The sequence below is a fragment of the Citrus clementina genome, unplaced genomic scaffold, assembly GCF_000493195.1.
Source record: "Citrus clementina cultivar Clemenules unplaced genomic scaffold, Citrus_clementina_v1.0 scaffold_9, whole genome shotgun sequence".
Classification (NCBI taxonomy): domain Eukaryota; kingdom Viridiplantae; phylum Streptophyta; class Magnoliopsida; order Sapindales; family Rutaceae; genus Citrus; species Citrus x clementina.
Genome location: NW_006261964.1, coordinates 7,485,165 through 7,556,416, shown reverse-complemented (window position 1 = coordinate 7,556,416; position 71,252 = coordinate 7,485,165). Strand labels below are relative to the sequence as shown.

Genomic DNA, 71,252 nt, shown 5'->3' with positions numbered 1-71,252 from the left:
AGCATTGGGTGTCCGGAGAATGGAGATGGTGAGGAACCTCAAGATGAGAATGGGAAAGAAACATGAACAATGAAGCGAAGCCACCTCGACCAATTCTGGAATAGACTGGGCACCCGAAATTCAACCCTTAGTTGTTGGTAGTTAAAAAAGGCAACTATCTGAATCACAGTGAAAATACTAAATTTAAGGATCCCAATCTTCTGTCGAATGGAAACATTAGCGCTGGCTCAAGATTTAGTCCCATTTTAGATGTTAAAGATCAAGATGACGATCACCAAATTGATTAAGAGGATATCAACCTAAGTCAAAATGTTGGCCTCCATGGCACGTGTCTAAAATACAGTCAATCCTAGAAATAATCTCAAAGAAAAAGTAGAGCCAATATCTCAAAAGATACCCAATTGGCATGTAGCCCCATGATAAATAAAAATAATCCTACTCTGATTAATAATAATCATGCCTCAACAAGTTCACGTGCCACTACCGCTTCCCATGCAATCTCTTAAGCCTCAACTAAACCCATGCAAAAGTCTAACTCGTGTTCTCTCACCAAGACTAGAAGTAATGACTTTGTCCTATGCAACCCATAACTATACCAACTAATCTCATCCCAAAGAACTATACCATTGTCATCATTAATCCCCGTAATATTAAGGCACCTTCGATAAACATTATAGGGATTAAGAATTCTAATCCCCATCTTGTTGTAACTGTGGAGGGGGTAGGACCATTTGGTAGGCCCTTTAATGGTGAGGATATAGAGATGGAAAATACAGAGAAGACTCCGAAGAAAGTGATTATAAAGAGGAAGATGACGAAGTGTTCGACTCTTCTAAATCTATGGTTTTTCTTGAAGAGGAAGATGAGATGGATTTTGATCAACACGTTGATGATCCTGATGTGTAAAGGCTTCATTTTTATTTTGTATTATATTTATTATGTTTAACTTATTTATGTTTTGGAATTGTCAAGGAGTTTCTCCGAACCTTCAGAACACTTGTTTTCACTTATAAGCTGTGTCTAGTCACTTTGTTCGAACCAAAAATCAGTGGTTGTAAGGTTAATGGGTTTATTGCTAAGAGCATATTTAATAAATCGCATTGGGTTAAAGCTATTGGTTTCTCCAGGGAATTTTTCTCCTTTGGAACGACAATTTTGAAATAGAAATTGTCCTCAATCATAAGCAGTTTATCCATATAAAGGTTAAGGAAGATGGTGACTCTTTCTCATGGGTGACAACAGTTTATAGTAATCCTACCTACTTGGTCCGGCTACACCTTTAGGAAGATTTGGTTATTTTTGCGAATATTGTATAGGGGCCGTCTGTTAGTAATACTCTGAAAAAAAGGGTGGTTCATCTACAATTATGAGAATCTGTAATTTATTTAAAGGTTGGATTCATAAGCACCACTTGTGTGATCTCAATTAAAAAATTCTATTATTTACCTAGTCTCGAGGTAATCTTTATAAACGTTTAGACAGGGTGTTGTGTAATAAGGAATAGTTCGGTCTTTACCCAAAAGCTATGGTCTTACATCTACCAAAAATTCATTATGATCACAGACCTCTACTTATTCGACATGAGAAGAGTTTTAGTAGCCATGTGGGCTTGAAACCGTTTAAAATCTTGGTGTCTTGGCTCACAGATTCCCGGTTTTAGAACTTTGTTGCTACAAATTGGGGTACATGCAGTGGTTATGTGCAAGCCGTAAATGATTTTGTTAAGAAGGTGAATAAGTGGAATTCTAATGTCTTTGGGAATATTTTTAAGAGAAAATAGAAGTTGTTGTCCAGGATTGGTGGCATTCAGAAAGCCCTTAAAACCCATTGCTCTAAATCTCTTCAACAGCTTAAGATTTTCTTAAAGAGCAAATTAGAAGAAGTCTTAGCCCATGAAGAGATTTTGTGACTCCCAAAAGGTAGAAAGCTGAGGATTCAATGAAGAGACCATAACACCACAACAAAGGAGGAAGAATAAAGCTGTTATGATTAAAGATGGGGAGAGTAAGTGGCTTTAAGACACGGAGAAGCGTAAAGCTCATGCAGTCATTTTTTTCAAGCACCTTTATTCTAAAGATAAATTACTATCACCAAAGTTCTACTTACAGTACATGTCCAACCATCAATGATAATACTTTGAGAGCTCTTAGAAGATCTATTGAGGAGGTTGATATTCATGAAATAGTTTTCAGTATAAAGCCTTTAAAAACCCTAGGGGTTGATTGTCTACATGCAACTTTTTTTTAAAGCCAATGGCATATTGTGGGTCCATCTCTCTGCAAAGTTGTTAAAAATGCTGGCAACACCATTCCCATTGAACTGAACTGAACCATTATTGCACTCATTCCAAAGACTAATAGTCTTACTACCTTTAAAATGTTTTAGCCAATTAGTCTTGTATGGTTGCTTACAAAACCATTACAAAGCTAATTGCCAAAAAATTGAAAGAAATCCTCCCTAACCTTAGTGGTCCCACTCATACTAGTTTCATTCCTAGGAGATATATTACGAAGAATATTGTGTTGGCCTAAGAAATTATTCGCTCAATGCAGAGAAATAAAAGAAAGGTTGGGCAAATGGCAATCAAAGTTAACTTCGAGAAAACTTATGATTTTTTACCATGGGATTTCATTTTTTGACACTTTAGTGTGAGTTGGCTTGCCTCTTGAGTTTATCCGGGCTATAATCGAGTGCATCACCTCAACTTCGATGCAGCTTTTGTGGAACAGAGATCTCACAGAAAGTTTTACTCCTTCGAGAGGCATAAGACAAAGTGATCTTATTTCCCCTCATATTTTTGTCTTATATATCAAAAGACTAAGGCATGGTATTTGCAAAGTAGTGCGGGAAGGAAAGTAGAAGCCTATCAAGCTCACCCGTAATGGCATCCCAATCACACACTTATTTGTTGCTGATGACTTACTTCTTCGGGGCGAAAGCTAGTTATGATCAAGCTCGGGTTATTAGTGGAGTCCTTGATAATTTTTGTGCAGCTTAAAAAGGTTAGTAAAAGTAAAACTCAAGTTTTTTTTTTTCTTAAAATGTTCCCATTGCCATAGCTAGGGGTGGGCAAAATATCCGACCCGACCCAATCCGATCCGAAAATTTTCGGATTTGGATCGGTTCGGGTGGTGAACAAAACCCGATCAGGTGAAATTGTCTCAACCCGATCGGGTTGAGAAAAAAAATTTGGCAAATACAAATCACATAATACAAAATACAAATACACACCCACACGAGTACACGACACAATCACTGAATCAGACAATCAGTAACTCACTTACTCACAGAATACAGAATCTACAGATCACACATCACAGACTTCACAGTGTCACACAGACTCACGGATTTACATTTTACAGTAATTCACAATTCAGTATTCAGTAATTCACAAAGTATTCACCTCACCGCAACAAAACAATTCAATAATTCACAAAGAAAAGAACACAAGCAAAGCAAAGTCTCATTTTGGCTCACAAACCCTCACTCACTCAGACACTCACCAGTCACTGCCTCACGATATCATAAACCCTCACTGTCACACACAAATCACTAAAACCAGCACTCAAGCCGTCAAGCACAAGCAGCCAACCCACACCCATTCACGCCTTACGGCCTCTGTCGCTCACCACACGCAGCAAACACACACGCACAGTTCACGGAGCTACCTTCAACCGGCCACCACACATAGCAACCGCTGCCGAGAACGACCCCAACCGAAGCCGAAGCTGATTCGCGAAGATCGTGACCTGATCTACAGATCTGCTGCAACCAAGCGCCAGATCCAAGCCTTGAATCCTCCACTCCACCATCACTCAGTCTGATTGAAGATCCACTCGGCAAGTTGCCTCCGATCCACTCGAGTCTCCACCATTGGCATTCACGGGTCACGACTGTTGAGTGTTGACATCTGGCCACCACACCCTCACAGTCACGCCTCACGGGTCACGGCTCCAGTCTCAAAACTCAAAAGGTCTCTTCACTCTCTGTTTTGGAAGTTGGAAGTTTGGATTTGGAACTTGAACTCTTGAAGCCCGAACCGAATCAGCAAATCCGGCTTTTGAACTTGTTTAAGTGATGGTATATCCGTATATAATATATAGTTATATATGCATTAATGATTAATTATAATTGTTATTTTTTATATGTTATTTGAGAAATGTTAATTGTAAATGTTAATTATATATTGTTAAATGTTATCAATAAAATGAAAATAATCCGGCATTAATTTTCTATTACTTATTAATAATTGATTTTTTGTATGAATAGTAATGTTAGATTAAAAATTAAAATTAAATATTATGTTACAATATAAATTATAATTATATATGTCATATGATATGTGTATTTGTAGAATAGTTTCAACTTCAACAAAAAATTAACCAATTTAATTGCAGTAGTTTCAAGTTTCAACCTCAACAAATAATTAATCAATTTAATTAATTGCATGATAACCATTAACCAATAAGTAAATATTAAGTGGTTAAGTACATATAATGTGGGCATAATAAGAATTAAGAATTTAAGATACGGATATGTAATTAATATTATATTATTTTGGCCAATGGATAATTAGATATTATAAATTAAATAATTACTTTAATTTCTTAGTTTTCTTTTATGGAATATGCATCTTGAATTCTTGATCATATATAAACATTATGGTGGAAAATTGGAAATATCGATTTCAAAAAGTTTCATAAAATTAAATTAACAATTATTTGAATCAATTTGTAATACTAACTATTAAGTAGATTTTTTTAATAGTCTTTTTGTGTTTTAATTTATGAATTTATGATTAATAATTATTTATTTGTATGTTTAGATGTCTGGACACTCAAGATCGAATTCAATGAGTGATGATGACAATCAAAGTGTTCAAATGGAAGGAACTCAAAAGGCAAAGCGGAAAAGACCAGCGATGAAGAAAAGATCTGCAACGTAGAATCATTTTACTTTGCTCGAGGACAATCCAAACAAATGCAAGTGCAACTATTGTGGTAGACAATATCAATGTCATTCAAGGCGTGATGGGATTACAAATATGAGAAATCATATACTGGCTTGCCTTGCATACAAGACATTCCGGGAACAACAAGAGAGAAGTCAACAAAACTTGACAACTGAGGGTGGGGAAGGAAATGCAAGTAATATGGTTTTGGCTAAAGGGTGGAGTCAAGACGCTTGTAGAAAGGCAGTCACCAAAATGATCATTATGGGTGAGTTGCCACTTAGTTTTGTGGATAACAAAGGGTTCAGGCATTTCTGTAGTGTAGCCATTCCACAGTTTGTTATGCCATCTCGGAGAATTGTTGGTAGGGATGTTATGGATTTATTTTTGGAAGAAAAGATAATGTTGAAGAGTTTGATTTGCAACAACAAACAACGAGTGTCTCTTACCACTGATTTATGGACTTCTGTTCAAAACATGAGCTACATGGTGATCACAGCTCATTTTATTGATAGTGACTGGTGTTTGAACAGAATGATTATTAGTTTCAGTGTGATTGAAGATCATAGAGGGAAAAAGATCGGTAAAAAGATTGTAGCTTGTTTACAAGATTGGGGGATAGAGAGGTTGTTTGCAATAACTATTGATAATGCCAGTACAAATGATGTTGCTGTTAATTATGTGACTATGCAATTACTTGGTTGGAGGAATGATGATGCAATTGTATTGGCAGGTCAGTATATGCATGTGCGTTGTTGTGCACATATTTTAAACTTGATTGTTGTTTCGGGGTTGAATGAATTGTATGCTAGTGTTGCCGCCATCCGGAATGCTGTGAAGTATGTGAGATCCTCCAGAACGAGGCTACAGGCATTTAAACAGTGTGCTCAATAAGTGAAATGTCTAAATGGAACGGTTGTTTTGGATTGTCCTACTAGGTGGAATTCCACCTATTTAATGTTGATGACTGCGTTGAAGTTTCAAGCAGCATTTGATAGAATGGTAGAGGTGAATAAACCGTATGAGGCATATTTTCTCGAGAAAGAAAATAACGTTAAAAGGGTGGGCCCGCTTGGACCTGAGGATTGGGAGAGTGCATGGCGAATTGTGAAGTTTTTGAAGGTATTTTATGATGCCACATTGTTATTTTCTGCTTCTTTGAGTGTGACTTCTAATCTTTGTTATGATACCATTGGCTTAATTGAGAGCTCATTGACTGCATTAGAGGGAAGTAGAGATCCTTGAGTGGTGGCTATGGCTTATCAAATGAGGGAAAATTTGATAAATATTGGGAGTCTTTAGGGAAGATGAATAAAATGTTGATTGTTGCCTCTATTCTTGATCCACGAGCTAAAATGGACTTTGCCAAACATATTTTTGAGATCATTTTTGCCAATGATGGTTGGAAAGTTGAAGAAATGACCAAAGCAGTGAAAGATTTGTTGAATGAGCTTTATGATGCATATAGTGCAATGTGCTCTAGTTCCACACCATCGATGTGTAGTGAGAGTGTTCCTAGCAGCAGCTATGGTGGTACAAGTTATTCTCCTTATTTTACAACTGAAATTGGTTTGCCGGAGGGTCCTAGTGGTGATGGTGATGACATTTTCTGAGTTTCTCGCCCTTTCTTTGGGTATGCTTAGAAAGTGTTTGTTCAGAATGAGGGCAAGGGAGTAGTATCTGAGGTGGAACGATATTTGAGTGACCCAGTTGATGATCCAAGCAATCTTAAGCTCAATGTTTTACTTTGGTGGAAGGTTAATGGATCAAAGTATCCAATATTAGAGAAAATTGCAAGGGATGTCCTCGTTGTTCCTGTTTCCACAGTGGCATCTGAATCTGCCTTTAGCACAGGGCGTCACGTCATTGAAGAATATCAGAGTTCTTTGACCCCTTGTATGGTTGAGGCATTGATATGTATCGAAAATTGGTTACAAGCTAAACTTTTTGTTAATCCTGTCTACAACCTTCAGGAAGATATTAAAGAGCAGATATTCCATATGGAGCTACAAGAAGGTAATATTTTTCTCATACTTTATAAAGTTAAGATGTATTATAACTTTATAAATAGCATCTACATGTACTTAAGTTACTTACTAATTTCATTTTTTTTTTCACATTTTAAAGAGTTTGTAAGATCACAAGCTTCAACGGTGGAAACAGTGAGCGCTGATATGGGTGTTATGGATATTTGAAAGGTAATTCTTAATATATATTATTATTTATAATTTCATATTATATGTTTAGGTTGTAATTTACACTATAATAATAGACAATAGTTGTTATAGTTTTAATTTATAATTGTTTCATTTATTTTAGACACATTGAAATTGTTGGAATGGTATTACCTAGGAATTAGGATTATTATTAAATTTACTTGATGATGAATGCCATGAAATAAGCCACAATTGACTTAATTTTTTTTCTTATATTTAATCAAGTACACATATGAATTGGGCATTTGTGTTTGTGTTTAATGTCCCTTTATTTGTAATGTGGCTTAAAGAAAGTATTTAAACAATTATCTATTATTTTTTCAATTTTTCCCTAGGGGATATATGCTTCAATTCTTCAACTTGGAGTAGAAGAAATTGAAGTTAAAAGTTGTCAAAGTGCTTGCGAGGAACGGTGGAGTCGTGGAGGAAGTTGATCTAGATTTACATTTAAACTTTGTTGTGTTTTGGATTTTGGAACTTTGTCATTTGTGTTTTGGAAAATGGAAACTATTTAATTATGTTTAATTTTGTGTTCTAAAGATTAATGTTTAGATTTTAGAATTGGACATTGCGCTTTGGATGGAGACTATTAAATTTAAACTTTGTGTTAATTTTAATTTTATGCTTTGTGTTAATTTTTAATTTTGAATCATTTGAATTTAATTCTATAGTAGTTTTCTTTTTTTGTTGGTTGAAATGAATGAGGGAGGATAAGGAAGGTGGGAAAGAAATGTCTTAGTTAGCAAGGTGACAAGAGTGGAAGAGAAACATCCTTGTTTTGTAAAGGACATGCACATTCATGTTGTTATTGCCAGAATGAAAATGAATCAATCCCTTACGTTTGCTGTGTTTGTCTTTTGGATTAGATAAAGTGTATGCAAATTGCAAAGTGTATGTAAATTTTCTTTTAAACGGCTGTATCTCCACTTCTCCAGAGATCCCCATGGCAAAAAGCCAAAAAGAATAAAAAAAATAGAAAAAAAATGTTTCCTTATCAAGTATCAACGTGTGGCCCCATGACAAAATTAATGTGGATTCCAGTCCACTGATTGAGTTTTGCCATTTGGTAGAGGGTTTTTTTTTTGTGATTTATTATATTTTAATATTAGATTTAATGGGTTTTATCTTTTACTATTAGACATTAAGAGTTTAAGACTTATTATTGTGCCACATAGCAAGTTGTTAAGGTTTTCTTTGAATTTTGAACAAACATGACCATAGGATAAGATTAAATTTTGTAAAAAATAATTTATTTTTTGATTGTGAAAAGCTTTTGGACAGGAGAAATTCTAGCGTGATGTTTTAGGTCTTCATAATCTAATATGAAACCACCAACAAATAATATTTTAACATATGTACATAATTTCTAAATTTATAAGTTATTTTATTAAAAGTCATACAATTTCTTTTTCCTCCCTTTCACTCTCTTCCCTCTAATTAAAGATAATTAATGGAGTAACTCAATTAAAGTTACGTTTGATCCCCAATTGCCAAATTGCCAAATTAATTAATTTTAACCCGAATTGACCCGAATTGATCCGAATAACCCGAATTTAATCCGAACCCGAATTAACCCGAATCCGATCCGATTACACCCGACCCGAATTAACTCGGTTTCATCCGAATAACCCGAATTTAATCCGAACCCGACTTAACCCGCATCCGATCCGATCCGAACTCCACCCGACTTTTTAACCCGATCCGATCCGATCCGAATTAAATTCGGATCGGATTGGATCGGATCGGGTTTTAAGTTCGGGTGGAGTTCGGATTGATTTTTATCCAACCCGAAACCCGATCGGGTTGATCCGAACTCGATTTTGCCCACCCCTAGCCATAGCCTATGAGATACAATTCCCTTGGGTTTTCCAAAACTGATAATTTGGTAAATACCTTAGGATGCCTCTTCTTTACTATCGGGTAAATAAAAAGACTTATTATTCAATTAATCCTTGAACATATTGAGCAATGCTTATCAAGCTAGAGTGCAAAACGTCTCCCTTTTGCGGGTAAGGTGACTGTTGCGAAATCTGTAATACATGTTCTTCCCATCTTTTTTATGCAAACTACTAAAATCCCTATCAGCATACATCAGAAAATTGACCAAGTTTGTTGAAGCTTTATCTGGGGTGGCATTGCTGGAAAAAAAGGTCCATCTCATTAATTGGAACACGCTGTGCAACCGAAAACTTACAAAGGTCTTAGGTTCAAGAATCTTAACCATATGAACAATGATTTATTAATGAAGATTAGTTGGAGTACGGTCTATTCTCCAAATACTTTCTAGATCCGGGTTATCTCGACTAAGTATGGTGTTGATTCCCATAACATTCCTATTGAGTTGTCTATTAAATATGGCTCTTATTTATAGAAAGCACTTGGAGGTGTTTGGAAGCATGTTTTAAGTGGGATTCGTTGGTCAGTGGGCAATGGTAGAACTACTAGATTTTGGCTTGATATTTGGCTTGATGATTCCCATAACCTAGCAAACTACTCTACTTTGTCCATTCCTCAGGAAATGGTGAAAAGGTCAGTGGCTGAATTTATGGACTCTAAAGGGACATGGTTGTAGCATTTGTTTGCTCACTTTCTCTTTAATCACGTGAGTCTTAAAATCGTTACCACTATGCCTCCAAGGATTAATGGGGATGCTGATCAAATGTATTGGGTTCTGTCAAGATCAGATACTTTCACAGTGAAATCTGCCTATATGTTTGTGGCTCCATCTGTGCCTAGTGAAAACACTCACATTTGGAATATCATTTGGAGGTGGAAGAGTACCCAAAGGGTTTGTACCTTTATGTGGCTAATTGTTCATAATAGACTGAAGACCCATTGGGAACTTTATAGAAGACATATTGTTGACGTACGGAATGAATTGCTTGAGATGTGGACACGATGTGGAGGATGCTTTGCATGCTCTACGTGATTTCTTATTTGTAAAAAGGGTATGGGAGGCTTTGGTTCCATAAAGCTTTCAACTTGCTTTTTTCTCCATGCATGTATGTGATTGGCTTCTGGGCAACATACAAAATGCTTGGCACATTGATCACCATTTGGATTGGTCATATATATTCGACTGGCGACTTCGAAATTATGATATTGGAGGAATAAATTCATTCGTGATACTATCTCTAGTGGCACGACCAATATGGTGCAAGATATTCTCAACCATTGTGAATAAATTCAAAAGGTAAACCCGATATTACTACACAAAGTTTCGGATAAAATCGAGACTTGGCTCTAGTGGCAATCTCCTTCCTATCCATGGTTTAAGCTTAATACGGACAGGGCTTTGAAGAGATCGGGATTGCCAACACTGGAGGTCATGTTCATGATTATTGCAATACCTTTTGTGGAGGTTTCAACATTAACTTTGGTCGCTGCTCTAACTTAGAAACAAAATTATGGGGGTTGTTTCATGGCCTTAAAATGGCTTGGGAGAAAGGATTTCGAAAGCTACAGATTGAAGTGGACAATCTTTGTGTGATTCAACTCTTAATTCACTTGACTCATACTATAAATGCTTATTCTTCTCTATTGGGAGGTGTTAAAGATTTTTTGAACAGCGACCGGCAGATTATCTTGAGACACAACTACTGGAGCCAAATTTTGCAGCTGATTATCTTGCTAATCTTGCTGTAACAATGGCTTTAGGTTTACAATATTTTCAGACGCCACCAGTGGGACTTAATTTTTGGTTGTACCATGATTGTATAGGGATTGCGCACCCTCATTTGATTCTGCCTTAGCCTTTTGTTAGGCTTCCTTTTTCTATTAAAAAAAAGGCCTTAAAGTTTTAGTTGAAAAGTTAACGATAAAAATTTTAAGTGGTAACACTATTCCCTTTAAAAGCAAGATAAACAAGCATTTTTAACTCTTGTAACTTCATCAAATAGATAGTTACAATATCTATTATCCGTTTTTAAAACAAAGGAACGGCACTATCATAATTATTTTTATATATTAAAAAATTACATATTGTGGTATATTGTATTCACAATAAATTTTATTGCCTTCTCAATAGAAATTTATTGAAATAAATTCTATCAGCAATTTATATAATACAAATGTATGTACTCTATAATCTTGGAAAGTATGAATTTGAAAAATTGGTAAGCTATGTGTTGGAATGTATGAATTCACTTATTGCGGGTATTATTTGTAGGTTATGGGCGGGTTTTTTTTTATTTCAAATTGAAACTCATTGAGGATTGTGGTGGGTTTGGTATTAAGAAAAAAGCCGTCAGATTCCTACGCAGATATGGGCTGAACGCATTCTTTATTTTAATTATTTATATTTATAATTTTAATCATAAAAATTTAATCACAAATATATGTAAGTTAAAGTTCTTAATTCCTAAACTTAACATATCTCACTATATATATATATATATATATACTCACACACACGCATACACAATAAGCTTTTAATAACTACAAAATTTTAGAATCAAGCTTAATATTATTGATATTTTATTTTAATTGATTGATTTTGTTTGTTTTACTAACCCAATAATTGCTTACAAAAGTTGGGTTTTTATTTGTTTATTAATTGTTAACAATAGTTGTATAAGATTTACTTGTTAATATTGTTGATAATACTTGTATATTAATTAAAAGATGGAGTATGACATTGATATTAGTTATGATCATTTGCCTAAATGGAAATATTATATTATTTGTTTTAATCATTTAATGTTGAAATTTTAATTTTCTATTTATGTTAATAAAATATAGAATTGAGTACTATATGTAGATTTTTAAGGTTGTTGTCATAAATTTATTGTCTGAATTATGAAATTTAATTTTTTATGTGTTATTAATAGTAGTTTTTAATATTTTATTTTAAAACCCACAAAAAGTTTGCTATGTGTTGCGGATGGGTTTGATAATATTAAAAACCACAATATGCAGTTTTTTTTTTTATCTCTCCGCCACTTTTGTTTTGATATATGTACATCTAATCATCATAAAGTTTGGATATGTTCATTGCACCACTTTTATTTCTAAACTTGTATCAATCAATCACCTTGATACAGAAAAATAATCATTTTATCATTAAATGAATTAAAAAACTATTTTATTCTACAAAATTTTGAAAAATAAAAATTATAATTACAAGAATACCCTTGAATTTATTAAAACAAATAAATCTCAAGATCCAAGACGTTAATTTTTTTATAATTATAATTTCATTGAAAAATTATCATGTTAATTTTTTGTAATAATAATTTCATTTAATTTATATAGTGAAGTTTTTTAATAAGGAAGTTTACAATAATTATAGTGAGCAAGGAGCTTTTCTCTTCATGTTAATTTTTATTAAACTTTCCTATACTTAATTTAATTACAAAAATTAAATGAAATTATAAATACAAAAACTTAACATGATTATTTTTTAATGGAGTTATAATTATAAAAAATTAGAAACTTAGATTTTGATATTTGTTTATTTTATTAAATTTAGCGGTATTCTTGTAATTATAATTTTTTTATTTTTCAAAATTTTGTAGAAAAAAATTGTCTTTTGATTCATTTAGGGGTAAAATAGACACTTTTTTAGTATCAAAGTGGTTGATTGATTTAAGAAAAAAATTGTGTAAAGAACATGTTAAAATTTTGTGGTAGTTAGATGTAATTCGACAAAACAAAAATAGTGTAGAGATAATTTTTCTTTTAAAAAATAAAAATCTGTTGCAATTGCTGGCAGATTTGCTAATTTAATTTTTTTACGAGTGTGAGTATGATAATCTATTATTGTTAGGGACGACAAAACTACCTACCAACCCACAAACCTTCCCAAATTCCCGACAAAAATCCACCCACTGTGGGTAATTTTGTGGGTTGCGGGCAGGTTTTGTATTTTAAATTTAAACCTATTGCGAGTTGTGGGTGGGTTTCATATTAAGAAAAAAAATCCATCAGATACCAGCGTGGTTATCTGCCAACCTACATTTTTTATTTTAATTATTTATATTTTTTATTTAGATCATAAAAATTACATTAAAAAATTTAATCATAAATATATGTAAATTAAAGTTCCTAATCTTAAACCTGATGTTTCTAATTTCTAAACCTAACCTATCTCACTATAGCATATACATACACACAAACACAATAAGCTTTCAATAAGTAGAAATTTTATAATTTTCAATTTTAATATCACTGTTATTTTATTTTAATTTGATTGATTTTGTTTGTTTTGCTTGAATGACTTAATGATTGCTTACTAAAATTGGATTTTTATTTGTTTAATTAATTGATGACGGTGGTTGTATAAAAATTTACTTGCTAATATTGTCAATACTTGATAACGTTTGTATATTGATTAAAAGATGGAATAAAGTATTGATACTAGTGATGATGATTTGCCTATGATAGAAATATTTTTATGTTAGATTAATATATTTTTTATAGTTCTTTTAATCTTAAAATTTTAATTTCTTATTTACATTGATAAAATTTAGAATTGAGTATTCTATATGTTTTTTTAGGCTATTGTTATAAATTTACGGTTTGAATTATATAATTGAAGTTTTTATATGTTATTAAAAGTATTTGTTAATATTTGTGATTTTAAATAAAAAAAAATCCACAAAAAGTCCATTGTAGGTTGCGACTTACAAGTAAATTTGGTAATTTTTAAAACATACAGCGGGTTTTTTTTTAAAAAAATAAAAACCCACTACGGGTTGCGCATAAATTTAGTAATTTGAAAATTTTATGTGTAGATTTGTTAATGGACAAACCCGCAGCGGGTTATATCCATTATCATCCTTAACTGATACCAATAGGTACGTCCATTTTGGTCTTCTTAGAGAAAAGGAAAATATTAAAAAAAATAAAAATTAGTAAAATAAAAAATAAAATAAAAAGAAATTCGAAATTTATTTAACAGTAAACTGTCCGTGCATAATGCCGTTAAATTTCTACCAAGGAGCTGTAGCCACTTGTCTCCCACATCTTTCTCAAAGCTTCTTTTCTTCTCCAATTACGTGCGATAACACGCAGACGCGCGCGCCACTGACACTTGTTCTAAAATGTTTTAATTTATTTTATTGCACCACACAACTGCTGCAACTGTCACTTCACTCCACTTTACTAATGGCTTCCCTTCAAGATCACAGCATGAAGTTACAAGTCTGTCCCAGTTACCTACCCTCTTTGCCCAGGTTTCACCAGCTTCAGTGTCTCAACTTCCCTCAGAAACCATTTTCTGGGAAAGTTAAGTTGGTCTTCCCTTGCCCAGAAAGCTATAAAACCAAAGGGGATAAGGTTTACTCGGTTTGCTGTTTTTGCAAAACAAAGGATGCTGAGATTGATAAGGTTGAAGATAAAGAACAAGATGAAAGGCCACCGTTTGATATTAATCTTGCTGTTATTCTTGCTGGGTTTGCATTTGAGGCTTACACAACCCCTTCTGTAAGTAACTTTAACTTAATTTTTCTTTTAATTTTTGTGCGCACGTGATTTATTTGATTTCTCTTTGTGATTAGGAGAGTGTTGGGAGAAAAGAAGTTGATGCTGCAGGTTGCAAGATTGTGTATCTCTCTGAGTATGTTGCCATTTTCACACTAGTCACAAGCTTATCATTTAGTTGATGCTGTTTTTTGTGTGTGCTCATACTTTGTGAATTGATACATAGAATGATAGAAGTGAACTCGGTGATGAACTAGGAAAGAGATCTTGATTTTGCAAAATCATTTAAAAATATAAATTTTGTTAATTTATGTGCAGGTCTTTTGTGCGTGAGATATATGATGGCCAATTATTTATAAAGTTGAAGAAGGGTTTTCATCTACCTGCCATGGATCCTTGGGTAAGTTATTCTTCTTCAGCTTTGTTGGTATTTCTATTTGCTGTGATCAAAACCAGTTATTGAATATTGGTTCAATATTGCTATGAAATTTTTGTCTATACTGAAATGGAAAGTTACTTTCACAAGTTAGAAGTCACTCATTTGGTTTTTACATTTGTTTTAATATTACTCATACATGTTCCACTGGCTTTCAGGGAACAAGCGATCCTTATGTGATCATGGAATTAGATGGTCAGGTAGTCAAAAGTAATGTTAAATGGGGGTACGTGAGCTATAGTCATTCTCTATATTTGGCGGTCCCTTTAGTTTCTCTGGCTTTCCTTTGATGATGTTAAAGAAACTCAGAAATTTCTGATTACTTGTATATTCTGTTACATTGCTCGACTTTTGGCTGAACAAGATTAGAATTTTTTTTTTCTATATTGTTTAATAATAAATAATGTAATTGAGCTGTTTGCAATCACTTTAATTTAACCATTCAGGCCATTCCCCTGAGTGGACAAGTAAAGTTACCTAAGTCCTGAGCGTAATGATATCCATCTTTATTCAAATTTATAGGGTACGCCTTCTGTCAATTTAAAGCCGAATTAGACTTGTATATATACTAATAACTGGATGATTGTAGGACGAAGGAGCCGACATGGAATGAAGACTTTACTATTAACATTAAGCTGCCTGCGACGAGAAGTCTTAAGGTCTACATGCTTCTCTTTGAATCACTTATCAATTTTGCAGTGTATATGTTCTTCATTCCACTATTTATTAATTCCTTATGTAGCTGTTATCTTGATATGTAATGATGGGTAATACAGAAACCACTGATGTTCAGACAAATTCAGACACAGACAGATATATATATATATATATATATATATATATATATATATATATATATATATATATAGAGGAGTGTTATAAATTTGTTTGATTTTGCCACACTGAGATCACTTGTATAATACAGACCCTTGTTTCGAACTTTAAATTCTGTTATAATTCTGTAGGCTTCAGTCCTAGTCTAATTATTAATTTATTTTGAATTGTTATTTCATAAATTTCATAGCAACATTGCGTATTAATTTTGTTAACATGCTGTATCAAATGTTAGATTGCAGCTTGGGATGCCAACTTTGTTACTCCTCATAAACGCATGGGCAACGCAGGCTTAAATCTGGAGAGCCTCTGTGATGGTGAGAATTCAATGAATCTCATGCATGGAGTTAATATTAAAATGATGAATCATCATGGTTGCCTAGCTTTTAAGTTGCTGAATTATGCATCCATTATTGAGCAAGGTGTGGGTCTTCAAATAGTTATTAATGATCAAATAAAGTATGTGTTTTGTTAGGAGATTCACATGAAGTGCTGTTGGAGTTGGAAGGAATGGGGGGTGGTGGAACGTTACAGCTAGAGGTAAGTTGATCTGGTTAAAGAAAATTTCTATGGTTGATCAGAAAGAATGTTTCTGTTACTTCTTTGTCAAGAGAATATATGTTTTCAAGGTTTAAGTTCACTCTGTGTGTCTGGAAATACTTGAAGGAGCTGTTCTATGCAAAGATGCTAGTCATTGCACAACAAAATACTTACAGATAAATATTTCATTTCTTCAGAAACTGGTACCTCAATGCATAATCTTTCAAAGGAGATTCTTATTGATCTGAAACGTAAACTTAATTCTGGGATACTGGTCTCCTTGATAAATGAAGATGTTAAGATACATATTAGAGCTCTATTTGCTTGGGTTTTCATTCTGCAGAGGCTGGTATTAGGTTGCAGACTGGTTATCCATAACTTCTTTCTTCTTGTGGAAATTCTCAGTGTCTTGGCGTCACTAATTTACTTGTTTATTTTGGTGAACCAACAGAATTTTGTCAGCAAACCAGTTTTGTTTGGTATATGCTCTCACATATATGTAAAATTGCTGAGTTTTCAGGTCAGTTATAAAAGTTTTGATGAAATTCAAGAGGAAAAGAAGTGGTGGAAGCTCCCCTTCGTGTCTGAATTTCTTAAGAAAAATGGTTTTGAGTCTGCTCTGAAGATGGTTGGTGGTTCTGAGGGTGTGTCAGCTCGTCAGTTTGTAGATTATGCTTTTGGGCAATTGAAATCATTCAATGATGCCTATATTTTGAAGGATCAGTCTTCAAGCAGTGGTGATCTTCAAATAGAAGGTGAAGAAAAATCTGAGAATGGTGCTGTTGTGTCAGATATGCCTTCTAAGATGGAGAGCAGTTCAGACATCTCTGTGAACAACACAGGCAGCAATGAAGAGAGCAATGTGGAAGAAATTTACACTCACAAAGCTGCTATGGATGAAGGAGATACCTCTGAAGTGATGGCACAAGTTACTGAAACTAAGAAATCTGATAAACAATTCTGGAAGAACTTTGCTGATATTGTCAATCAAAATGTTGTTCAGAAACTTGGTCTCCCTGTACCAGAAAAATTAAAGTGGGATGCATTTGACTTGTTAAATAGAGCTGGCTTACAGTCACAGAAAATAGCAGAAGCAAACTATGTTGAATCAGGGCTGGCAACACCACAAGTTCAGGATGTTGATAATGATAAAGCAAGTGGCTCATCAACCAGTAATGCAATTCAGTCTGCACTTCCAGACATTAAGAAGGCGACAAAGGATTTATTAAAGCAAACTGATTCTGTTTTAGGAGCATTAATGGTTTTAACTACAGCTGTTTCTCAATTGAATAAGGATGAAACTAAAGGAGAATCTTCTTCCGAAGTAGAAGATGATGCTTCACGATATCTTCTGAGTGAGAAGTTACCTAGATCAATTGATGGTTCAATGTTGGATGAAAAGAAAGCGGAGGAGATGAAAGCACTCTTTTCTACTGCAGAAACTGCCATGGAGGCTTGGGCAATGCTTGCTTCTTCACTGGGTCATCCAAGTTTTATCAAGTCTGAATTTGAGAAAATTTGTTTCCTAGATAATGAATCCACAGATACTCAGGTGATATATTATCTCATCGTTATCCTTTTTCTTTCATGGACTTCAACGCATAAAAATAAAATTAAAATTAAAAAAAGATGTTTTAGAATAATCTATGTTGTAAAATGCCTCAATTTGAAGTTAGAGGATGAATCTACAGGTAGCAATTTGGCGTGATTCTGCATGGAGAAGATTGGTTGTTGCCTTTAGAGGGACAGAACAAGTATGATATTTTTCTTGTTTGACTTTGTGGAGTTGTGCTCATTAGCTTTCATTTTAAATTGATCATATAAATTGATTTTCCAGACAAGCTGGAAGGACTTGCGAACCGATCTGATGCTAGCTCCAGTTGGGTATGGTCTGAAATATGGATTAGGATCCTCTTCTGATTTGAACTCTTTAGAAATTTTAAAGATCTTGTGCCACCTATTTTTTAGTACTAGTGTACAATTAGAATATTTTTATTTTTTAATTTATTAACCACCAATCATATGAGTTAATTTTGCTCAGAATAGGTCAAATCATGAGAAGATCTTGATCCCTGAAATCTATCCACTTTCTGACTTGTATAGTGATTCTATTTTTTGGCATTTATTTTTACAGTCAATGTATCTAATTGATTAGACCACTGTGCGTCTTGAAAATGGTTCTCAATTGATTTTCTGAGCACAAATTACCGTGCAAAGGTTGTCCATCAATAATATGAGTTGCAATTCTGTTGTTACTAAAATAAAAGAAATGGACAGAATGCAGAGCAGAAATGAGCTTCCAGCTGAGCAATAAATCAAAAGTCAAGCAGCAGTTTACTGCAATCATTTTTCTTTTATCTCATTCTTTGTTATTTTTGCACTTACATATTCTTTTTTTATTCTTTTTTTCCTCCCTTTTAAACCCAATTAAGTGTAGCTTACAGCCAGGGATAATTTTAGTTTTTTTATGTAATATGTGCCGACTTGGTTATTATTACTTATTTTAAAACTTTTATTAAATAAACACATGCACAGACTACATGAGATTTGAACTCAAGACCTAAGTTTTGGTAAGGCTGCCCACTGGCTAGTGGAGCTAGGCCTTTGCCTCGGTTGTTATTTCTAGATTTTCTTTAAATAGTATGAAATAGAACTATAGAAAATTACATCATGTTATTGCTTTTTAATTCTGTTTTTTGGCCAACTCTATAGGCTAAACCCTGAAAGGATTGGTGGGGACTTCAAGCAAGAAGTTCAGGTATGCAGATAATTCTAGAATTGGATGGCTATTTGGAATACTTTAACAATTTGCATATTATTAATATCATCTTCTTTAACTTATGATTGGTGGCTTAATTTCTGCAGGTTCATGGTGGTTTTTTAAGTGCATATGATTCAGTCAGAATAAGGATCATCTCCCTGTTAAAACTGTCAATAGGTTTTAAGTAAGTTGTCCTTAAATCTAATTATCTTATCCTGAAATCTAATATATCACACCATTGAAATCTGAACTTCTTTTGACAAAGAATCTCCTCTCTGTTTCTTTTTGCAGAGATGATAGTGCTGGACCATTGGACAAGTGGCATGTTTATGTGACTGGTCATAGTTTGGGTGGTGCATTAGCCACCCTCTTTGCCCTTGAACTTTCATCAAGTCAATTAGCAAAGTGAGTTATTTTGCTACAACTAAACTAAAATTCAATTCCATAGGACCCAAACTGCTGAGGTTGACTGCGAGAATCCTTTTTGTCTTTAATGCTCTATTCGAAGCCCTTTTTTTTGCATAAGTTGATTAGCAATTGGTTAGAATTCAAAAATGAGAAATAATCTGGTTCCAATTTTATTAGTTGATTAGCAATTGGTTAGAATTCAAAATTGAGAAATAATGTGGTTCCAATTTTATTGCCAGTGAAGCTGTTATACTTTAAATAATGATTTATTGATTTATTTTATATTATTGCGAATGCTGAAGAACATCATAATCAAAGTCATGCTAAACAAATACTGGGCCCCCAAAAAAAAAATTAAAAAAATTACTGAACATATGAATACCTGGAAGTATAGTTTGAGTTTAATACCTTGGTAATGTCTTCACCAGGTGGTAAATACGAGTTGTTTCTTCCTGATTGAACAGTAATTGGTCGTATTTCAGGAAATCAGTTTTATGACATGAATTTGAGATGTCTTGAATAAACTTAGAAATTCCTGAATCATATTATTGCTGATAAACCATATGTGTTTTGTGATTTCTTATCTACATCATTTTTGTCTGCATTAGGCAAGGAGCAATATTTGTGACCATGTATAACTTTGGATCTCCTAGAGTTGGTAACAAAAGATTTGCTGATGTTTATAATGAGGTAATGACACACTTTTTAAGATTTTAAAGTTCTTTTCAGTTATTTGCTAATTTTCTATATGCTGATCTGTGGCTAGCTTCTGTTTTCATTATGGCTTACAACTGTTGAGGTCGTCTTGCTTTCATATCTAAAGTTGTGGACATTAAAATATGTTCAGTCATGTCTAAATGTCCTTCAATACTCATGTTTACAGAAAGTTAAAGATAGCTGGAGAGTTGTAAATCCCAGAGACATAATACCAACAGTTCCGCGCTTGATGGGCTATTGCCATGTTGCTCAGCCCGTGTATCTGGTTGCTGGAGAGCTAAAAGATGCTTTGGTGGGTCATTTATTCAGTTCCATTCTCTTTTTAAATCTCAAATTACATGGAGCATTCTCCAAGTTGCATGAATTTTCCTTGGGATAGATACTGTATGCCGCACAAATATAGGGTTAAAACAATTGTCATATTAACTAAGTTTATGATTCGGCTGCTTAGTTGTCATGTCACTTATTAATAAATCTAGTTGATGTGTTTAAAGAGAAAAAAAAATAGTTTCACTGCTAAAATATGTTGATTTTACCTTAAAGAAACGAGCCTTTTCTACGTTATAATATGCAGCTTTCTGATGTTAGAACTGCAGCAATTGTGGAACCATAAGTAAAGCAGTTTCATTTGCTTTGGTTCTTCTTCCAATAAATTTAAAACCACTTCTTCCTGGCACTATCTCATTAATTTCCTGTGCAATTCGCATATTAGTTAAATTGGAATTAGTCAATATGTGCAGTCTGAAATGGTACATATTATAGGCTCTAAAATCTTCTTTTTCTTGTTTCCTGCATACCCAGTACATTACTCTTAGCTAATGAATGCAGCTACTTCTTTAAAAATGTGCTGTGCAGGCTGCTATGGAGGTTTTAAAAGATGGTTATCAAGGTGACGTGATTGGGGAGGCCACACCTGATGTTCTCGTCAGTGAATTTGTACGTTTCCTGTCTTTTGATTATTTATTTATTTTTTATCTTAAATCTCGACTAAGATTATCCTAGAGGTATTGAATGCCGAATTATGAGTTGATAGATATCACATTACTTTCCTATGTAGTCTTTATAAAAACTCACAAAACAAGCATGGGTTTCTCATTTTCTTCACTTTTGTATGCTGTTGCTTGAAAACAAGAGAAGTCCCATTGACTCTTCTTGTGCTTTTCTTGACAGAATTAAGAAATCTGTCTGCATCAATAAACTTTTAAGCTTTTATGTCCCCTTTATCCTTGAAAACAATGTGTCTAACCAGTTATTAGATTGCGGGGTGAACTAAATAATGCATGTATAAATATTGAATTAATGCTAAATGCAGTATATGATCCTGTTGTGTAACCTCTGCGGAGGCTGGGTTAATGATGCCTCATACGGGAAAATTGTTCTACTGTGTGATTTGTTGTTATTGTATGCCTCACTTAATTATTCCTTGACATAAAGGGCAGCTGACACTGCACCAGTAGTTTATATTCATTTCACAGTTGCTTTGTGGTTTCTGATTCTTGGTGATTGAGAACATTTTTGCAGATGAAAGGTGAGAAGGAACTTATTGAAAAGATATTGCAAACTGAGATAAATATATTTCGTGCAATTCGAGATGGAAGCGCACTTATGCAGCATATGGAGGATTTCTATTACATATCACTCTTAGAGGTATAGAATATCAAGTTAGACAAGTATTAACATTCTTTTTTGAATCCTTAAAGAGTTATTTTGATAGGCACTCCGCTGCAAGTACAAAAATTGAATCCCTTTCTAGTTTCCTTTGATTCAAATTGAAAGTCCATTTAAATGTTTTTATCTACATTGCCCATACACAGTTAACCAGTCAAATTGTGTGATGTTAATATCAAATTTTGTTTTTCTTCTTCAGAATGTGAGAAAATATTACCAACCTGCAGCTGTGTCTCAGAGTGAAGAAAGCAGCGCTTGAATCAGCTAGGAATGGCATGGTATGGCTCAGGGCCAGCGGCCAAGTTTACCATAAAACTTGACTTGGTCAGTGTTGCAAGTGTTATCAGTCAAGCGGTGTAGCTGGAATTGTAAATCAGCAATCATGTGTAAAGTTGTACAGTCACTAATCTTCTTTAACTTTATTCTTTATATGCTGGCTTTCATAGGATGCAAAGGGGCACCAATAATTGGTATGGTTAAGAAGACATGTAATTTTGGGGAAAAAAAATATCTTTTAGACTATCTGTAATCTTCTTTGACTGATATATGTCGTTTACAGGCTTCACTTGTGATTTTGTTATTCTGTCTGGTTTGCATTTGAAGTTCTTAATAATGGTCAAGAACACACTAAAAGGTTAACTGGGGGATAAAAAAAATGAAAGCAAACGGACTGAATGCAGATTCAATTACGCAAAAAAGTCTCGCGACAACTTATTTATTATCGTGCACATCACATATCAATTTTATGGAAACGTTCTTGGATGTTAGATCAAGGACATATCATGATAACAAAAACTTCTATTAGAAAGAAAGAGCTTTTTTGCAACCATTAAGGAATATATACTGAACTTGATGGTGAATGAACTGCAAATAATTATCAGAACCCATTTTTAATGGCAAAATGAATGCAGATTCAATTACGCAAAAAAGTCTCGCGACAACTTATTTATTATCGTGCACATCACATATCAATTTTATGGAAACGTTCTTGGATGTTAGATCAAGGACATATCATGATAACAAAAACTTCTATTAGAAAGAAAGAGCTTTCACTATGAACCACAGGTCCATCCTACACAAAACTGAGGCCTCCACAGAAAGATCAAGCATTTGAAAGATATTTCATAAAACTACGTATAATCCATTCTTATTGTCGGTCAGTCGACGCTGGAAACCACAAATGATCCTACATCAAATTATCCCTTCAAAAACATCCTGAAAATGAAGTCATGACCACTAATGCCAACAAAGATGCAACCTCAGTATCCTAATATCCCTCAGAATGCACCAAATAAACTAATGATTTGCCGTGAGATTTCCTCAAGTTCTTAAGAAGACATCAAACAAGACACCTAAACCTAATCCATTTCCAAAACTGAAACCACAGACAACATATATCTGACCAAATCAGAATGTAGATATCTACATCTATGTTCCCTCTTGATTTTCTAATAGTTCCAACATATCAAGCACACGTCAAGAAACCCAAAGTCAATCTCAACTCACATCACAGTGTATGTTCATTAGAAGATGTAACCAAAAGATTTGTCCATATAATATGCAACACGAACAAGCCCCACAACAATTGAATGCTCAGGAACACCATTGTTGTCTACAATTCACATCGTATGTCTACAATCAAGGCTAAGACATTATCGACATCAGAAATTACCACCTCAAATCACTTTTTGGATGAACCCAAAAAGGCCTTCTCAAAATTGCCATTTTTCAATTGCTATTACTAAATAATAACCCCAAAATTTTCATGATTATTATTGTTGTACATTAAATAAAACCTAAAAAATACTAAGAAAGATAATAGTTTTCTCACGCAAGCCTAAATTAACATCACAGATGCCCTAATTGGAGAAATTTAAATTCATAGAACAATAAAACAACCAACAAAATTCAAATTAAATAAAACTCCATATGCATTTAATAATCAATCAGTCACATATGCTCTTGTTTCCCTTGTATTTTGCCAACAGAAAATATCAAACAAGAAACAAGTGTCTGATGAGACTGAAGAAAACGAGAAAAAAAAAGAAGCAAAACCCTAAATTGGTCACAGATACGATGTCGTTTGGGTTAATTGATGTCGGCATCATCGAAATCGTCCTCGAACTTGTTGAAAAAGTCGGCGTCGGCGAGCTTGTTGTCGATGGAGATGACGCCCTCGCCGAAGATCTCCAGTGGGTCGACGTCGTCAACGTCCATCGCTACCGTGGCTCCCTGATCCTCCATATCTCCGAAGAATTCCATCTGCATCGGCCTCATTTTTTTTTTTTTTTTTGGTTTTTCTTTTTCCCCCTTCTCTCTCCAGTGACGGAATCGAAGGAGCGGGAGAATAATAATAAACTACGATGTCGTTTTTCACTCCCACTCTCTCCTGTTGGCCCAGTGTTTGAGGAATTTACAAAACGTCCCCTAATTTAAGTTTTTAAATTTATTATTTTTGTTTTTATTACTTTATATTTTTCATCCTAATTCTGATCATTTTATTCCGGTTATCAATAAATCATACGTCCAGTTTCACATTAATAACATCATATCATTTATTCCAATCTTAAATGTAAATTACATTTGTGCCAACCTCCTTCCATTGTATTGATTTTGCCCTATGATATCTTTATCTAACTAATCTATTTGTCAATAAACACTAATCTCTTTTTATCTTTGTTATTAATCTTTTCGTTTAAAAACAAAGTTGTTTAACCACTCAATCTATTACTTTGAGCCCCCATAAAATATTGTGGAGGCTTAATTCCTTCATCAATTATTAAAATAATTGAATGAAAGTAATTTTTTTCATCTAAATGAAGTAGATATCTTTTAAATATTAAAGATGGTTAAAATTTGATGTAAACTCATCAAACCTACTAATTCAATAATTTAAAATCACAAAATAAGCATCCTAGCTAATTTTTAGCTCATTTACAATATACATCAAGAACTCTGCTCATATAAAATATCTTGAATAACATATTTGCAACAATAATAACAAATCTTTAATAGTAATAAATCACCAATAAAAAATATGTTCAAAATAATCACAAAACCAAGTATAGGAAACTTTAAACATTATAATTATTCCTATCAATCTTCTCTACTATGATATTCTCACTTTATTAAATTTTGTTAAAGAGAGGATACTACCAACATATTAAAAAAAACACAATTTTTAATATATTAAAAATTATATTTTTTTGTATTTTATTGATATCATCATTTTAACAAAGTGAGGATATCCTCACTAGATAAAGACTATACATACATACGTACATACGTGCAAATATATGTGGGGGGACTTACAATTTACTATTTGTTCCTCAATCTAAAATAATAACACAATTTAAAAATATCTAAAATAACAACCAATAAAAATTTTTTTTTTTATATTCTGAAACAAAATAGTCATTTTGTGCATATTTTATTAGATTTTGAAAAAAGCAAAATATTTTGTGAATTTCAGGTAAAGAGTTAAAAAAATATATGTTGATATATTTTTAATATAAAAACGAAACATTCTTCACGGAGAATGTTTTCAAAGGAAATGCATACATTTTTCAATTTTCAAACAAAATAAATGCATATCATAATATTATTCTATTTATTATATAACTAATATAATATCTTAGATGTATTGTAAATTTTCCCCTCCAAAAATAATCTTAATTTGGTTTTTTTGGAAAAAAAAAAAGGGCTTAAATATTAGTTAAGTTCGTGCCTTTGGGAAAGATAGATTTATGTCTCGAGTGGAGACGAGAATCTAAATCTGAATGGAGAAGATAAAAGGAACGTGGCAAATGGACAGCACAAGCTAATGGAGAATGGTCTTCTCCACACTTCTTTACCACCATCACAGAGACCCATCATCAGCTGCTGCTGCTGCTCCATCTTCTTCGTCCCTCATCTTCATTTTTTACAACTCAAAACCACCTCCCATTTTCATCATCATCTTCGTCTCTCATTTGCCCTCTCCCCCAAGTCCAGCAAGTGGGACTCCAATGCTGGCCGCAACTTCAACTTCAGCTTCAGCGAAGAAAACCAAGAGGAAGAGGAAGAAGAAGAAGAAGAAGAGCAAAGCTCTACTGGGAATGTAAAGAAGAAAAAGAGGAAGAAAAGAAAGTGGTGGTCTAAGAACCCGCCTCCAAAGCTTAACAAGAAAAGGGCTGCGATTATTTTCGATGAAGCCGTTGGAAGTATCTTGATTTTTAAGGTAAATTTTCTCAGTTACCCTTTTGTTTTTTTAATAATTTTTATTGTTTGTTTTATATTGTATATCTCTGTTCAGCTATAAATGCCATATTGCTTGGGATTACTCATTCATTTCCTAAGCGATAGCATGCACGTTTGTAGGGCATTGTCTATATGTCCGAGTGAAAATTGCATCAAATCATTTATAATCGTTCGTTTGTCATGTACTTTCTTCTGATGGATTTCGGTTACATAACGTCTGTTACTCGGATTCGTCCACTTAATATGAGACATCAGAGTCATAAAGAAACCATATTGGTTGTTCAAATAGTAGGTTGGACATTCTTGTAATTCTGACATGTGCAAGTACTTTTATGCCTATGGGTTTGGAGCAGGTGTTCAAGTCCTTTGGTTGGTTCCTTCCCGTCGTCGTCATCTCCTATATGCTAGCTTCTGGCCTTAAAGCTTTCCTTATGACATTTGGATTCTACCTTGTGCTGTCGTTACTGTTGTTAGCATTTGAGAAATTGTGGGGAATGACGCACTGGAAGCCTATAGGCAAGTCCAGAGTGAGGAGAAAAGCATCCTCCATGTATGCTAGTAGAGTTCAGATGGAAGACAGAGAAGTAGAAGAAGCCCAGGATGCCACAAAGGAAAAGATGGATACTCCATCTTGGGTGGGTAGTAATAATGGTCCAGTTAATAAGGGAACCCAAGATGTGCCTGACTTTGGTGGATGGGATTTTCTGGATGAAGCAAGACCAATGCAAGGGACATCTCGAGTGACAAGTGAATCACAAACGACCGAGGAGGAAATATTAAGCGGCAATGGGAGAAGAGTGCCTAGAAAATCACAAACGACCAAGGAGAAAAAATTAAGCGGGAATGGGAGAAGAGAGACGAGTAAATCACAGAGGACTGAGGATGACAAGGTAGGTGGGAATGGGAGAAGAAGTGACATACCCTTGCTAATAAGATTGCTGATTGCCGTATTCCCATTTATAGGTTTCTGGGCTAAGATGTTTTGGTGAATTGCCCTGATCAAGCTTGAACTTGGACCATCAGTTCGTTTGATTTTGCTTCAAATTGCTAAGCTTGAGTCACCAAATCTGAAGGGGTTGTTTGTTTATGTTCTTGCTTCACCATTTTTCACCCGGTTGAAAATTTGAAACCATGATCAAATTGTTCTTCCATCAAGGTCCATTTGCTCACAAATAATCCTTATCGTGGTTCATTCAAGAGCCAAGTTCTTTTACCTCTCTGGTGACAGTGGAGCTGTTTGAAGGTTTTCATGTTTTTATTTTGAGAATTTTCCTCATCAAGCAATTTGGTCCTATTCGTGGTAAGAGATTTAGATTCATCCATACTTGTAAAGATATATTCTTTGAGTAGGATACATGAGATATAGTAATATATGTCTTGCGGTTTCCCTTTCTTTTCCACTTATTAGAGAGAAAAGGAGAAAAATTTTATTTTGATCTGAGGGTCTTTCTAAATGTCCACTGCATTCTTAGATAATCAGTTTGGTCCATCAAACATGAATCGTTTTATATCGGTACATGCTGGAAATTGAGTGCCGAATCTTCCAACAAGTAGCGTTGTTTACTCCATAAGTAGCTACATCACCGCATTCTATCATTATCACTCGAGGATGCTCATCGATTATCAGCTCATGACCTATCATACTTCTGAAGCTTTTTTCCCCGGAAAATGCAGAAAATGGGAATATAAGCACAATTTTTTTCTGGTATTTTAATGTTGTTTAATCTCACTCTTCAATTCTTTTCAGTTGCTGTGGCAAGTCTTAGCCTGATTTTATTTTCTATATTCCCTCTGAATAAAATGGATTGCAGCCCCTCTTTTTCCCAGCGAGTTGTTTAGGGCAACAACTGGGGCAACTCTTTGCAGAGGAATATTACCAATTTCATTCTGCTGTCAATTGCCCCTCAACCATGATCAACGAGGAACAATTGGGAGTTGTTAATTATATATACCCATTGCTGTATTGCAATGTTGCATCCATTTGGTTATGAAGATTCAAAGAGGTTTATTAACTCCAAGGGATGCAGATAGCAAATGTTGATATTGCTTCACCACTAAAACACATCAGAAGTTATTGGTTTTGGAATATGGAATGTTTAATGTCTCCAAAAGCAGAAGATTGAACAAGTTTTACAAAGTGCAATCTGTAGGAACAGAGTTCTTAGAACACTTATAAAAAAATAAAATAACATAAATTACGAAGTTGCACTTGCGCACAGGGTACATTTTTCATTCTCCACCCCAAGCCTCGTTTCAAATTAATTCACATTTGATAAAGAATCAATAAACCTCCAAAAGAATGTTAAAATTACACAAAGAATGTTAAAACTACACAAAGAATTCTCGCATCCAAGACTCAGCTATAGCTAAACAGAAGAAAAATCTTTGTTATCTTGCAAACAGCTGGCCTCCGTTGATGTTGCAAGTTGATGCCGAATCCTGGAGGCAACCGCAAAAACCATCCTCATCTTTGGGAAATGTCTTCGGCAAAGGATGGTCAGGAATCACACCAACCTATATAAGAACATAGGAGCATGTAGCAAGGTGAAAAAGAAGATTTAATGTAAGAGTGAGAGAGGGGATAACCTAAGAATCAGTAAAAGACCTTGTCAATATCAGTGTGAGCGGGTGTCTCGTAACGAGCAACTGTAACAGCCAAGCCGGAACCATCAGATAGTTGAAATACTGACTGGATTTTGCTGCAGATTGGAACAAAAGCTCTAGTCAGGACTACTGGGATGTAAAGAATAAATGATTTACAAGAAAACAAGTTTACCCTTTTCCATATGTGGGTTCTCCAAACAATACGGCACGTTTATTGTCTTTTAATGCACCAGCTAATATTTCACTCGCACTAGCAGTTCCCTTGTTCACCTGACAAAAGCTCAGAACAGACATCAATAATGTTGTACCACCATTTGAAAATAAAATCCACAAGGATTGAGATACAAACACAGAGAGAGAGGAGATAAAATGAAAACTGAAAAGAACTATATGTATACAAACTAAGATGATTGTGCCACGAACCGAGAGACATAAGAAATGAATATAGCTCGAATTTTATTGAATATCCTGAACACGTATTTATTGGACTAGATAGAGATAATGGTGCATGTATCCTAAAAATTAAGTATCATGGATAACCAAATTCTAAAACAATGAAATACACAAAAGCATACCAGCACAGTTTCCCAAAAAAAAAAAAAAAGCATACCAGCACAGCTAGGGGCTCCGAAGCTGCTAATGCATCAGTTCCATCAGTATCATAGATATCTCGAACACCACGACTATCACAAATATACACAATCACCCCTTTATCTAACCTGAATGGAAACAGCTAATCATTAGAATTTATGCAAGGACTACTAATTAAAACTTGATATAAAAATGCAAAACAGTGATCACATTGTAACTGAAGCTAGAAGATCCTTAAAAGTTCAATCCATAACAAGTTATTCAGATGCAGAAAATGAGATCACAGTGTCTCGTATTGAAGAAGAAGAGTCTCAAAATATACATGGACCAGTTGCATCTTTCTTATTTTGCAAACAGTAAGCTCGAACTTTTTCATTTCAGGGCTCATGCTAATTATAAATTTGGTTTTGCTCATTTTGTTATATCGAGATTATATATCCACTTATATTTGATGCTCATAAAATCCAATTTTCGTGTATGCTCGTGCGGTATAAACAGTCCTACTACTCAGCTGTGGAGAAAACCTTAAATTTCAGCTTACTGGACTGACCTACAAACTATCACTCATTATTGATGAACTTTTAAAAAATAATAAAAAAAAAAACCACCCCCGAGGTTTGATGAGATCCTGATGAGCTCAGGTCAAATCATCAAAGAAAAGTTTGAAAGAAAAAAACTTGACACGACAAAGGCAACAACATTCAAGAATGGAGCTGAAGATTAAATTTCATAATCAGAAAAGGGTATGAGGAGAAGGCTCAATAGCTCTCAGGAATCATGTTAGATATGAAAGACGTCTAAAGCGTCCTTGATTTATCTGAAGAGGCAAAAGGCTCAATATACAGAATTTGAATGACAACAGATAAATTGGACAAAAGTACATCCCAAATAAGCAGGAATATCACAATCATAACAAGAATGAACTATTGTCTCTCATGACTGAAACTTAGAATCGAATGATGAATATATTTCGCATCTAACTTGGCAAGAGTGCTAAGAGAAATAATCAAGAATTTGAATTTACTAAATTTCTGTTGCATTCAACTGAAAAATAAATAAAGACACATCCCTTCACAAACGCACGCACACAAAAAAAAAAAAAAAACATAATACGTTTAATCAACAACAAGATACCAATATGCATAAAAATTAAAGCACCCATATATGAATTTTAAAATCAAGTATCATAAGGTCATAGAGTTTAGCATTAATCCTCCTTGCTAATTTCACTTACCAAATCTTGGCAATCTCAATTCCTTCTGGGAAAAGACCACCACTGCAGCAAATTCAAATTTTCAGAAAGCCTGCCAAAGGGCCAAGTTAAGAATGGAGCATGTTCAAAAGCTAATCACCTATTATCTCGAAGGTCCAACACAAATGCATTGACACTATTACTCCTTAAAGTATCGATTGCTTCCCTGACAGCCCCTGCAAGAAAAGTAATTCTCAATAGGAAAAAGGAACCGCAAACTGCAGTACATATACAAGATTATAAACCATGAAAACTCACACTAAATAAGCTTAAAGAGAATAGAAGTTGGAGAAGAGTATAAGGAAATCAAATTCAGATAAACTGAAAAAGGTTTCAATTAAAAGCAGTCCATCAAATTGTTCAATCATGCCATAGAGCAACATGGCAAAAATAACAAGAAGCTTCCTTTAAAGGGGTAAATCAAGCATCTTAAATACTAAACAGAAAAAACATATTTTAGTGTTTTTATTAATCAAACTTGCAAAATACATAACTATATCAAAATCTAAGACTTGTCACATATTTGGAGATGTGGATCATGTAGTCTTTGAGCAATTTATATACCATCACACGATGAACTTCAGTGAATGAAAACAGGTTACGCACACTATTCATTTATCACTGACAAGTTTTTTTTTTTCCCTCTTTTTCCAATCCAATGAGGTTTCAGGCCTTGAAGGCAAGTAAATGTTCTGCTGCAACATTTATGACAGCTTATGCATCCTGCCAAACTAGTAACTACTCATGTCCACTTACCAGAAGCATTTTGGTTAAATGAGGTTAGCTTAATATAACCAATCCTAGGTGAACTCTTCCCAGGACCAGGAACCACACATAGCCTAGACTTCACTGGATTCAGTGACACTTTCTCTCTCCTGGAAAACAGCAGTTGGTTAAATCTATTCAGCGATCACAAGAGTACACGAAGTGAACATACCCAGTAAAGATGGTGAAATATGAAGTAAAACATTAAAAATAAATTATAAAATCTATATTGTGATATGTAAAACTCTTTAATCCAAAAAAAAAGGAGGAAAAATAGTTTCCCTGAGATATGAAATTTCACCATAAAGAACTTACGTCAAAGCTAGATGCCTTATCTCAGCTCCACTGCGGACAGTTAATTCTACTGGGCTTCCTTCTGGTCCCCTGTCATTCAGTAGAAGCAAATGTGACCCCAAAAATATACACTCTTCTAGAAGGATTTCTCATACAAATAAAAGAAAGAGCAATCAACTAACCAAACAATAAGTGCAGGTATTATAATGATAATCAGAGCAATCGTCATTAAACATGTTTAGTATCGACAGCCCTGTTTCCAACGTAATAAAGCAGGCAGCATCATCTACTCACTTACATCAGGTCTGCTCCAAATTTACCAATTTCTATTTTAGTGCGTCTTAGAGGAGCACATATTGCAGAATGACTAAAAACCATCAAAGAATGTCCTTCCTTCTACACTACACTGTCACTAACAAAAACATGGAAAACTACTTCTTCTGAAGCTCTTGGACAGTGAGATAATTAATGAAACATCGGAAAAAATACAAAAGGTAAATGTTTCAAATCTCTGACATAACAGAGGCAAACAACAGCTAAATCAAAGGAAAAGGTAACTGCTAAATGCGAAAAACGCCAAACTAATATTTCTATAAATATTTGGAGCATGAAGACTGGTGCTATCAAAAGAATTCTAGTTCTATCTAAGTCATCGAAATAAATAGATAGATTTTTGCCTTCAGATGAAAAACACACTTACTGCAATCTCTCTGCTGCATCATATATGCCCATGCTTTCTGTGCTTGTATCATCTATTGCCAGAATAACATCTCCAGACAAAATCCCAGCCCTATTTGCAGGACCTCCTGGCATGGAAGAAATAACAACAAGTCCAGCTGATGATCCATCAGAAGCTGTTGGGTAGCCAATTGATAGGCCTACACCTGTAAGAGCCCCTTGTGTGCCAGACTGCCTTTGAAGAAGATATAAAGAGATTTAAGGGTAATCTCCAAATAAGCATGAGTTCTTTTCAAGCTTATTATGGGGAACATAGATTTGTTATCCTTGCTTCCCAATATTCAATAATAAAAGTAATAGATTAAAGTATAAAAAATATCTCATACCCGCAAACTATTGAACTTTTCAGGCTCCAGAAACCTTGTGAAAGGATCATCCAATGTGGCAAGCATCTTTCTTATGGCCATGTCTGCAAGTAGATACAACTCTAGGGCTTAGAAAGGTGGTACACATAAAAGACACAGAAGAAACCATAAACTAATTGTAATATTATTAATCAGCAAGCAGTCTATTTGTTGCCCAAATCATTTGTTTGCAGATCCTTCTACCAATCTAATACCATAATATGTTGTTGCTTCAGGAAATATTTTGATGTCCCCATTGATAACAGCTAGAAGGGTGCACAAGATATAGTTGGAAGTTTTACATACAGTCAGGTAATGACCATGTTATCATCCAAATATAAAGGAAATCGTCAAATTAAAATCATCAATAAGTATACAATAAAGCATGTCGATCTAAGTCAAATCCAATTATTTTAGCATCATTTTTCTTTGGTGAGTTTCAGCAAAATAACTAAGATAAGTGAAGAAAAGAATATTGTCAGTACATGTCTCTTCACGGGTGTTCATTGGCTCATTTCGCAGTGCATTTTCTCTGTACCGAAACCAACTTTGACCATTGAAAGTTTTGTCAACATACGCACGATCAATTGTTCTCCATGCCTCTAAGAAGAGGCGATTTTCTTCGCTGAGGGCCACTGCACAATAGAAAAGGAGAAGAGAATTAAGATGCGGAGTAAAATATATGACCTAACCTTCCCGCATTTTACAGCGACCTGAATGTTTTATATTATAAAAAAAAAAAATCAACTTACAAGATGGAGTCTCACTAAGAGCAATAGTAGTTGACGTCACAAGCATCGCAGTAAAAACCAACTGGACAAAAAGAACAGAAACACATTGCCTGATTCTGTCCGAACAACTTCTCACTTTCAAGAGGCTGCTCCTATATCTGATAGAAATCAGTCCACACTGAGAAGAAAAGCCCTTGTTCAGCTGGCAAAAGTGCTGAAACAAGAATTCCTCTTTAAACGGTCCAACAGAATTACAACAAATTCCGAGTCTTTTACTTATAGTTGTCCTTGTACGCAACAAGAAACCCTGTAGTCGAGCTTCTACAATCCCCGGGTGAGATTTCCATGACTGCACTAGTACAAATTCCAATCAAAGTTATAAACCAAAATGGCATCTCTATCATTAAAATAATGGTTACATTCTGCAAATTTGACAGCAATCCACTTCCCAATATCACAGTCACCATAAATGAACTAACTTAACACACAAAACAGCTAGCTCAGAGTCTGAACCATTTCCTAATTAATTAAAAATTAGATTAATTCTCAATTCATGAGTAATCTTCTTCCATAGAACTAGTATGTTGCGCAGTTCTAGTTTATGAATCAATACAATTGCATTCAACTGAACATAGACAAAACTCAATCCAAATAACAAAATTCAATAAACCCAGATGCATTATACCACTGAATAAATAAAAGACTCTTGCTTTATTCAAATTTATCAAACATATACGATTGAAGAAACCGTTTGTGCAGTTAATGTATACGTATGGAAAAAAAATTTTAAAAAAAGAAACATAATTTTGTTGAAAGGTTACCTTGGAAATAGTGGCTTTAAATGTGAAGCTGGGGAAATTAGAAGATAGGGGAGAAAATGTAGCAGAGCTTGCAGTGAGGAGCTCCATGAAGAGAGAACCCCACAAATTTCAGCTGTTTTTTCCTTCATAATTTTCACTTTCTTATCGTTGCATGCATTTGCACACTTGGTCTGGACTCATATTACTGAAAATCCAAATTGGGCCTTAGCCTAATTATTAAATGGAGTTGCTACTTGCTATTACAAACACCCTCCTTCAAACTAATTACACTTTACAACCCGCAATCAATCCCATAGAGTTTGAAACATTTATTTATTAAATTTTTATAGGTTAGGGGAATTAACTCCAACATCTATCCCAAAAAAAAAAAACCAACATTTGCATAACTTCCATTCAAACTCCACGATCCCCTCAATGATAGTTTATGAATAGGGATGGCAATGGGGAGGGGAGGGGAGGGGACCAATCTCCCCGTACCCATCCTGATTTTGCGTATGTTCCCATCCCCTCCCGTCTCTGTCAAAATTATTTGAGAGAATCTTCATCCCCTCCCCGAATAATAACAGGGGATCCCCGAGGGTCCCTAATCTCCGAATAACTAATACATTTTTTTTTTCGATTTTGAGTTAATCATATTAAAATAAAAAATTTAAATAAAAATAAAATTTGAAATATATCTTACATTAATATCCATTACAAAAGTCACATACATTAAATTAGTAAGTAACGTAATATACAAGGGATACAAACTTCTTTTACAAACTATCATGAACAAATTAATAGTTTAATACAAAATTGTTACAAATAAAATCAAATTTACATTCAAAATTAACTTTTTCAATGGTGGCGTGGGCACTTTATAAATGTGGATTATTCCCTTTACAACACAATAGTTAAATCGGAGCAAATCAAGAGCAAATATTAGATTAAATTATATATTAAAATTGTGATTCGTTGTGGGCAATTATAACATCTAAAAATAAATAAATAATAGATTTAAGTTTAAAATATTTAAAGAATATTAAAAAAAAATAATTGGGCTAATAGAATCTACTCGATCTTTTTAATGTCCTAAATAAATATTTATAAATTTAATTAGTTAATTAGGCCTAAAAGTTTAATAATATAAATATTTTGATATTTTTTATTTTTACCAATATTTATAATTTTATTATTTATTTACTAGTAATTTTAAAAAATTAAAATAAAATTAAAAATTAAATTGGAGAAATGGGTAGGGGATGGGGATTCCACCTCATCCCCGTCCCCTCCCCGAATAAGAAATTGGGTAAAAAAATTTCCTCGTCCCTTTCCCGAATAAGAAATTAGATATGAAATTATTCTCATACTCTTCCCGAATGGGGAAAATCCTCTAGGGTACCTGTCCCCGAGGGGATTTTTGCCATTCCTATTTATGAAAACATATTATTAAATTTGAACTCACAACCTCTTACTTTCGTTACAAGAATGATTTATATTTTTCGCTTATGTACTAAATTTTTTTTCACCTTCATAATTTAATGTGTCATATAGTGTTAGAATATACAGAAATAAAATTTTCTCGTAAAAGAAAAGTCTTTGTGGCTCATTCGAACCCTAGAACGAGCAAAATTCAATTTCAAGCCCACTTATTAGTAACCTAATTTCACTTTATCAGACGATTAAGCACCCCTTTTTACTTTTTTTTTTCTCTTACCTCTTTCTCTTATTGGGCTTGAGCAACTATCTTTGCAAATTGCGTTGACAAGAATCTTACCCACAAGTCACTAGATTCACCGGCCATTACTGTCTCTAACTTGTGAATTGTGAGCAATGTAATGATTTGATTCATCCACCGCCAGGGGCCACTTGCATTGTGAACATATGACTTAGTCAAGCACAAAAAGAAGAAGAAAAACCTTATACGGCATCACTGATACTGTACGGTGCTCTAGAGTGGCATATAATAATAGAACGCTTACTTTGAATGGCGGCCGTGCCCGTGCTAAAAAGAGCACTCTATTGATAAATCCTATGACTTTTCTTTCACTTTGTTCCAAGTTTTCAAAGCAACTTTATAAGTCTTCGCCTTGTGAATATTATTAGAACACTGACATTGATTGCTTATCGAAAAAACCAACTAACTTCCACCACTTGCTTTTTATCTTTAGATGAAAGTCTTTCTTTTGAATTTTCTCCATCTTTAAAGAGGCCAATTAATTTTGAGTTTCTTGTTTTTCAGCTCTTTAATTTTTCTCTTTTTGGTGCTGTTCAAACAGTGCAAAAGGGTTAAGCGCTGCACAGCAACAAAGATTTAATGTTTACATAAATGAAAATCAAGCATCTCCATAATTTTAATGTGATGCGAATGAGATTCGAGCTTTATACGTTTCTAATTAATGTCTAGTAGTGAGCTACTACTTTTAAAGTTAAGAAAAATTATGAGGATAGTGGTTCGAGTTATTATAGGCTCAACTTTTCTTAATTAAGAAAAAATTATATGGACTTAATTTATAAGTTTATCTCCTTTACGAAATATGAGTGAAGTAGAGATATTTCTGACGTCATATGTCTGGACATGTACTAATATCTACTCTAATAACAATTATAATCAGTATTATTAAAAAAAAAAAACTAATCTCTGCAGAATTTAAGCACATAAAATATGTCGCACCGTACCCCCGTTAAAAGTCTTATCCTTCACCCATGACTTAGGTCTACCACTCATTGAAATGAAAAATAAGCCACTAAACCCGGAGGATTGGCAGCTAGTGAATTATTTTCTCGGCAGAAATTGATGTATGACCAAAGCGGTTCGGCAAGTTGCAGAATTTGCAATGCAAAATCATCCTCAAGTTCGCGTGTAGTAATCACTTTAGGTTCCATTAATGCTAGGACGGTAGGGGCTCTCTAGATTAATTACAAAATTAGTTCGGCTTTTGAACTTTATTGGATAGCATCGGACCCATTTTGATGCGTGTTTGAAGAAGGCAAGTATAGCGAAATTAATTATATTTTGGGAGTCATTCTTAGATGGGGACATCCACACGTTCATACTTTATAAAGTGCGGAGTTCTCATTTTACAACATTAGTCAATAACTTCTTGATGACTAGTTGTTAATTGATGGCAAAGGTGATCTAGAAGATGATGCAATTCTTCACTTGATGAAACATCAACATGACGATATTGTATACTTGATGTATCACAATCAAATTAAATTTATCTTCTCACTCAAGCATTCGGTGTTTAATCAAACAAGATCTTATTATTGGACATGATTACTAAAGTATCTAATTATGTGATTAACAATGTATTCTGATGGATTAATTAAATTGTTAGACCCATAACTAGTTCATATGAGGTCTAGAGTTTAATTGAATGAGACTGAATTTGGCCTAAATTTAGTTGCATGAACATGATCCCAAATAAACTTATAAATACGAGTTGTACTACAATAAAATTAATTCACGTGCATGTGCAAGTTCGAAGAGATATATGTTTAAGTATTAGTAATTTTTTTTTACAAAAATCATTATTTCAATTTTACTTTCTTATCAACTATGTATAATCACATTATACATTTGATAAACTAGAATCCTTCTCTCCTTATTTATACTCTCTAAATTTTTAAAAATTTCATATCATGCATGTAGAAATATTATTCTAATCGAATTTGTATATATACTTTTCTGAGGTCGTGCTAGATCTCCTACATGAATAACACCCATTAGGCCATTGTTGGTAACATGTACATAATTATTAAACACAAATCAGATCTCAAAGGATTGGCTGAATAAAATCAAAACCCTAGCCGGCCCTTCTCGATTGTACAACTTTTCAATTAATATAAGATATGTAATACCATAAAGGCATAAACCTAAAAGTCCCTTGGAAATTGAAAAATGAGTTGGCGCATCGAATTATATTGATAATGCATATTGCATATCCAACGTGAATCTAGGCCACTGAAATGGCACAGCGAATTATTGATCATGCATATTGCATATGTATAACGCGAATCGAGACCACGGCGAATCTTTATTTGCTGGTTAATTATTTAATTAATCTCGAACACAAATCAAACTCTAACATGTGTAATCTTCTTTACCACAATTGATTGATTAATTGTTATTTCACGTTATCCAGATTCCAACTTTATCGCATCTTCACAAGATTCCCTCCTCCTGGGACCATAAAAATGGCTCCCATGCATCGGTGAATAAAACCCAACACTGATCTGAAGAAAGCCCACAAAAAACAAAAAAACAAAAACAAAACAAACAAAAAGGGAAATTACACGTTCACATTCCAACTTGGACTCAACTGGCTCTCTCCCAAAAAATAAAACATAAGAGACCAAATTGAAATTCGTGCATTAAAATATTAATTTGGCATGATTTGAATAACAATTAGGAGTTGAAAAAAAAACAAACGATCATGGTCCAAGTATTCATTATCCCCATTACACGAACCATCCACTCATATCTAAAATCCACCAACCCTAATGCTAATTTGATTACACTATCTTATACATTACTACACATGCAATTTAAAAAAAAAAAAAACAAAAACACCCAAAAATAGAAAAGAAAATTAAAAATTAAAAATAATCAACTAAACTAAACCGAAGATGGGGTTGTAGCAGTGGGTTCAATTTTTCTCAACTGAATCCCATTGCTTTGAACATCATCGTCATCATGATAAACGTAAGCGAACCCGCCGTGCCGGGTCAGGTCCATACCCGCCATCTCATCCTCGGGCGATATCCGCAAAAGCTTAAGCTTGTGAAGGACAAAAAACAACGGGCCCATGGTGGCGCTAACCCAACCCGCAACAACTAATATTTGGATCACGTGAGCGGCCAAGAGCTTCCCGCCGCCGCCCATGAACAGCCCGTAAGGCCTCCCGGGTTTACCCGGGTACACCTCGTTGACAAATTTCTCCTTGGCGAATAAAGCAGTGAATATGACTCCCCATGCACCGCAGCCCCCATGCAACTGTGCGGCTTCCAAAGGGTCGTCGTACTTTGCCTTCTCGGCCAGCTTGTTGCATGCGATCAGGACCACGGCGGCCACGAATCCGCATACGATGGCGGCCCAAGGCTCCACGACGGAGCATCCGGCGGTGATTGCAGCGAACCCGCCAAGCAGGCCGTTGCAGACGTCCGTGACGTTCCAGTGTCCGGACAAGATTCTTTTCCCGAATAGTGTCGTCAATGCGGCCGTGCATCCCGCCAATGTGGTGGTGACAGCTGTACGGCCAATGGCGCTCCACTGGCCGTAGTGAGATCCTGTATTGTAAGCGCTAAGTATCTTTGTGAAGGATCCCGGGTTGAATCCGTACCATCCAAACCACAGCATGAACGTGCCGAGGACCACGAGGGACGCGCTGTGTCCACGTAGGACTGACTGGCCGGAGCGGTCGAACCGGCCGATTCTTGGACCTTCGATGTAGGCGCCCCAGAGCCCAGCGATTCCTCCCACCATGTGGACGACGCCGGAGCCGGCGAAGTCGATGACGCCGGAGCCGAACAAGAGGTCGCCGGTGTTGGAGGCGCTGGCCCAGCCGTCGACGGACCAGAACCAATGGGAAACGACGGGGTAGACGAAGCCGGTGAGGAAGGAGGAGTAGATTAAGTAGGCGACGAACTGGGTGCGCTCGGCGATGGAGCCGGAGGTGATGCCGGCGGCGGCGATGGCGAAGGCCCATTGGTAGAGGAAGTAGCTGTAGTCGAAGTTGGAGGTGGGGAAGGACTTGAGGGCGAAGTTGTGGCGGCCGATGAAGCCGTTGGAGGGGGTGCCGAAGGCGAAGGCGAAGCCGAAAAGGTAGTAGAAGAGGCCGCCGGCGGCGGCGTCGAGGACGTTGGTGAGCATGATGTTCATGGTGTTCTTGGCGCGGACGGAGCCGGCGCAGAGCATGGCGAAGCCGAGCTGCATGGAGAAGACTAAGTAGGCGGAGAAGAGGAGGTAGGTGGAGTCGACGGCGTATGCGGTGTCGGTGAACTTATTGTTGATGGCTTCGAGTTGGGAGCAGATTAAGGAGGCTGCTGACGTGGCGTCGGTGGCGTTGGGGCCAAAGAAGCTGGCGAGTTGGTCCGCTGAACAACTCAGGGACGTTGCCATGGCTTTCCCCCTTGGGTTGCCTGAGATTTGAAAGAGTTTGAAAAGTCAAACTTTACAGTTTTTGTTTCAAAGAAGGACGAGGGGTGGTTTGTATCTTTGAATATATATATAAAGCCGAGAGGATGAGGAAGAGTAAGAGAAGAACTTTCAATTGACTTAATTTTTCAATATTTTTTTTTTAATTTTTTAAATTACATTACAATACATTGATTTTATTTTTTTTTAAATACTGATATGAATATTACAATGGCACTACTCTAAACTAGGTTTATTACAGCCCATCTAGATTTCCACTCTCACTTAACATAAAAGGAAATGTGTACTAATATCCGATTAAATAAATTAGGTGTTAGTTATCGAGAGCTTGAACCCATTTAAGAGCATGAATGTTACTTGATATTTATAATTGTAATATTACAAAAGTCTCCTACATCAAATTTGTGATGATTGATGAAGTAATCTAAACAGTTAACTTTATCAAACCATTGATCTGATTGATGAAGCTCAAAGTCGATCACTATCTAATCATTTTGTGTGTATGTGTGTGTATATACATAGAAGATTTTTTTTAATAAGAAATATATAACAATTTTATTTTATAATTTATTTATCGGTTTTGGTTATTTTAAGAAATAATCTATTATGGAAAAACAGTTGGATACAACAAATATAATGTACAACCACTTGTTATTTTTGATATGTAGGCATTTGTATTTTCTTTTGTTTTTGACATTATAATTTATTTAGAAATACTTTTTTTCCTAAATAAATTGTCCTATCTAAGTTGTTATGTACGCATTTGATGAGGGTAATTAAAGCGTTAAACCGTAATTGAAGACGAAATCTTTTAAAAATTTTGAAATGAAATAGAAATATTTCGAATCCTTGTCCTTTCTATTTAAAGAGACATTCCAAGGCATTTTGCACAACCAAGTTTCGAGGAAAGAAACGGTATCGTATTATGCCTGCACGTTTTAACAAAATATTTTTCATTATAGTTTAATATTATTAAGATAGATTCGTAGTCAAAGTCTACCCCCCCCCCCCCCCGGGCAAAAGATTCTGAAATATTCTTTGCAAAAAGTTCAGAGAAAAAAGAAACCAAAATAAATTACAGTAAATACTTTTCATTTTAAAATCCCAAAAGAGGCACCAAAAAATAAATAAATAAAAGTACAAAACAAAACGACATGTCAGCCAGGACGTGTGAGTTGTTTCCTTACATGTTTGTCTAGAACCAGAGAATTGAAAGAGATGTTAGAAATCTTTTACACCACTCTATAAAAAATCTTTTTGTGGTGGTAATATTAATTTAGAAGTTATATATCTATCTACTACATATTAAATTTTAATCTTACATTTGTCACATTCTCATTCGAGCTATCATGCCCGTTTAGAACAAATACATACACGCTCGAGAATAAAGATCTAGGATAACTTTGCTTCCACAACACAATTATTTAAAATAGAATTACCGTACGATTAATTATTAGTTAAAGACGTCATCAGAGTTTAAAATTTAAATAACATGTTCATCTAATAAATTCAAGAGATTACTTAGTTATGTTTGATCACATATTTTCATATTGGCTTTTTTTGTAATTTAAATATAATTCGATTATAATAAGTCCAATCCGACAGAAGCTTTCCCCTTACTTATGACCAAACGTCGCTAAAAAATAATGATATGAGGTTGAGAGGTTCTTTCTTTTCGCATACATTTTCTTCGTTCAATGCACCGAGGATATAAAGTGTTCATATCGTAAGCACGTTGGAAAAAAAGGAGAGCTTTTAAAGCACAAACACAATGCTATGACCTTGTCATTTTTGTGGATTGTTAATCATGCAAGCAAAAGAGAATAGTCAAAAGTTGCTTGAAAGCAACTAAACTTATTCAAACATTTGTTTTTAATTTTATCATTTGGGCCCCCTACAAATATTAAATATATTACTTCTCATCTTCTTCTTCTTTTTTAACTTCTTTTTTTTTTCTTTTTGTTAAAAGTGTATTTAATAATTAGCACTCGAAAAAAAATTAATGTAAAAAAGTTAAGTAAATTGATATTAGTTGTTTGACAATTTATCGAGGTTATGTTTAATACATATATTAGGAATCTTAATTAACAAAGAGTACGTTGTTATCACGTATGTGCATATGTCGTATGCACTGAAAATTACACATGTAATTAGACTTAAGCTTGGTTAATTCAAGTGTATTAATAATAATATAGTACTTCCACAACTTGTCTTATATATATAATATGTAGAAGAAACACTAACCAAGTGGAGTATACGTATTAGCTTTGCACAAGTTATTTGATTAACACGTAAAAAATAAAATAAAATGTACGTCACAATAGATTTATAAAGATAAATTTATAACATGTCTATGTGATCGACATACGTTGAGATTGAATGATACTATTCAACAAATACGAATTAAGAAAAATATCAACAAATACAGTTCATATAACATCAAATATGATATTATATTATGTTCTAATATATTTCAATATAATAAAGTACAATCTGTTCTTAAATGCATTAAAAATTTTAATTCTAGTGGACTAATATCGAGTAAAGTAATAAATAAGCTAATAGCATACGGCATTAGGTAATCAAGAGCCAGTAGTATTAGTGAAATCCAACAAGCTAAACTAAAATAAAAGAAACTCCATTGTCAAATTAAAGAAATTTTATTACATTCATTCATGATTCATTCTTGTTAGCCTTAATCCGCATTTAAATTAAGCCAGGATTTAGAAATAATCATTAAATTAATAACTCTAATTTAATTTTACATAATTAGTTCATTGACCTCAAAAGTCCAAACTCTGACCGCATTATTAAATTAACAATTTTACCTCATCATAAGAAAAAAAATCCAAAAAAATTCATTATGTAAAAAGAATCCTGCAACATGTCTGAAGTCAAAGAATTTTGTTACCTGCATAATCAAAGGTTTAGCAAATAATTTTTTTATTTTTATTATTGTACATTATATTATCATTTCTTAGTTGGCATAGTCATTAGAAAGATCATAACTTCGCGTCATTTCCTAAGAAAGAAGAAGTTTATTATATTTTCAAATTGACTAATAATGGAGGGTTCCATCATTATTATTTAAAAACATTTTTTTCTTTTATAGAAAAATGTAAAGTGTAATAAATGATTTTTTTTTTCGGTGTATTAAACCATCTGGTATTGAAAGATCACATTGGGCCCCGACTAATCCAAATTCGAGCTAGGTAAGACCACTAGAGCGGCAAAACTCTCCCAACAAGTATTTAATGCAACTGTATTCCCAAGTCTCAAACCGAGGACTTTAATTAAACTAGAACTACCTCATGCCAGTTGATCTACGCGCTTGTTGGTATAAATGAAAATTTTATAGTGTTAAGTGTTAACCTAACAATTATTGTGTGTACGGGATGGAATGATGATAATATATAATATCAATAATGCGGCGAAGTAAAAAAGAATAACTTTACATTGTTAAGCAACCCACAGCATTACATTTCAACCTGAGCAAACATTATTAAAAAGAAAAAAAGGGGGACAAAAATATTGTAAGAAAATGGAAAGAAATGAATAAAAAGACTCTACTATTAAATATTCTAAAAATTTAAATAAATAACAAGTCAATGGATTAAAAATTGATTTAAGTAATTAAGAAAATAAGGTGCAGTCCCTGCATGCATGCAGGAGGCTAACCAGTGGGTTGTCTAATAAATTTTATGAAGTTGGTGCAGGAGTATAAGAAAAATGATATTCAGCCACCAACAAAACATTACCCCCATTTTCTGTCCTGGTGGTGTCTTGTTGGTGTTTGAATATCGGTGTTCAAAGTATAATAGTCAAATTAATTTTCTGTTCACATAACTTTTAACACTCTAATATGATCAAGGGATTTAATGACAAAAAGAAAATTAAGAAGATTTAATTGATTGGTTGCATATACTAATATATTAATGAAAAGACTGTAAAATATAATAAGATTATAAAAATTAATAGGTAATTAAAATGCTAACTATACCTTGTTATAAATGTAGATGTGATAGAAGATTATTAAAAGATAAAACATCTAAAAAAATCCGAATCCAAATTCGTCGATTAAATATTTGAGCCCCAAACTAAATATTAAATATGATTTATCTTCCCTTTTTCACATGTGTGGAAAAGGAGTGAATCAAATTAGTTCCTAAAAAATTGTATATAAAATGTTGGACAAATTATTCTTAATTATCATATATGATTAAGTTTTTTTTTTTAAAAAAAAATTATGTATCAAAAACAAATATTCTTGGCGAATTAAATTCAATAAAATATGATTGTGTATGATTTTCAATTCAATCTAATTCAACCAATCTGAGTTAGAAAAATTTGGAAAATTTTTAATAAATAATCTATAACATATTCCTGAAAAACTTGTAAAATCATGATAAATAACAACAGTTGTCAGATAATATTATCGACATCTTTTAAATAAAATTGTTCCATTATTGATTTGCATGTGCAAAGAAGAACACTACCCATCACAGTTGCTTCATTTTCTTATATACGTTTTGAAATTATTCAAAAATTAAAATTTTTCTAAACAAAATTTCATTTCAATTCCAAGTTATTAAAACTCATAAATAAGTCAATCTGACTTTATTGGCATTAGTTTACTTGTAGGATTTTCTCAATAAATTTAATTTTATTAAATCCAAAGTCAAAACGACCATGCTCTTCGATAGTCGTAATCTCCTTGCTTTATCTACCTACATTCCAATTTCAAAGCTTTAAATTTTTTAACGTCCCAAGAATTAAAAAAGAAAAAAGCAAATTTATAATTTTTTTAAAAATTCATGAAAAATCTTTGAATCGTTTTTTAAATAAATCACTAGATCTTTGCGTAGAATTTTCCATTTTCTATAATTTTATTATTGTTTAACAAAGATATTCATTGTGAAACTTCTCTTAAGTTTGCTAGAAGATTTCGTTAAATTCCTCTTCTTCTTAAAATTCAATAAAATTTGTCAGAAACCTCTCAAAGTCTCACGCAGACCAAAACTAAACTAATCGAATTCATTTAAATACGACATCAACATCAATATAAGTACAAAATGGTCCTTCAAATATGTAGTTGGTTTTTATTTTATTCATTTAATTTTTCTTAACTTAATATGTGCTTTGTCAACAAATGAGAAGAAGCAAATAAGAATTCCAAAACCTCAAAACTCTAGAAGAAAGGTGTAACAGAATCAAAATTAAATGGGTAATGAATGATTACGAAATTCATTACATCCTCTAATTTCAACTAATTTAATTTAAGAAGTTGATTTCACACGATCAATGAGGCTTTTAAAAAAAAATATAGTGACTCGTATGCAAACATTATCAACATTATTCTACAGTTCTACAGTCCATTCGATCTATTCTGCAGTGTATGAAAATTTTGTATTAATTAATAAAATCCAACCATCCAAATGGAACTTCAGCCATAAATCGAACCATACCTATTCAGTTCCTTTCATTTTCTTCCTCTGCTTTCTACGCTGATCACGAAGACCTGGAAGTGAGAATGGGACAGTTACAAACGTGTTAACTCGTTCTGAGGGGGTAATAAGAGTGGGAAATTTGACCACAGAAATTCCCAGATATCAAACAAATAGAAAATGGTTAAAGATTACATTTTTTCTCTTCTTTTCTTTTTCTCCGCAAACTGTCCAGATTTCTTCGTTTTTCTGCCATCTCCTTTCCGTCCATGTGCACCTGAGCATGTGACCAAACAAACAGTTAAAGATAGAACTTTAATTTTGAGAAATTGGATTACAAACTTACATAGATTCTTATTTTTCTTCATTCAGAAATACATATTTCAGCCGAGAGAAACAAAGGAGAAAATAATATTAAAGACATAACATATGGAGATGAATCTCGTAAAGTTATCCATCACGCACAATCCTAGTAATCTTTTTGGGAATTTTCCAGTGTGTTATCGCTGGGCCATAGCTGAATTCTTACTAAATGACCCAGAGTGTGGACGCACACACTTAAACATGTAGTGAAAAAGAAATGAATCTACATATTAAGGTGGACTTCTAATTAACCAATAATGGATTGTGCAGGGTAAAGATGCCTAATCTGGCTCCCCTCACCCCCAAGAAGAGGGATGAAAGATACAGAAAAAGGGATAAATTTTGTACCTCATGACCAGCATTTCGGAGTGCCTGGAGTGGTTCCACACAATCTTGACCAATAACCACCAATTTCCTTCTTTTATTTTCTATTGCACTCTTGCTGTCAGGCAGCTTTTCTTTAGCTATTTCTTCCAACTGACGCTGCAGGAGAGGTGATACACCAGCCTGAAGAATGAAAATTGATATGGAATATTAAACATTTAAACTCACTGCATTCCCAAATCTTAGACCCGAATAAGAGGAAGAGACAAGTAATTTAAAACACTAAGGTAATCACAAATCTCCTGCATTCAATATCATGAGAAACGAGAGATATGAGAGCCTACTACATACAGGCAGTCCTACAGCTACACGATCAATTTTTCAAGAGCTCTGAGAAGCTAACTTGAAGAGGACAAGTAACCTTTTTATATTTTCAGTTTTTGTTTTTGCTTTCCTATTACCCACAAATCCCTCGGGCCTCAACCTTCTGGTCAAATCAAATCAATTTCATCGATTAATCAATGCCAAGATGAATAATACTTAACAAATGTAACGTGCTATCTGAGTAGCTTCTGTATGTGAATATTTGTAAGTGCAGCCGGCAGGATGGTCTCCGTTACATGATTCAGATTACTTGATCAGTCATTTTGAACTCATGATCTCACCTTTCAACTTAAAAATTTTAGGCTCTTATTTCATAATTAGAAATTTAGAATACTCATATTGAAACAGATACAATCAAAGCCACAAGCATTTTCTGAATGCTCTCAGGCATCCACTCATCAGACATCAGTCTTGCTCTTACTCTACAGCCAGATCAGTCAAAAGACAGAAATCAGTATCCTATTTAAAGCATTAAAATTGTTTAATAGGAAGAATCACACTTTTTTTAAAGGAAGAGTATCAAAGTTAAGTTAAGAAAAGAAAGTAGTTACCCCTGCCAAATAATGACGTGAAAATGTTTTTGGCTGCAATGGACGTGAAAGCATTGCATTGAGCTCCTGCGGAAATAAATTTCAGACAGGAAATCAAGAAAGATTATTTAACAAAATGAACTGACAGAACATTCACTCGACAGACTACATAAGCATGTCCACAGTGAAAAGCAATTAGGGCTCGTAGCAAGTTAATGCGTAGCAAGAGATAACCTGTTGTAATTTCTTCAATTGCATGGAGGTTGCTTTCTTTTGCTTACGATTTTTTACTACTTCCTCCTCACTGTCATAGTTGTCCACAACTAATTCTATTGCTTCTGCATTTCGTTCAAACCAGGTTTTCTTTGCTTTTTCCTATAAGAGCAATTACAAATTCAGGAAAGAAGCAAATGCATCATGTCAAGAAATCAATCTACAATTTTCTGCAATGATTGTAAATGAAAAAATGGGTAGACAAATACAAATTTAATACAGAACTACAGGACATCCGCATACTTGCATTGGAAAATGACAGTAAGAATTTATTAATGCAAAAAAGGAAAAAAATGTAAACAGACAATGAAAATTCTGAAAAGAAAAGGACATTGTGAAAAGCATGAAGAGAAAAACACAGTGAACTGTTAATAATTGACCACGAAAATTTGGAATTCAATGCCATACAGCATGTTGTGAACTTAAAAAGCATACAACCAAAGATAGAAATTCTCAAATGGAAATTCTAAAAAGAAAAGGACCTTATGAAAAGCATGAAGAGAAAAACACAATGAATAGTTAATAATTATTAGAAGACCATAAAAATTTGGAGTTCCACGGCCACACAACATCTTATGCAAAGATAGAAACTACATCTTCAGGCATGTTAAAGGGATGCACCTGAGAATCTTTTCGCATTATTTTATCAATTTGACGTGCAAGAGACATTCGTTTCATGACCTCTGGCATGTATGAGTTCTCAAGGGGAAATCGCTGGAAACTTTCCTGTACATTAAGCAGAAGCAGAAATAATGTGCATGAGTTAATAAGTTAAGGCCAAATAGATGTAAGAATTACAGATTAAGATAAAGGGAAAAAAAAAAAAGGAAAAAGATATAAAAATTAAGGACATGCAGTTTATAGTTTTACTGTTAATTTGATTAAGACTTTAGAATTTAGTTCCCCGATAAATCAGCATTCTTACTCTCGATATAATAAAATTAATAGAGCAGACAATATGTCAACCGTACGATTGATTTCAGAGCACCAAAGACTTCCTTCTGAGAGCAGTACCTTAGAAAATGATTTGCACAAAGTGACAAATTTGGATGTATCATTTGGTGATATTATAGCAATACTGCACCCATCAGCAGAAGCTCTAGCAGTTCGTCCACTTCTATGAACATACACCTAGCCAATACAATATATATGACATGGTTAAATATAAAAAGATTATAACAAAATATTGATGGAAAGAATCACAAGTTCTACTTCTGCTGAATGTGGAAGCTGATAGTGAACAACAGTTCGAACACCAGGAATATCAAGGCCTCTTGCTGCAACATCAGTAGCAACAAGTATACCATGTTCATTCGCACGGAAACGATCAATTGCCTGCAGTAAATAGAGAAAGACATTAAAGAAGAAAAAGGAAACTACAGAACACCAATAAGAAATCACAATATGATCAAGCAGTAAAGCGATAATGACATTTATGTTCAGCTTCATTCCCTAAAATATGATTTGAAAAATGAAAACTATAAAAGATTCATGATCATAACAAAAAGCTAAAAATGTTGAATATTTTAGTGTTAAGGATACTGGGAAGCATACACAAAAATTCGTAGCGATTTCTTCAAAAAAAAGCACCAGCACATAACAAGAATCATCTAATCTTCATTCATTGTATGTGCGCGACCAAAATGTAACACTTTGTGTTGCTATGAAGCTTTCATATGAATCAAATATTGTAGAAAAGGATCAATCTAATAAAAATTTGTCTGGTTTCCTCTTTCTCATTTTCTTGATAGGCAGCTGCCTATGTCACTTCCTTTAATGTGAAGCACACTGCATTTGGTATTGATTTTGATGTTGTTTTTGAATATATAAATGATTAGTTTTTTGTGAAAATGAAAACATTTTTGGTAGCTTGTCTTGAAAATTGAAAACAACAAAAATGTGTCCGGTATAATATCTTTGAAAATTGTTTTTCAACAGTTATATTACATGTACAATGTTTTATAATTGTCTTTTATTATTTTAGATTTTTTTAACAAAATTAAATAAGCAGAATACCATAAATAGTAAATATTAATATAATTACAACTTTTATTTAATAGATGCTTAATATTTTGCATTTTATACAATGATAAATTTTTATTTAAATAAAATAAAACCCTTTAATCTATTAAATATCTATAATTGTCTTCAATATTTGAAAAAAATAAATGAAAAAACATAAACGTATTTATAGTGTACAATTTATATGCATACCAACTGCTAATATGTTTATAGTAATATGTACATTATCAGTTACTGTCTGTATTTTGTGGGATCACTGATTTTTTTATTTGCAAACGATGACATTTGCAGACACAAGTAACGAAACATGCGCCTCGTACATTAAATGTATTTAGGGACAGAAAACAAAGTGGAGAATGCATAAACGTATTTGCATTCTCCACTTTCTTAACTTTTGGTCAAGGAAAGTTGATGAAATGGGAATAATTGATTCTCTATGGATTTTTATTATTGTTAAGAAATGGCTCAACCAAACGCATTTTCCTTTTTTAATTTTTGTAAAATGTAATGGTACATTTAGTACCATTTTTGGTTGAGCACTTCACATTTTACAAAAATAAAAAAAAGGAAGAAAAATGTGTTTGACAGGGCAATATTCTAGCAATAGTGGGAGTCTGTGGATTTTCATTCTCCAGCTTTTCATAAGAAAAGTGGAGAAAACAAACATTAGAATCAATGGATTCCCATTCCCCAACTTTTCATAACAAAACTACAGAAAGCAAATATTGAGTTCTCCACTTTTGTTTACCGCCCTTGCATGCATTTAATGCATAAGGACCACATATTTATAACTTTTGTCAGCAAATGTCAACATTTTCTATTCAAAAGTCTGTGGGGCAGCAAAATGTATAATACAAACAGTATATGATTTATGTTAATATAAACAAGTTAACAACCAATGCATATAAATACTATTATGCTTATGCATTAATCTTATAAAATTAAAAAAATTGAAAATAATTATAGATATTTAATAAATTATAATATTTATCTTACTTAAATAAAATTTTGTAAAATATAAAGGCAGGAAGGACTACTCATAGTGGTGTGGTATCTGGGAACTCCTCCTTTGAAAAGGGAACCCTAGTCTTTGGGAGTCATTTTCGGGTAAGCTGGATGGCCCAACGCCACTGACGATGGTGTGGTTGTTATGGAAAAGGAAACTCTCCTTGGTTCGTTTTTTCAACTCACGAATAAGGCTGTTGCATATTTCAGTACATAGAATTTAATCTTTTCCTCTATCCCCTTTTGGTCTTTTCCTTATCCATGTTATCATCTGGCTAAACAACTATCAAATAAAAGTCATACCTATATTTATATTTATTATTACATTTTGCTATTTTTATAGTATTTTACTTGTTTATTTAATTTTATATAAAGCATCTTAAATAATAAAAGTTAATTTTTATAAGTTGCACATGCAATATAACTACTGAAAATTATACCAAATGTATATTCAATGTTTTCCCTTCTCCAAACAAATTACCAAATATGCTTTCCTATTTTCATTTTTAGAAATTAGTTTCAAGACAAACCACCAAACATGTTTCCATTTACATTAAAACTAATCATATCTATATTTTAAAACAAAATAAAAAACACTGTTTCCAAAACAATACCAAATACGCCTTACTAACTTTTGTCATTATGTAACAGGATCATGTCTCAAAGAAATAGAGATATTAATTCCATGTTATAGACGCCTCAGAAATGTCAAACCAATAGGTAGAAAAATACTGAGGAAAACTAAAACTTTTGAACCTCAGTACACAAAAGCATCCAACAGTGTAAAGAACAAGACATTAGCACATTAAATACCTTCAAACGAGCTCGCTGTTGCATCTGAGCATGAAGTGTCCAAACATCTATGCCAAGAATTTTCAGGAGGGAAGAAATATGGCGCAAAGCTGCAATGGACGTACAGAAAACAATTGTACGGCCTTGTCCATGAACACTCAAAATGTAATACAAGTAGGCATCTTTATCTTCTTCCTTGCATCTGCAGCCATTCATAGAGTAAGGGCCATTAAAGTTGAGGAGGCATTACACAATTGCATACAAAGAGGAAAGAGATAATGAAGAAATTTGAAATGACTGTCTATTTACTTTTAACGATGAAGCTTATAGACCTTGTTAACTGTCATCCATTCATTAAAATGAAGAACCAAAAGGGCATACATTTGATATGAAGGAAAATGACAAAGGCACACAACCGTGAGCTACGGCTTATTTTAGTTCTTAAGAATATAACCCAAAAATTTAATATGAGGTCATAACTCAAGCAACCAAAGGTGAATTGTTCCTAATTGCAACACTTTTCTCCATGTATAAAGGCCATATTAATCAAGATGGCATAATGATAAAGTAGTCATCTTTTCATTTGGTTTGATTGTACAGGTGTTAGACATATAATCACGGTTGAGCCTGTGGTTTGCAAACCTTAAAATGATGTACCCTAATCGATGCAGGACCCAGAAAAGTGATGTAGCCACTGTTTAGCACACTGACAAACTTTTTCATTGTATGTGATACTGCTAGTCTTAAATGGAATCAGTGTTTTATGAGGCTATGATAGGAGTTCTCTAGGTAAAAGCAGCTTCCATGAAAGACAAATGAAAATAACATATTTGGTAGAGTTCTCTCTCGCCTATATTTTTACTGTGTCCAATTGGGAAGGCAAACATGCATTTTGTAAGAAAAGAGTTTCCAAAGCCAAGCACTAGCTAAAAATACTTACTCAATAAATGACTCCTCCAGCTTATTTGCCAAGACACACATATTCGTCAAATCAACAATAGCGACGTTAGCTCTCATCCCTGCTCGCTCAGAAAGAGTTTCTATAGAATTTAATCCATTAACCGATTGCTTCGATTTTAGCGAACCATGCTTTAGCTTCTTACGAAAATCAGCTGATAAGGCTATAGTTGCAGAAAATACAAGTGTTTGTCTTTTCTTTCTCTGCAAGCTGGAAACTGTTACACAATTTTGTGTTTGTTCAGACTGCCCCTTATTAGAGCCATTGGTCATAGGAAGCATGTCAATTATTGACTGCAACTCTCGAAAATGTCCATTTTCAATCATTCGATCAGCCTCATCCAGCACAAAGAACGACAGTGTATGTAACTGAAAAAGAAAACAAAACAAATTGGTCGAGGAACAGAGAGGTGACACGTGACAGGATGTAGTTTATCTACAATACTTATCCACACTAACCTCAACAAGATGTTTTTCTCCTCCTGACATAAGTTCCCACAACCTCCCGGGAGTTCCAACAACCACCTCAGGCCTTGCTTTTAAAAGTCTTTCCTGCTTCTCTGTTGACATTCCACCAACAATAGGAACCACCCTAACATTGATACCCTTAGCAACTCCCTTTAAGTGATCAGTGACCTAGAAGATAAAACACCAACGTATGGAGAAATGAATTAACAATTCTAAAGAGGTATCACTTACATCAAGATTTCAAATTCATAGATAGGACCTGCCAATTTTGTTCAAATTAACCAGCACATGTAAACTGAACAGTGTTATTTAGCGACTAGAACTTCCAAACTTTTCCAGTCATTTCTCTCTTCCTACTCACTGCTGAAAAAAAGAGACTTAGAAGCTTCTGTTAAGATTTTAGATCAGCCGGCCTCACTTCGATAAAAATGTTACCTGGTAAATGTAGAAACTCAAGCCTAAATTTCCTTATTACCTGTGCCTTTTAAGTTTTAACTCTCAAGTTGTTTTAAAATAAATACTCCTACTCTTTCACCACTACCAGCGGACCTAAACACTTGCCAACAGCCAACAACGATAAGTTGATAATCATTGACAACCATGTTGGCCTCTAAGCATTGTGCTTAGTGATCACCCAGCACACCACCACTGGCGATTGGTAAACTATGTGCAAAGAATGCAGCAAACACTGCTGAAAACCGTCCATGTTCCAAGCAAACATCAGCAAAATTTGCTTACTGCCAATGGTTGCCAAGCCTTCACCAGACATAGCTATATGAATAGAAAAGTTTTTACGCGCAACTATCAGTACCTGAAGTGCAAGTTCCCTCGTAGGGGTAATGATAAGAGCTCTCAAATGCCCTTTTGGAGCATATTTTTCTGCTTCCTCCCCTTTGTCTTCCAGCATCTTTGCAGCTTTTTCTCGTTCTTCTAATAGACGTTGCATAATGGGCAAACCAAAAGCAAGCGTTTTACCAGACCCTGTCTCAGCCGCACCAATTACATCCTGTAATGTAACAAAATAGTATGATTGTCAAACCACCCCATCGATCAATCAAACATAGTTACTTATAAAGGAACTTCTAACAACCTTCCCTTGATGAGCTGCAGCAGGAATACATGCTTTCTGAATTGGGGTTGGTTCCTTGAACTGAAGCCTGTAAATTGATTTCATAAGCAGAGGATGAAGCCTTAATTCATTCCATGCATCAAATTCTGTTGAAATTTCAGCTTCATTGACTAACTCTTCTTCAGCATCATCTGGACCATTGCTAACTACAACCACAGTCCCACAATTTGTATGAAACATCTTTTAGTCTCACATAAATTTTCAGATGCACATTGACAAGTTCAAATAACATACAGTACCCACTTACTGAGATAACTGAAATGATGAAGTGGAAGAAGTAGAGGACAAACAATTCATTCAACTATAAAGGAATAAAAGAAGAGCGGTTGACCCTACAACTGGCAAACTTGAACCTTTCAAAAATTATATGCTCTCTCTCCAATGAATTGAGAAATTCACATAGTGTACAAATATGTTACAATAATACATTCAGGAATAAATATATAACTGAGTTGAAGATTTACTACACACAAAAAATTAGACAGAAAATCTGCAACAAGCTCAATAATAAAAATTGATCAAAATGCTCTTAACACCAAGCCAGAATAAAAACATATTAGCTTAAAACAATAACAAATAAATCTAAGATACACAAACCACTAACCAGCAACAGATTCCTCAACTGTCTTAATTTTCTTTCCCTTCTTTTTCTTCTTCTTTTTCTTTCCTGTCTCATTCTTCAAATTCTTCTCTTCCTGCTTTTGCACTCCACTTCCATCTTCATCCCCATCCCCATCCCCATCACCAGAATCCTCCTCATTGGCACTACTACGTTTCCTTTTCTTCGAATTCAGCTTCTTCCCAGGCTTTCCCTTCTCGGGTTTTGGAATTTGCAAATTATAACTGGCTTCATCAATCTCTTCAAGTGAAAGAAAACCTGCATTCAAGATAATAAACAAAAACCATAAACTATGAGCAAAGCTTAAACCCCATAAACCCCCATGCTACAATTGACTGCCAATAAAAAGCTCAGAGAAAAACACAACTTTGAACACAATATTTGTGCTCAAATTAACTAAAAATTGACCTCATTTCATTGATACTACTACATTAATTATTTCTCTAAACTTTGAAACACATACACCATGGGGGAAAAAAACTAAACCTTAAATTTAAACGCGTGGGCAACAACTAAACTAAAGAACAATGATAAATTAAGAAAAAAAAGGGGAAAGTGTTAATTGACCTCCGTCGAGTTCATTGGAGCCAACGAGGAAGGCAAAAGGGTCGTTGTCTTCGGCTGAGAAAGAGTGGTTCCATTTGAGAGAGTCGAGCTTTTCGGCTTCTCCGCCCTTTCGGGTTCGTTTTCTCCTGTTGGGCTTTGTCTTCTTCGAATGTTCGGAGGTTAGCAGCGGTGAACTGGCGGCCATGGCCAAAGCAAGTGAGTTGGTTGTCAGTGAAGGTGCTGCTAATTCGCACAAAGTATATTATTTTCTAGGACCTGTCTACGCTACAAACTCTGCTAGTAACAGACTGTGAGTTGACAAGATGATATATGGGTGCGCGGCACGTGGACGGCGGATGGAATGGGAGATTATATATGGAACCTGCCATTTCGGTTTTCTTCCGGTTACAAAATGAAATTCTCCCGGTTGCTGACCGGTAACCCGTCACTGAATTTGGAGCATGAGCGCTGGTGTTTTGAAATTGAAAGTCCAAATATTTGCCGCTTGATAGTGGAAAAATGTGGGTGGGTCTAGGATTGCAGCGTTTCGAAATTTCATTTGCAGTCTGATATAGCAAGCGAGGCGACGTTGCATCTCCTACAAATTTTCTGACTTTGGATCCACGGTGTGTGGTCCAGTTTCAGCAATCGAGGCTGCATCGGAGGCAGGCTCATCGATCCTCACATCCGATCGCCGGTGCTTCGTCGCCGATATCGAGGTCCAGTTAGGTGCTTGTTGGATTCGTATGAGAAAGGTTAAATGCTGGTGTTAATTTCTCCAACCACGTGGCCTTTTGTTAGCTCTCACATCCGGTTGCACGCTAACCATTAAAGCCGGTTTCCCTATGCTATGGGATTTATTTCCCCTTATTTTCGTGACCGCTCGCCAACCCTCCATCTCTCTCTCCACATCCAACGATTGAGATCACAGGTCTCATTACTAAAAGAGTCTGTAACGTAAACAGGTCCTATTTTCTATTTTTTCATTAACAATATTAAAAGGGATCTCACTACTTTACATTTAATGTAGGTATAATCTCTCACATGAATAGTGAGTGGATCCCATTCCTATACTGTTTATGAGTGAGAGATTTACCATATTAATTGTAAAGTAGTGTTTACCTATTAAAAGACTTAACAAAATATTAAAAAATATTATTTTACCCTTAAACATTAAATCATTGTTTATTAATTGTTATTTTGAATACTTTTAAAATGTTTTGTTATTTTAAATGGAAGAAAACAAACTATAAATTTTAGTTTGGAAAAAATCTCTTATGTTTCATGCAATAGTTCATTTTAACCCTTATTTTTTAAACAATAACCTAAAACATCTTTTTATTAACTCAACGTTAGTTAAATGCTGTTTATTAGTAATTCATTGAGGGTAAAAAAAAATCATTAAAGAGAAAATTAGAAAAAATAAATAAAAGTTGACATATATATAAAAATAATTTTTATCTAATCACACTAAACAAGAAAATACTTAAAAAAATAAAAACTTCTATTTCAAGGAATTGTTTTGCGCTTCTCCCTATTTTGGCAGCATGAAAGCTCTATAAACCCCAAATTTAAGTTAAAAAATTAATCATAATTTCCATGCTTGTATTCGTATACTCTCTAATTGCACTATGAGCTGACTTAGGGAGACAATAATGGTCAAAGAAGAGTGGTGGTAAAGCTCAAGATAAAAATTGATTGAAGATTAAGAAAATATTCAGTACATGCAAGCAAATAAAAATTGATTGTATTTTTGAGTTTTTATTCCAATAATTTAAAGATATTGTGTTAATTACAGTTTGGTACTTATGACAATTATTTAGTGACTATATCAAATTATTTCATCGTTGATTTCATTTAAAACAAATTAATAAATTTTGTATATTTTGTAGTATTATTTAATTGTGTAAAAACTTTATTTTAATAAAGTTTGTATCACATTTAATGAAAAATCTTATTTCTCCCTCAATGAATGAATTATTTTAGGACATTAAACTAACAGTGAGTTAGTGAAATGATGTTTTGGATTATTATTTAAAAATTAGAGATGAAATGAATTATTGTATAAAACTCTAGGGACGAAAATGATTTTGTCCTTTTCAGTTCTACCATATCTGATTTTGTGTTATTATTTTTAATTGATGGCAATAAATTATAATATTCAAAAAATTTCGTAATTGATTTTATAATTATTTTGATTGTGTTTTGGATAATTATGACTATTTCTATTGGTGATTATTATTATTGAGAGATCTGTTATTGTTGTCAGAATTATTCAGGATAGATTATGTGAGCATAAATTCTCGATTTATGACATACAAAGCTAAAAATTAGCTTAAGTCCTAATTTTGGTGGTTTTATTTATTTAAATTAGTAAGTTTGATGAGTCTATATTGTTAATTTTGTAGCATTCTTAATAAAGTGCAAAACAATCATTTTTATCATTTAGCTGAATTAATTTTTTTTTTAGGTTCAAGGCAAAATAATCATTTTTTTAATATTTTATTAAGTCCTTGAACAGTTTTGATAAAAAAAGTGGAAAAGTGGTGTACTTTGTAAACTTCATATGTACTTTATGGATAACTACAAAAATTTTTGATGCATTTTTAATAAAGTGCAAAACACTGTAAACTGGGTTTGGCATTTATTTTTATTTTTCTTCTTAACACAAAATATGATTAAATTAAAAAGAAATTCTAAATGATTATTGGGTGGCGATACTTGCATCCTCAATTGTGCAAACTCACCCCATTTCAAAAAATAATTATAAAAAATTTGAATTATTTTTAATAATTTGACAAAAGAAAAAAATTAAACAGTTAACCAATTAAATCTCCATTAATTGTTTAAATTTATGGCACAAAAATATGTGTTCAAATAATTTAATCATTTATGGAATAATGGTGGAATAGTCAAATTAAAATTATGTTATAACAACATATATGATTGACAATAGTCAAGAGACTTGTGTAAAGAAAATGATTTGATTGATTAAAATTTTAAATTTTTCTCTTTTTCAAATTTAAAATAATAATATGAATGTTTTTAAAATCTATTTAAAAATAAGATTAATTTACACAAATTTATAGGCAAAAATATCCCAGCCAAAATTTGTTTACAAAAATAAAACATGTCTCATTTGTTATCACTGTAACATTTATTTGTACTTGTGGATGTTCATCACATATATAAAATATTATGAGTAATGTTATGTTTACTCAATTATTTTCTTTGAGAATTTTTCTTATTCAATTGAGATTGAAATTGTGTTAGGAATTATTATTTTTATTACATGAGACTATTGTTCAAGAGTACAACTCATATTATATGAGATTATAATTGATATTTACAAATTAAACTATTACTGGAACTAGTTTACATCAATTCTTATGAAGCACGCCCAAATTTTTATCCTCTCTAATATTCGAGTGACGTCTACTCTACTCACATTTTGAAAGGGAAAACATTGCATTCACTCAAATTGAGGAAGGAAATTTAAACCCCACAATACATTGTGGGGTTCGAAATTATGAGGTCATGAGTTCTCACCACTAGGCTTAGCCTAGTGGCTTCTTAGGAATTGTTTTTTTTTTTTCATTTTTTTTGAATTAGCATTATTGATAACAGTATAGGTTACATGCAAGTTACAACCAGAAGCAGTATTAGTGTTTTGGTTTGAAAGGGTTACATAATAGGGGAAAATGAAATATAAACTTTAGCGGGCAATTACATAAAAGTACAAAATCTGCAAGGGGCAATAATGAAGTTTTTTATAAACATAGTGATGGTGGGTCTATAACAAGAAAACTAAATAACCATATAGGGCTAATATGAAATTTAAATTAAAGTAAAAGGGAAGGGATAGTAAATATTTTTATTTTTTTTTAATATAGGATGTGGCTATTTGAACCCGTTAATTTTTTTATTAATTAAAAATTTATCATCTAAATAATTTTTGAAAAATTACTTAATTAATACTTTCCTCTCTTCCTCTTTTTAATTTCACAAATTATCATTAATTCACTTAAATATATTTTTTTAACTATAAACAATGGGTATCATTAACTAAGAGGAACAAAATCACCTTTTGAAAACTAACATCAATAAATTTTTATCAATTATAAAAGTTAATGAAAATCAAAAAATTAATTTTTACCAAACACAAAAGTCAATGAATACCAAGATAATGCATTTTTTTTAATGAATATAGAGATGAAATAGCCCTACTCTTTTTTATAATATATAACACCCCAGTTTAAAATATATCTAAATACCAAAATTACCCATTTATTTACAAATTTCTTCAATGTATACCTTTTATTCACACATAACATTTTTCCAAATTGAAAAAAGAAGCAACGCAAACGTTTTAAAAAGTTGAAACTGCAGATTTGTCAAAATAACATAAATTTATTATAATTATTTTGTGGAATGGATGAGTTGGAAAAAGTGTGGGCCCGCGTGAAATGCCAATTTTCTTTCCCAATTTTTAAGGGTTAATTCCGTCGTGCTCCCTGATGTTTCAATACTTTTTATCCCCCTCAAATGTTTCAACAATTATCATCTCACACCCAAATATCTTAATTTGACCGTTTATTCTAACAGTCAAAGGGTAAATTTGAAAATTTATACCCTAAATACTTTTTTGATAATGATAACTTAAATTAATTTAATAATTTAATTGATGAGATTATTATTTAATTACCTTTAATTAAATTTTTTTAATATAAATATCAATTATCATATTAATATTTTATGTCATTTAATTCTTGTCCAATTTAAAATAAGGAGTATTTCTGATATTTAATTAAATTTTAAACAGTTCTTAAAAATAATAGTCAAAATAACGAAAATGAGGTGCAGTGAAAATTATCAAAATATTTAGGTGTGCAGTGAAAAATATCAAATCATTTGGGAATTGGGTGGAAATAATCCTTTTTTAAATCAAAAAGTAATAAAAAAGCCAATAAAAAAAGCTACAAGGGCCGTCGTTTTAGACTATGCTGGAGTCCACATGATTCCTATAACAAGAAAAATTTTAATTTAATTGGTTTCCAAGAACCTGCTCCAATCAAGACAAGTTCTTTGTTTGCCTTGTGGGAAATTTTGCTTGCATAAATTAATCCATTTCATTCTTAATTTCCGCCCTGTGGAATTTTTCTTGTAGAAATATAAGACCTGCCACTTGTATTTTTTATACACGTAGGACCCTAGTGCATGAATTTCTTTGAAAGAGTTTAGGAAATTGACAGGGTATATTCCCAGAATTTACAATCGAAATATTCATCATTTCATTAACTGGTGTAACAATTATTATTATTGTTGTTGTTGTTGTTGTGGTCGTCGTTAAATGACAATTAATTGTATGCAGCGGCAGCGCTACATTTCATGAATTTCATTATTCCCCAATTAATTCAACGCTGGACTGGGACTTATGAAATTCACTAATAAAATAAAATTGCAAAACTCACACGGCAAAAACATATCAGCTTCTAATTTACAGTTATAATTTTTACTCCACAATAGTTATAGTTTAAAAATTACAGCATCTCACTCCCAAACACACCTTGAATCCATTAATTTTCTCTCAAACGTCTTCTTTCTTATTAAAAACTAGAAAATAGAACAGCGTTTCACACGGCTTTGAAAAAAGAATTTAGTATTATCCTTTTTTTTTACTTTACACTTAATGAAATTGATAAAAAATATGAATTGATTTTTTTAAAGATGAAACAGCCTTATAAAAACAAAAAAAGCTATTAGCCAGCAATACAAATAAAGAAGCAACGCAAGATAAAGAATAAAATGAGAGAATATATTATAGAGTGATTTTATTCATTCTAATGGTGTGTGTATAAAACAAAAAAATGAGCTCTCCCTTTATAGTTACATAATCACTCCATGACATTAATGAAAAATTATGGATCATAATTCCTTGTGAGATAGTGGGAGTTATAGGGAAGCTAAAGGTTGCTAATGGGAGATAGTGATGAGATTAAGAGATTTATATTATGAACATCTATATTTATTTTAATAAATTCATAACACTCCCCTTTGAATGTTCATTACAAAGAATGTGCCTCATTAAAATCTTTACATAATTGTTATTGTGTAATAACAATCAAATTAATTATGAGAAGATGAAAAACCAAATCTAAAAGAAAATTTCTCTATTTATTAGATAATAGAGAATATATAAAGATGAGAAATGGTGATGTCACATCACTTCCTCAAGTCACAGCTTTATATATATATATATATATAGATTTTATTATCTAAATAATTTTTTAAAAATTAATTAACTATTTCTTCTCTTCCTATTGTTAATTTCACAAATTCTCATCAATTCATTTATATTTTTTTTAACAACAAATAATTAGTATCACTAACTATGAGAAACAACAACACCATTTAAAAATGAACATCAACAAATTAATTTTTACCAAACACAAAATTTAACGAATATTAAGATAATAAATTTATTTTTAAAAAATAGATATGGAGAGGAATTTGACAGTTTTAATTTACATATCCCTACATTTTATATAATATATAACACCCCAATTGAAAATATATCTAAATGCCAAAATTACCCTTTCAATAACAAATTTCTTCAACATATACCTTTTATTCACACGTAATGTTTTCCAAATTGAAAAAAGAAGCATCACGAAAGTTTTAAAAAGTTGAAATTGTGGATTTGTCTACATAATATAAACTTATTATAACGATCCGGTTATGTTGGAACCGCTCTTTTATGAAACACTCTTTTATAACCATGTGATTACAATTATAATAATTTTTTTTAAATTTTTTATCACTTTACGTGTATAATAAAAATTCATGTTCCACTATAGATAAGTTTCAACGTAACTATAGCCATATTATAATTATTTTTTGTGGAACAAATGAGTTTAGAAAAAGTGTGGGCCCGTGGGAAATGTTGCCACCCTTGCGCAGTATTCTTTTTCATTTTAAAAAAATAAAAAGTAATACAAAGCAAACAAAAAAGAGAGCTCCCCGTCGTTTTAGACCATGCTGGAGAAAAAAACAATTTTAATCCATTGATTTCCAAGAACCCGCTGCAATCAAGACAATTTGTTTATGGCAGCGCTTAACTTACATTTGATGTAAGTAACATTCCGAGAAAATGAATCATTGGATTCCTCAATTTGCAGATCCAACGGCTGTGATGAAACATAACCTAAAATTAGGTTTAGGTACTGGTTGGGAATTCATTTTTAAAAATAAAAGAATGGCTACCTGCTAAAACGGTTGTCGAAAAAACCAAGCTAAGGGGTTATTCGGTAAAGATAATTTTAGATGGAAATGATGAGTGACGAAAATCCAGAAAATTCAAGACAGAAAATACAGTAATTAGGTGTGTGCCCGAGCGATTGGCTTCCGTTGTAGGTAAACTGCGAGCAGAACAAAGAGCGGCCTTACCTAATCTTATCATATGATTGATAATCGAAATTTACATTGATAAAAAAGACGAATTACACACCGACTGGGTAAATTAAAAACAGTGTCTCGCAAAAGCAATAATTAAAACACAACACCACCTTGAGGAGACACCCCAAAAATAAAGCAGCAAGCTCATACCGTGACCACATACACACACCAAATTTTTATTATAGAATAAATCTAAGATGATGGATGATTATGCTGATGATGATGCGTCACACATCTCTCATTAAAGTTAATTAATTTAATCGCTGTCACTGCTGCTGCTGCTCTCGCGTCCGTCCTCGTGCTTCTTCTTCTCCTTCTTCTTTTTCTTCTCTTCACCGTGGGCGGCGGCGAGCACCGGGGATCTTCTGCTTGATCTTGTCCACCAAGCCCTCCTTGTGTTCGCCCTCCCTATGTTCCCCGCCGTGATACTGCTGCTGATGGTGAACATCAGTAGTGTGCTGGTCCCCACTATGGTGCTCTCCCTTGTGCTTGTCCTCCTTTTGCCCTCCTCCCACGTGAAGGGCTTCTCCGATCTCGTGAATAACTCCCGACATTTTCTCTTAAAAAAAAAGTTGTTCCTTTCTTTTCAAAATTTTCAGTGATTACCACCTTACCTTCAACTGGCTGTAATGAGAAACGCATGGGATTGACTTTACCCTTGACCCATTTTGCAACTGGTTTCCAACCGGTTTCAACAAGTTTTTATTACTGCCCTAAATTAACACGTGTTGCGCTTACATCAATTAAATGGTCATGTCAGTTATGTTTCTTACATAAAATGTAACGTAAACTTACCCTTTGTTTATATAAGAGTGTCAAGTGCATTACGTACGCAAGTACAAAATAACTCTTTTTTTTTTCCCAAAAAGAGAGTCGTAAATTTTCAATAATAAGAATCTTTTCTCTGCAATGATAGCTATGTTGGTTGATGTCTAAGACACCGCGTCTTCCAGCAACTGTTTAATTTGAAACTTTGAGTTTTTTTTTTTTTTTGAAACCACCAGAGAAAAGGTGGGGGTTAGGCGGGACATGAGCCAATACAGCCCAAGAGAAAATGTGATACAAAAAGTAATAAGAAAAAGTCTTATCGTCTGACATGAGGGATCGCTTGTGCGTCTGTGAGAAGAATACTCGATAAGCCTCTAGGCAGCTGATGAGAAAAGAAACACTGACTAGTCCGATGAGAGCAGGCCTAGTTGGCCAGAAAATCAGCTGCATAGGTAGCCTCTCGAAAGACATGTCTCATCTGAATGGGGGATGAAGATATCAGACGACACGCCCGACGCAGAGAATAAGCATAATCCCACCGAACATGACCCTGGGTGTGTGTCCATGACACCACCGTAGCCGAATCTGACTCAACATCGAGCACTGAGTGACCAAGCTGAATGGCTAACTCCAAACCCTCGCACACCGCCATGAGCTCAGCATATAAGATGGGCTTGTGGCCCAAGAAAGATCCAAAGGCAGCTAAAACCATGCATTGGTGATCCTGAAGAATGCCCCTGGAAGCAGCCATCCTACGATTGCCCTTAGACCAACCGTCCATAGTCAGCCTGACCACCCCAGGAGGCGGCCTCGTCCAAGCAACTAATCGAATCGACCTCCTAGGGGTAACCATAACTCGCAATCCCTCCATAATCTGGGAATCCAAGACTCCCCTCAGTTGGGAAGGCATGAAGCCAAAAGCAGAACTAGCAAGTCTGAGATTAGAGCCGACCAGAAACTACAGTCTCTCCTCCCAACTAGCCAACGCTCGTGAGGCCCAGCCGTGCAACGAATCGTACAGAGGCGTCGCCATAGAGGAGAGGCAAGATAGAGAAACTGGATAATGCCCGGGTGCGTTGATCTACAATACTTAGACTTCATGAAGGAAGCCCACAGCAAACTCTGTTGACGAAATCGCCACCAAAGTTTGATCTCAAAGGCCTCTACCATATTATCAAAGGACGATGCCGAGGCTGCCCTCATCTACTAGAAAACAAACCATCGGCCATCTACACCAGTGAATCCAGCACCTCCCCTCAGAATCACCCCATAATTTGAAACTTTGAGTTAGGTGAGGAACAATAATAATATTTAAAATGAGTCTTAATACATTTTTTAAGATGTTGACTAAGAGTTAAAAAAGAAATTTGCTGAAAAATAAGCTTTAAAGTGAACTAGAAAATTAAAAAAATATGTATTTTCACTCTATATTAAACGTGTAAGGAATAAGAACTAAGAAACTATATAAATACAATAATACAATAACTTTAGGGATTTGGAAACTTTTTAACCTAAAATTTTAAGGTTATAAGTAAGGGTCCAACAATAATATTGAAAATAAGGCTTAACAATAGTAATATCAAGGTGTAAGTGTACCTTATTCTACTCAATATAACATCTTATCATTTAGCTATATCTTAATAAAACGAGTAAAATAAACACATTCATGAATATTAATGGATGGAAATATCCGGTCCGCGAATAGAAATGCAGATGGATTTTAATTGCATATCATTATTAAAAAAAATTGGACAAAATAATTATGCATTTTATTGATAAAAATATTAGTACGGCATGTGAAGTTGCTTAGAATGCTGTATGACACTGACTTGATCCTTTCTGTTCAGCCTTTAAATCTTTAATTTAACTTTATAAATTATTGGTCAGATTGTCTAGTGATGCCATTTTGCAAAGGGTAATAATAGAGATTCAATATTTGAGTTTTATTCTAATTGATGTGTTATTTATTAATTATATGAGTGACATATAATAGTAAGAATCAAATTAGTACTCAAATATTAGAATCTTGAATTTTTTTTGTAAAATTACTAATATTTATTTAAAATATTTTTAATTGGTAATAGAATTGTCCTTAAAATTATATGGGTTAAGGTTAATTAGAAAAATAATGAAAAAATAAGTCAAATTATACATATGATTATATGAACATTAAATGAAAGATTAATTAAAAAATCGATAATATTATGTGTACTACAGTAAGCGCTATAAATGTTATACCATCACTACAAAATTAAAAAAATTATTTTAAGACAAAAGAAGATTTCTACGAGACGATTTTTTTTTTGTTTTGTTTTATCTATTATAAATACTGTACTAATGGAGGTGCATACATCAATATTCATACAAAAACGTATCAAATCCATTTTTCTGGTAACCTTTCTTTTGCAAATATTGAAGTCTCGGTCCCCCTGGCTTATTGCTTTTATTCTTTCTTTTGTGTGATAACCCCTCTGAATTCTTCTGATTTTCTTTCTCTTTTTTTACTTACAAAAGTATCCCCCCCAAAAAAAAGCGAAGCCATGCCTGTGGCGGAGCTCTTTCTTTCTGCCTTTCTTCAGGTCTTGTTCGAAAGATTAATGTCCCCTGAGTTGCTGAAGTTAGCCGGCCAAGAGGGTGTCCGTTCAAAGCTGAAAAAGTGGGAGGAAACACTCAAGACAATTGAGGCAGTGCTGATCGATGCAGAGGAGAAGCAGCTCACCGACAGGGCTGTGAAGCTGTGGCTGGATGACCTCCGAGACTTGGCTTACGATGCAGAGGGCATACTCGATGAGTTTGCTACTGAAGCCGGGCTTAGATTGTTGAAGAAACGTGAAGCCAGCCCTAGCAGGGTTCGCAGCCTCATCCAAGGTGTTTCCTCTGGTGCAAGTAGTGTTATGTCCGGTATTAGCATGAGGCCTAAGATTAAAGAAATCAGTAGCCGGCTTGAAGAACTCTGTAAAAGGAGAGCTGTTCTTGGATTGGAAAAGATTGCTGGAGGGTCAACGCATAGTGCTGCATTAAGGCAAAGACCACCCACCACTTGCTTAACTAGCGAACCAGCTGTTTATGGGAGAGATGAAGACAAGGACAGGATGCTTGATATGGTGTTAAAGAATGATCCGAGTGATGCTGCCAACTTTCGAGTAATACCCCTTGTGGGTATGGGAGGCATCAGGAAAACAGCACTTTCTCAGGAGGTCTACAACGACAAGTTAACGGAAGCTTTCGAACCCAAAGCTTGGGTTTGTGTTTCTGATGACTTCGATGTTCTCAGGATCTCCAAGGCTATTCTGGAGTCGATCACCCTCTCCTCTTGTGGTCTGACGGATTTGAATTCAGTGCAGCTTAAGCTAAAGGAAGCTGTGTTTTAGAAGAAGTTTTTGATTGTCTTGGATGATGTTTGGGACAAGAAGTATGAATTGTGGCAAGCTCTTAAGTCTCCCTTCATGGCTGGAGCACCCGGCAGCAGGATAATTGTGACTACTCGCAGCATGGTTGTCGCCTTAACAATGGGATCTGGTAAAAATTATGAGCTGAAGCTTCTGTCTGATGATGACTGCTGGTCGGTGTTCGTAAATCATGCATTTGAGGGCAGAGATGCTGGCACGCACGGAAACTTCGAGTCAACTCGTCAAAGGGTTGTTGAGAAACGCAAAGGTTTACCTCTGGCAGCTAGGGCTCTTGGTGGTCTTCTTCGATCTAAGCAGAGAATTGATGAGTGGAGAGCTATATTGGACAGTAAAATATGAGACTTACAGGATGAAACTGAGATTCCTTCTGTTTTGAAGTTAAGCTATCACCATCTGCCTTCGCATTTAAAAAGATGTTTTGCCTATTGTGCAATTTTGCCGAAGGATTATGAATTCGAAGAGGAGGATCCGTTCTTTTATGGATAGCAGAAGGTCTAATTCAACAATGTGAAGACAGTAAACAACTAGAAGATTCGGGCAGTGAGTATTTTCATGATCTCTTGTCAAGATCCTTGTTCCAAAAATCAAGTAACGGCGGATCTATATTTGTGATGCATGACCTTGTGCATGATTTGGCTCTATGGGCTTCTGGTGAGACTTGCTTTAGATTGGACGATTAATTTTCGGTGGATAGACAGTCAAGTGTATTTGGAAAGGTTCGTCATTCCTCGTACGTCCGCAGTGGTGATTGTGATGGGATGGGTAAATTTAAAGTTCTCGACAAAGTTGAGAATCTGAGGACATTCTTGCCAATATTCATGGAAGATTTTCGTTTTTTTTCTCCTAGCTACGTAAGTTCCATGGTCTTATCTGATTTGCTACCGAAGTGTAAAAAGTTGAGGGTGTTATCTTTGGGAGGATACTATATAACTAAGGTTCCTATATCAATTGCAATCAAGGCAAGATAAAATAAGCAGCCTCTTTACCTTTCTGAAAATATGAAAATCTGCATCTACATTCATTCTTTGACGATGCTGACACAAGCATGAGCTGCCAGACAGATACCCTGCCATTGAAGACTCAAATGTGACATGGCAGACCAGGATGTGTGCAGTGCGTGGCTGCCGTATGACATTGCAATGAGTTATATAGATTCAGTACATAAGAAAAAAATCTGATAACTTAGTCCCAACAAATAATGGAAAATTATTTTTCAAAAATCTTGCCAGTAAAATGTTATTAATCCTTTAATTTCTAGGATAACATGTAACATACAATTGATTGTTTATCTTCATTATGGAGATAGGACTTACAGAGAAGTAAGAAGACACTGCAACCATCTTGATTATCCTCTTGGTAATAAGACCAGATGATAGTTTGTGATCTTAGCTAGTTTTATGCTGACTACTGCTGCATTCAACTGCAAAATCTGCACATTGGCATCCCATAATTACTGTTGAAATAATGCATATCAGATTAATGCAGCTTTCCTTCATTGCCTAATTTCATGCATAATAGAACATACACTTGAATTCTAAGACGAGTATTTTCTGTGAAACTGAAAACAACTTAAATGAATCCATAACAATCTGAATAACAGTTCTGGGGATAGAAGTTGACATACGTGACACGATAAATGGTTGGCGTGGAAGATAGGAGTTCCGGTTTTGGGAAATCTGAAATTATAATCCAAGTAAGAGAAGTAGGCAATATCATTCCCTTCTCTTCATCGGGAATGGACGCTGCATCTGAGCAACCATTAATGCAGAGAGCTGTAGGAGAAGTGAACTCGCGAAAGCCCCCACTTAATGAGTGGCTTACAAATATTATCACCAGAAATTCCAAGGTATCTTAGGTTGGTGGATAAACCCCCTCTTCTGGGAAGAATTGAATGCCCATACATTGCCACCGGAGTAAATCTTGAACAGAGTTGAACATGCCAACTCGTAGGCCTTTGAGCTTAGCACAGTTTTGGACTGAAAATTCCATGATGGTGCCGAGAAGCAAATCCTCCGAGAAAGAAACAAGATTTTGACAGTCTTATATATTAATGCAATGAAGATGGCTAAGATTGTGTAAGCCTTTGGGTATGAATTACATGCAAGTTACAACCAGAAGAGCAATATTAGGATTTTGGTTTGAGATGGTTACTTAACGAAGGAAATATAAACTTTAGCGAGCAATTACATAAAGGCTGGTGATATTTCCACCCCATAAATTTTATTAACCTACCCTAATTTTAAAAAATTATTACAACAAGTGTACATTATTTTTTGAAATTTTAAATTAAAAAGAAATTTAAAAATTTAACATTTTTTGTCCCCAATGTAGATTGGTGTCTAAGACACCATGTCTTCGAGCAATTGTTTAATTTGAAACTTTAAGTTAGGTAAGGAGCCATAATAATATTTAAAATAAGTTTTAATAAATTTTTTAGGATGTTGACTAAGAAGTAAGAAAGAAAATTACTGGAAAATAAGAGTTTTAAAGTGAATCAGAAAATTAAAAAATATATATATGTATTTTCACTCCATATTAAATGTGTAAGGAATTAGCACTAAGAAACTATACAAATATAATTAATAAATTTAGGGATATAGAAACTTTTTGACCTAAATACTATTTGCTTGAGGAAAAATAAAAGCTTCTCTTACACAAACACACACACATAATTCTTTTAGTTTCCATTGAAATGATTGTTAATATGTCTTCTAAATTTATGTCTTGACTTTCCAGCAAGCTCTAGCTTTTGGCGTATAATCTCCTTCACAAAATCCACATGCCCAAGCAGACAATTTTGCTTGTAAAGCATACTTTTCATTGTTTCCATGTCCCGTGCTATTGATCTTCGTCTGCTGTGTGGGAAATTTGGCTTGCATAAATTAAATGTAAGTAAATCAAAACAGTGAGATAACAAATTAAACAGTAGCTAACCAACGAAAACTAGGTACTGGTGTTGATGCGAGATTCCGGTTCTCCTCGTTCTACGACCAGGATCTCTGCTCGATCAACTTCCCCACGACCAGGAGGTCTCCTAGTAATGCTTCTTCTCCAGATATCCCTGCACACACAGACAAGTCAGAGTACGCCGGTTGTTCTCCCGGCGCAAACCCTCCGACGCTCAAGTCAAATATCAAGGTTCGGGGAACGCTTGCCACGGGTCTTGTGGCTTTTTCATGGTTTTTTTCTTTTATCTCAAAAATGCCAACCCTTTTACCTTCGTTGGCTACCTTTTTATAGGCTTCCTCTGAATCCCCGTTTTCCACTTTTTTCGAGACGGTCTGGGGCTCTGACTGCTGCGTTATGGGCAAACGTGGGATCTTGCGTGTTACGCCATGGTTCAGGGGAAAGCGTGGCTGTCGTGGTTCTGTGAGATCTTGCATGTTACGCCACGGTTCAGGGGAAAGCGTGGCTGTCGTGGTTCTGTGAGATCTTGCGTGTTACGCCACGGCTCAGGGGAAAGCGTGGCTGTCGTGCCTAGATTCTCGGGCTGGAGAGCATGTCTTGCCAACTGCCGTCGACCGGGTCTCCTCGCCCATCGACCTCTAGCCGGAATGACCGTATGCCTTTTTATAGGAAATTGGCCTCGTGGATGACAACATCGTGGACGAGCAGGATATTTCTGCTCCTATTCTTCCGCGCACCAGGCTTTTACGGAACACACCGGTTCGCAGAACTCTGCCATCCGATATCTGCTCGTCATTCTTGGTCTCGTCGACATATTTATCCCAAACAGTATCTCTCCCAAACACCGGTCCCCCAGTTTCTGGTGTTGGGTAATGTAGTGGACCAGCAGTGGAAACTCGACAGTACTCGCTCGCGTGGGATTGGAAAAGGCTGCCAAGAGTCATGTCGCATTTAATTGCGGACGAGGTGATGTGGCAGAAATCCCCCCCTCCATTTGAATTTCAAACCGACGGTTATGAGGCCCTCGGGATTCGGCGCAGTTATATGCTGGCAGCCCAAAGGTCCGTCCTCATTTGGAAAGCCAAATCCTCTCGAACGGCATATTCACCATTCACTTCGTCTCCGTCTCCGTCTCTGTTTCTCCGGCAAAGAAGTTCCGGCACGAAGTCCCCATCCTTGCCTTTCTCCGATTGAAGCAGTACTTCAGGTATTACTTCTCTCTCCTCGGTCTCGGATAGTTTGTAGATAACTTCTTTTCTCTTTCGTTTGGGTAGTAGTTGGTGGTGTTGTTGTTAGAGTTTAGGGAATGTCGAAAGGTAAAGAGAAGGTCATTGAGGTTGATGACGACGAGTTGGACTTCCTGCCTAGTCTGCTCACCGATCCCG

General features: G+C 34.2%; 8 protein-coding genes and 1 pseudogene across 9 annotated transcripts in view; 4 read left to right on the top strand and 5 right to left on the bottom strand.

Annotated features, from left to right (window-relative positions):
• Nucleotides 1–14,128: 14,128 nt before the first annotated feature.
• Nucleotides 14,129–22,508, top strand: LOC18031780. Its single transcript, XM_006420350.2, has 18 exons — nucleotides 14,129–14,592; nucleotides 14,667–14,725; nucleotides 14,908–14,989; nucleotides 15,184–15,251; nucleotides 15,615–15,684; nucleotides 16,095–16,176; nucleotides 16,335–16,399; nucleotides 16,920–17,951; nucleotides 18,091–18,153; nucleotides 18,237–18,283; nucleotides 19,112–19,157; nucleotides 19,265–19,344; nucleotides 19,452–19,565; nucleotides 20,177–20,258; nucleotides 20,452–20,577; nucleotides 21,141–21,221; nucleotides 21,807–21,932; nucleotides 22,153–22,508. Exons 1-18 carry the CDS (start codon nucleotides 14,275–14,277, stop codon nucleotides 22,210–22,212), a joined length of 2,601 nt encoding a protein of 866 aa, XP_006420413.1. The 5' UTR covers nucleotides 14,129–14,274; the 3' UTR covers nucleotides 22,213–22,508.
• A 1,336-nt stretch (nucleotides 22,509–23,844) lies between these two features.
• LOC112101191 (small acidic protein 1-like) lies at nucleotides 23,845–24,358 on the bottom strand. Its single transcript, XM_024191910.1, has one exon. It carries the CDS (start codon nucleotides 24,228–24,230, stop codon nucleotides 24,042–24,044), a length of 189 nt encoding a protein of 62 aa, XP_024047678.1. The 5' UTR covers nucleotides 24,231–24,358; the 3' UTR covers nucleotides 23,845–24,041.
• A 1,328-nt stretch (nucleotides 24,359–25,686) lies between these two features.
• LOC18031859 lies at nucleotides 25,687–27,850 on the top strand. The gene is made up of 2 exons (XM_006420349.2): nucleotides 25,687–26,172; nucleotides 26,546–27,850. Exons 1-2 carry the CDS (start codon nucleotides 25,777–25,779, stop codon nucleotides 27,179–27,181), a joined length of 1,032 nt encoding a protein of 343 aa, XP_006420412.1. The 5' UTR covers nucleotides 25,687–25,776; the 3' UTR covers nucleotides 27,182–27,850.
• Nucleotides 27,851–28,331: 481 nt separating this feature from the next.
• LOC18032338 (carboxyl-terminal-processing peptidase 2, chloroplastic) lies at nucleotides 28,332–34,573 on the bottom strand. Its single transcript, XM_006420348.2, has 13 exons — nucleotides 34,333–34,573; nucleotides 33,533–33,860; nucleotides 33,266–33,415; nucleotides 32,763–32,845; nucleotides 32,399–32,607; nucleotides 31,720–31,788; nucleotides 31,396–31,514; nucleotides 30,740–30,815; nucleotides 30,622–30,663; nucleotides 29,407–29,515; nucleotides 28,969–29,066; nucleotides 28,798–28,891; nucleotides 28,332–28,706 (listed from the first exon to the last, which is right to left on the bottom strand). Exons 1-13 carry the CDS (start codon nucleotides 34,417–34,419, stop codon nucleotides 28,581–28,583), a joined length of 1,590 nt encoding a protein of 529 aa, XP_006420411.1. The 5' UTR covers nucleotides 34,420–34,573; the 3' UTR covers nucleotides 28,332–28,580.
• A 4,089-nt stretch (nucleotides 34,574–38,662) lies between these two features.
• LOC18033245 (ammonium transporter 1 member 1) lies at nucleotides 38,663–40,530 on the bottom strand. Its single transcript, XM_006420347.2, has one exon. It carries the CDS (start codon nucleotides 40,433–40,435, stop codon nucleotides 38,933–38,935), a length of 1,503 nt encoding a protein of 500 aa, XP_006420410.1. The 5' UTR covers nucleotides 40,436–40,530; the 3' UTR covers nucleotides 38,663–38,932.
• A 5,153-nt stretch (nucleotides 40,531–45,683) lies between these two features.
• On the bottom strand, nucleotides 45,684–56,075 carry LOC18032755 (DEAD-box ATP-dependent RNA helicase 13). 2 transcript variants are annotated; one of them, XM_006420346.2, is made up of 15 exons: nucleotides 55,349–56,075; nucleotides 54,767–55,039; nucleotides 54,124–54,308; nucleotides 53,845–54,039; nucleotides 53,025–53,201; nucleotides 52,549–52,934; nucleotides 51,630–51,810; nucleotides 49,002–49,124; nucleotides 48,804–48,920; nucleotides 48,411–48,515; nucleotides 47,751–47,891; nucleotides 47,538–47,603; nucleotides 46,627–46,785; nucleotides 46,111–46,192; nucleotides 45,684–45,989 (listed from the first exon to the last, which is right to left on the bottom strand). In XM_006420346.2, exons 1-15 carry the CDS (start codon nucleotides 55,530–55,532, stop codon nucleotides 45,937–45,939), a joined length of 2,427 nt encoding a protein of 808 aa, XP_006420409.1. In that variant the 5' UTR covers nucleotides 55,533–56,075; the 3' UTR covers nucleotides 45,684–45,936. The 2 variants fall into 2 exon arrangements, with proteins under 2 accessions (XP_006420409.1, XP_024037011.1); XM_024181243.1 differs by lacking the exons at nucleotides 45,684–45,989; nucleotides 46,111–46,192; nucleotides 46,627–46,785 and adding an exon at nucleotides 46,804–47,414.
• Nucleotides 56,076–63,038: 6,963 nt separating this feature from the next.
• LOC112100742 (dehydrin HIRD11-like) lies at nucleotides 63,039–63,336 on the bottom strand. Its single transcript, XM_024190119.1, is given in 2 exon segments — nucleotides 63,039–63,123; nucleotides 63,125–63,336. Coding segments are annotated over 2 exon segments (297 nt in total).
• Nucleotides 63,337–66,090: 2,754 nt separating this feature from the next.
• LOC112098889 lies at nucleotides 66,091–67,299 on the top strand (annotated as a pseudogene).
• A 3,874-nt stretch (nucleotides 67,300–71,173) lies between these two features.
• The window catches only part of LOC112098887, a 2,051-nt gene continuing 1,972 nt past the window's right edge, over nucleotides 71,174–71,252 (top strand). Inside the window, exon 1 of the mRNA XM_024185523.1 lies at nucleotides 71,174–71,252. This exon is cut by the window's right edge and continues 501 nt beyond it. Coding sequence (XP_024041291.1) covers nucleotides 71,174–71,252 — 79 coding nt within the window.

Bases quoted from the DNA above. Each gene is read 5' to 3' on its own strand.
- LOC18032338 (XM_006420348.2), bottom strand. From the start codon at position 34,419: ATGGAGCTCCTCACTGCAAGCTCTGCTACATTTTCTCCCCTATCTTCT. The intron at 33,861-34,332 runs GTAACCTTTCAA...GTACTAGTGCAG, and splicing joins TTAAAGCCACTATTTCCAAG to TCATGGAAATCTCACCCGGG. The intron at 28,707-28,797 runs GTCTTTTACTGA...GTTCTTATATAG, and splicing joins CTCACACTGATATTGACAAG to GTTGGTGTGATTCCTGACCA.
- LOC18033245 (XM_006420347.2), bottom strand. From the start codon at position 40,435: ATGGCAACGTCCCTGAGTTGTTCAGCGGACCAACTCGCCAGCTTCTTT.
- LOC112101191 (XM_024191910.1), bottom strand. From the start codon at position 24,230: ATGAGGCCGATGCAGATGGAATTCTTCGGAGATATGGAGGATCAGGGA.
- LOC18031859 (XM_006420349.2), top strand. From the start codon at position 25,777: ATGGAGAATGGTCTTCTCCACACTTCTTTACCACCATCACAGAGACCC. The intron at 26,173-26,545 runs GTAAATTTTCTC...GGTTTGGAGCAG, and splicing joins GAAGTATCTTGATTTTTAAG to GTGTTCAAGTCCTTTGGTTG.
- LOC18031780 (XM_006420350.2), top strand. From the start codon at position 14,275: ATGGCTTCCCTTCAAGATCACAGCATGAAGTTACAAGTCTGTCCCAGT. The intron at 19,158-19,264 runs GTATGCAGATAA...TAATTTCTGCAG, and splicing joins ACTTCAAGCAAGAAGTTCAG to GTTCATGGTGGTTTTTTAAG. The intron at 20,578-21,140 runs GTGGGTCATTTA...TGTGCTGTGCAG, and splicing joins GAGAGCTAAAAGATGCTTTG to GCTGCTATGGAGGTTTTAAA.
- LOC18032755 (XM_006420346.2), bottom strand. From the start codon at position 55,532: ATGGCCGCCAGTTCACCGCTGCTAACCTCCGAACATTCGAAGAAGACA. The intron at 55,040-55,348 runs GTCAATTAACAC...TCTTGAATGCAG, and splicing joins CTCCAATGAACTCGACGGAG to GTTTTCTTTCACTTGAAGAG. The intron at 48,516-48,803 runs GTACTGCTCTCA...CTTAATGTACAG, and splicing joins TGTGCAAATCATTTTCTAAG to GAAAGTTTCCAGCGATTTCC.